Source organism: Salmo salar, chromosome ssa29 (assembly GCF_905237065.1).
Source record: "Salmo salar chromosome ssa29, Ssal_v3.1, whole genome shotgun sequence".
Classification (NCBI taxonomy): Eukaryota; Metazoa; Chordata; class Actinopteri; order Salmoniformes; family Salmonidae; genus Salmo; species Salmo salar.
In genome coordinates this window covers 19,510,480-19,582,568 of record NC_059470.1, presented here as the reverse complement: position 1 = coordinate 19,582,568, position 72,089 = coordinate 19,510,480, and the positions used below count along the sequence as shown (strand labels likewise).

The window sequence follows — 72,089 nt, the reverse complement described above, 5'->3', positions numbered from 1 at the left end:
TGACCATGTTAAGATGTTATTTTCTATGGTAGAGTAGGTCAGGGCGTGACAGGGGGTGTTTTTCTATGTTTTTTATTTCTATGTTCATGTTCTAGTTTTGGTATTTCTATGTTGGTTTTGTTTGGGATGATCTCCAATTAGAGGCAGCTGGTCCTCGTTGTCTCTAATTGGAGATTATACTTAAGTAGGTTTTTTTTTTTTCTTCTTTCACCTGGTGTTGTGGGATCTTGTTTTTGCACAGCTCTGTAAAGCCTGAAGAACGTGACGTTCGTGTTTATTGTTTTGTATAGTGTTCTGAGTTAAAAAAAAATAATATTTATCAGGAGCACGCTGCACCTTGGTCACCTCTCTACGACGATCGTCACACGCATTCCAATACTCAACTATGTTTCAATCAAACACACCAACTAGTTCTCGTAGTGAATGCTTCTCAGAAATGTTTCCTCTCTATGGCCTTGACAATCATGCATTGGTTACAGTAAACTTAAAACTATTAATACATTCCCTCCACTTACTTTTAGTGATGCTGCTGTTCAACGACAAACATTGTCCTAATTATTATAGTAATTTGTTATTTTTTATTTAACTAGGCAGTCAGTTAAGAACAAATTCTTATTTGCAATGACAGCCTAGGAACAGTGGGTTAACTTCCTTGTTCAGGGACAGAACGACAGATTTTTATCTTGTCAGCTCGGGGATTCGATCTAGCAACCTTTCAGTTACAGGTCCAATACTCTAACCACTAGGCTACCTGCCACCCCTGGTTTAAAATTGCTTTATTTACAGTATGTGACCAAATATCCTTGATGCTTCTGTTCAAGGACTAATTATTATAGTAATGATCTGAAATTGCTTTGTTTATGTGTGACCAAATTTCCGTGAACAGACAGATTTTTATAGACCACTAGGTAATCTCAGAAATCAATGTACCTCACAAGCTGTCCATCTCAATCAGAGAAAGGCACTCAGCAGGAATTTCACTGGGTTATAGATGTGCTCAAGGACAAAGGGAGGGAAACAATGTGGCATAAACAAGACAGAGTTAAAGTTACACCCCACAAGCCAACAACTTGAGAGACAGCAACAGCCACACCCCACTTATTAGAATAGAAAACAACTTTATTGTCCGTTACAGTGAATAATTTACATATGTCTTCTGCTCCGTTCTAAACCCCCAAAATGTAGATTTAAATTCAAAATTCCCTAGGCTACATGTGTATGATTTTCACACCTCCTACACATATTTAGGTTATAATGTTTTTGGTATTTAGGCTGGTCGTTAGACAACGCTTTCTAGCTGAAAATGGAACAAAAACAATGATATTTTATTTACATAAAAACAATTTTGCCTAATGTGTTGTCTTCCTAATTGCTTACATATTGTGCATCTTACCTTCGCATCACTCAACATCAATAACTGACACAATTGGGATTTTAATTCAACGTACCCTTATTGTGAAGTGTTACCACCTTATTACTGAAATACCTTAACATTTATTTTATATGCAAGAGTTTTAAGTGTTATACTTAACTACTAATACATTGAAAAACAACACGCTAATATTCCATCTGTGTTAACTACAGGGAGGACTGTGATGTGATCTCTTGGGCTGCAAAGTGTACTTCCTACCAAGTCCAGCTGGGAACTCACAACAAATGATCTACACCAAAAATGAGATTGAAGCGAGGTCCTATAAAATCAAGGCTATTTTATCAGTCTTTCATATACTGACTATGACACAAATAATATCCACACTAATTTCTCAAAAGATATTATCCCTGCACCTGCACATTGAATACTGCATGCTGACAGTTCGCTAGAAGTTAAAGATAATGTCATGACTTACCTTGGTCAGTGCTGATTCTGTTGCTAGAGGAAGATTTGTGGAGGCTACTCCTGCATCACTAACCTATTTAGCCTATATCTTTCTTTCACCCCCTGTCAGGGAACCGATGTGCCTTAGTGAGGGAAGAGATGGTCTTAGCCTGGGGGAGCAGTAGAGATGGCTTGGCAGTCTGTCAATCTATGGAGACAAATGACAACAGAAGAATAGGTTAAGGTGAATCCATGTGTTCAAGTACATCAAGCACGACACACGACAGCTGGGAATGGGATCCTTAGTGAGTCATTGAAGGTCAGGGGATGGTATGTTCAGCTGTGGAACCTCAAGGCTGAAGCGAGGGCCAAGGTGTGAAGTTGTATGAGTCAAAAGGGCTCCAATATACAGTATACTATTATAGGGGTCATATGCACAGGTCTTGAAGGAGGTAAAACCCTTTCCAGCTGTCACCACTACATCATCACCTTGTTAACAGCTTCACACTTCCCCCACACTGTGCATATGATGCCCTGACAGCTATCTTGATCTTTAACAGTGTGACACTTACAAATCCAAGACCTCATGCCCAGTGGCTGAACTAGAGTTTTATACATGGGGAGGCCAGGGGGTGGCCGAGGCTACTTCAGGGGGTCCATAGACCATGACAGAAAATGAGTGTGTAACCCTAACCTGGCATCTAAGGAGCATGAATCAATTCTATAATTGCTGAATAGAGGTAGAAGTGATAATTCACTTAACCCGGAGTTCTTCTATATGGCAGATAGTGTGGTCCAAAAGGGTTACTTCACTAGAATTCTTTAAAATATTATGAATAGTCAGTTTCTCCACCTCGGAACTGCAGCTCAATTTCTTCTCACTCAGTCACTCACTCAGTCACTCAGTCACTCACTCACTCACTCACTCACTCACTCACTCACTCACTCACTCACTCACTCACTCACTCACTCACTCACTCACTCACTCACTCACACAGTACTGTGCTCACATACTGGAGAGACTTGGGCCACTCTGTTTTCATTAATCTATATTCTGGGTCTATAAGTGTTGAACATCCAAAATATTTTCAGAAAATAAAGCTCAAGCACCAAGGAGATAAGATAGCATTTGTGTGTTACATAAATTGCATAGTTTATTTGCAATATATTTTATTTAAAAAAAAAGAAAATGCAATTTCACATACCAGGTATCAAGCAGAAATGGGCTTTAAAAATAATAATTTTGGTGCCCATCAATATTACAAACTTACAGTATCATATTTATGCTCATATCAAGACCAAATTAAATCTGTGTGACATGATACCCTTTGGATTTATCATTTTAGAATGTCAGTGTACTAGTTAATACACAGTGCAGGTTTTAATCATGACCAGAGGGACCGCCAAAGTGCCAAATTATTCTAGGTAGATTTAAAACAGCATAATTCTGCGGTTCTGGTGAGAACTGGAAAAATGTTTGAAAAACTCATCCATGTTGAGGGAGCGTGCCCTCCTTGGCTCAACACTGAGAATCCCGAGGTGACTTAACCTGTCATCAACCATTGCTTCCGGTAGGGCAGACGGAGGGGCAGTTTTCGGGTCGAGAGCCAGACCCGGTACTCACTGCGGTGACGGTCTGCGCTGGTTTTTTGGCACAGCACGGCCCGCTGGAGGTGAACATGGGCGGTGTCCCATGTCTCCTCCGCGCGCCTGAACCAGTCGTCCACCGCAGGAGCCTCTGTCTGACTCTGATGCCAAGGCGCCAGAACCGGCTGGTATCCCAGTATGCACTGGAAGGGGGAGAGGTTAGTGGAGGAGTGGCGGAGCGAGTTCTGAGCCATCTCGGCCCAGGGCACGAACGCTGCCCACTCCCCCGGCCGATCCTGGCAATTCGACCGCAGAAACCTGCCCACATCCTGGTTCACACTCTCCACCTGCCCATTACTCTCTGGATGAAACCCCAAGGTAAGACTGATCGAGACCCCCAGACGTTCCATGAACGTCTTCCAAACCCTTGAAGTGAACTGGGGACCTCGATCAGACACTTTCTCCTCAGGCATCCTGTACTGCCAGAAGACATGCGTAAACAAGGCCTCCGCAGTCTGTAGGGCCGTAGGGAGACCGGGCAGAGGGAGGAGACGGCAGGACTTGGAGAACCGATCCACAACGACCAGGATTGTGGTGTTTCCCTGTGAGGGGGGAGATCGGTAAGAAAATCCACCGACAGGTGCGACCAAGGCCGCTGTGGAACGGGTAAGAGGTGTAGCTTCCCTCTGGGCAGGTGCCTAGGAGCCTTACACTGTGCGCACACCGAGCAGGAGGAAACATAAACCCTCACGTCCTTGGCCAAAGTAGGCCACCAGTACTTCCCAGCCAAACAGCGCACCGTCCGACCAATCCCAGGATGACCAGAGGAGGGTGACGTGTGGGCCCAATAGATCAACCGGTCATGGACAACAGTCGGAACGTACAGACGCCCAGCGGGACACTAGAGGGGAGCAGGCTCTGCACGTAACGCCTGCTCTATGTCCGCGTTCAGCTCCCACACTACCGGCGCCACCAGGCAGGAGGCCGGATGTATGGGAGTGGGATCCATGGGCCTCTCCTCTGTGTCATACAGTCGAGACAGTGCGTCTGCCTTAACGTTCTGGGAATCTGGTCTGTAGAAAGGGAAAAAACTAAACGGGTGAAAAACATGGCCCACCTTGCCTGGCGAGGGTTCAGTCTCCTCGCTGCCTGGATGTACTCCTAATTGTGGTGGTCAGTCCAGATGAGAGAAGGGTGTTTAGCCCCCTCAAGCCAATGTCTCCATGCCTTCAGAGCCTTGACGACAGCCAACAGCTCCCGGTCCCCCACATCATAGCTTCACTCCGCCGGGCTGAGCTTCTTCGAGAAGAAGGCACAGCGGTGGAGCTTCGGTGGCGTACCCGAGCGCTGAGAGAGCACGGCTCCTATCCCAGCCTCGGACACGTCCACCTCCACTATGAACGCCAAAGGCCTATAGGAAAAATTAAGCTTTTTTTGGAGTGTTTTTGGATAAACAGCAAAAATAAGGTCTGTACTAAACACAGGCTTAGGAAATGTTATACTTTTTTGTTCTATGATCTTCATCAGATAATGTAACTTTTTGTGAATTTTTAAGCATTTATGTAATCAAAACAAGTACATAAATCCCATAAAGGCTTCATAATTCATAAAGGGAATGTTAACTGACTGATATTATCTCATAGATCAAAAAGTATAGGATCTCCTAAGCCTGTCTAAATCTCAGACCTTATTTTCAGGGTTTATCCCAAAACACCAATATCTCCCCATTCATTTTTTATTTGACCTTTATTTAACTAGGCAAGTCAGTTAAGAACAAATTCTTATTTACAATGATGGCCTACCGGGGAACAGTAGGTTAACTGCCTTGTTCAGGTGCAGAACGACAGATTTTAACTTTGTCAGCTCGGGGATTCAGTCCACCAACTTTTCGGTTACTGGCCCAATGCTCTAACTACTAGGCTACCTGCCACCCCATTTCACCCATAGGAATGACTGAACGAACCAGAGGTAACTCATTTCCATTTTTTAGGACTACAAACTGGCGAGCTCTATAGATAACAATTAGTGTTCTCCCTAAATATCTGCTACCTGAGGTATATACTGTAGAGGTTAAATTAAAAGTAATTTGTCATATACATGTGTAGAACACCAGCCTGTTAAGCCAGAAGAAGAAGCTAGAGGGCGACACATCCCAGCTTCAGAATGAAGTGGAGGAGGCTGTGCAGGAGTGCAGAAATGCAGAGGAAAAGGCCAAGAAGGCCATTACTGATGCTGCCATGATGGCAGAAGAGCTGAAGAAGGAGCAGGACACCAGTGCTCACCTAGACCATGTAAAACCTTGACGAAAGTTACCTGTACAGAGAAGTTTCAAGATGATCCCATGTAAGTTGCATGTTTTCCTAAAAAGGTTATGATGTCACCCCCCTAATCATTACAAGATTGTAGAACATGAAAGCAAAACTCACTTAAATTTGGTCTGTATTGCTTCCCTAACATCTCATCTTCATAATGAACACTGGGAGACAGCTGTCTGTGAGCTCTTTCTGTGAGCTCTTTCTAAAAGCCATGAAATACGATTGACTGGAAAGCCTTTTTTTAGACTTGGCATCCTACTCTGTAATGGTCAGAATTCATTCAATTTCGTACTTACACATTTCAAATACATCCTTAACTCCAACATATATGCCTTAAGGATAATTATGAGCATCGTTTCATTCAGAAATGACTAACTATTTGTTGATGCTGACCTCCCATCAGACTTGCCCATATTTGCTTAATTATAATGCATAACAATGCATGGTTATTCATTTGCTGCCATCAACTGTGTTCTAAAACTATACAGGACAAGATCCAGTGAAATTGTGATTAACTGCTAATAGTCAGAATGGCGTCATGGATTTATGATCCATGAAAAAGTGGGGAAAATTTGGTATTTAAAATATAGACAAATGATATCAATAATACCTCAGGTGAGGACCAACATAGTTGATAATGTTTTTTGAGAGAATTCCCCTTTAATTGTGGCTAAACCTAGAATTGTTTTAGATTACTTCTTGAATGTATGCCGCGAACAGCTTTAACAGTTGTAACTCATTTCTGTAATACATACTGTAGTTGAAGAGCAAAATTTATTTATTGTTCATTGAATTCTTTAATTAGACAGTATTGCTCTTGGTGTTGGCTATTACACAATAAAGAGAATCAGATACATGTTTAGTATCTGTATGGGACAGCATGATGTTCATAGTGTACCATAATACATACCTGTTGAAGTTTCCACTCATATATTTTAAGGACCCAGTAAATGGCAGTATAAAATGTTTTCCTTTACACAGTAGTATTACAATTTTCTCATAATCCATCCGTCTTCTCTGTCACAGAAAGGAAAGGATGAGGAGTGAGGCCAAGAGTTGTGATGCTGGCTCCCAGGTCAGTTCTTTTAATCAAAATAATGATATTGGTTATAATTAGCAAATTCCCTCATGTCATGTATGATGACAGCTTCTTCCTCAATCGCTTTGTTAGTTTTTGATGTCCAACAGCCATACTATTATTCACATTGTATATATTCTTTAAGAATACTGTGTCATGACGTGGCCCTCTTTGGATATAGCAAGCACCAACTCTCTCTCACCACCTCTCTCTTCCCCTTACACCCAGGCTCTGTTATCTCAGGTCGTAAATTCCGGGGGAGACTCTCTTCCCTCCGGCCATGCGGTATAGAGAGAGGGTTCACAGTAGAACAAAGGAACTTCTTCTACCTCACAGAACTTGAGAACTGAACAATATCCATGTTTTGGAGAATGTGTATACGGTCGGTGGAGAATCCAGCTACGACCGGTCCATTTTGTCTAATGTTTGTGACCTCATGAGAGACAATACAGCTACATTACCATAACTCTGTTTATACAAGAGTCTTCGTTATGAGATTTGCATCTAATTATTGTTTAAAATGAATGAGTAAAACAATTTGTGAAATTATGTAATGGGATTTTAAACTGTTTAATGACAGAGAATCCAATTCCCTTTAAAGTTAACTAAGTCATTGGCCCGCCCCATGAGCACAGACATTGATCTGGCGTCATGGGACAGCCTTATCTGCTGTTCCGAATAAAACCCCCACCTAGAGAAATTCCCTTGGAACCAAGCATACCTCGATTACCGAGAGGGCTAAGGTTTGAGTAGAGACCATGCATTCCTCGGTTGTTGAATTCCTAACCAAACCACGTGGCACATTGGCTACACTGGTCGAAATGGTTAAACTCTGAGACTATCGATACTGACAGAATAAGAGCAAATCTTCGATACTAATTACTAGTCTGCAGCTAGAATTTATGTCGAATGAATGCGAAGACCGACAACCGCCGAAACATCTATTCTATGAAAACATTTCTGAATGGGACTCTGAAGTATCCATTCTAACCACGAAAGACTCCAGGGACGCAAAGAGAAGTTCAGATGAACTTTCCAACATAAAGACGGACGATTCCAACAGAGATCACGACGACACACTGGGCGTAAATATATATATTGATTGCAAATATTCCTGAATGAGTGAGCGTTCATGTGCAAAGGATTAGTATTTCTATCAATATAATTATCAACAGTGTCTTTTGTCTTTCGTGCCCTTCTCAGTCCCTTTGTCTACCAAGCCACCATACCGGTTTTGCCCACTAGGGCACATCCCCTATCATTTCCTTGTAACCATACCTACTGTTTGTTTGTTTGTTTGTTATGCATGTCAATGATTATTTAGTTAGTGAGTAAATCAATTATTAAGACAATTGATGGATGGATGATTCACAGTGAAGGCTGGGTTCGTGCAGATAACCAACAATTTACGATGTTTGGAATGAGACTAATGTGAGGTAAAGAATAATTCATTAATTAGAAGACTAATTGATCAGATATTAAAATATCTGAAAAGTTATATTAGGAAAATTATAACTTTGTAATCTGAAGATTTTCCTTGGTGCCCCGACTTCCTAGTTAATTACATTTACATGATTAGTTTAATCACGTAATAATAATTACAGAGAATTGATTGGATAAAATAACAGTCTTCACTTTAATGATGCCAAAGACATGACAACTGTATAGGACAGGGTCAAATATGAATTAGATTATTGTTCACAAACATTATTTCAAAGGAATATCTTGATTTCAAAGGTCACTAATTGTGCAATGGCAAGCAAAACTGTTTTTGTAAATTATTTATCATAACACTTGATTGTAAGAACTGGGGCTCTATTCAGAGCGTTCAGCATTACTGCATGGTTGAAATTTAATTTAAAGGCAATGTTCCAGTGTTAGCGGAGACTGCATTCACGGCTAATGCTGCATATGTCGATTCAATTGGAAATGACCTTTACATTTCTACTGTTCAATCTGTAACGCTTCAGCGACACAGATTGAATAGAGCCCCTAGACCTGACTGCTCCTTTAACATTTACATTTAATGAAGGCCAGTATTTAATAACAATGTTTCCAGAATACACAGATGTACATTTTCTCAACCTTTATCTATCTGCTTTGTCACGGAAAGGATATGATGAAGAGTGAAGCCCTCAGATGGACCTTTCTGAAAATCTCCTGACTGTAGTGCTTTAGTTTTTCTCTGTTCTCCATGTAACATGAGAAGAATAAAGTCAAATTGTTTTGGTTGTAACATGTTACCTGTATGCCAAAGGTTTTCCATGTCTGGTATAGACATCAGGGACATTTAACGTTCCATAATCTAAATAGGTCATTTATCTCAAATGTACGAATAATCACCTGGCCCAGTGATATGCTGGACAGAAATTGACTTGTCCACTAGTACCCACATCATATCAAATTGTTAATCTGTTGTCATACATACTGAAAGGGATCTTTCATAATTTCAGTGCTGTGAGTATTAGCTTGCCCTAGGCCTAAGGACATAATTGGGAATTAATGCCATCATGGTCAGGATTTATTCAAAATTAGTATTTCTTTTTTTTTTTACATTACTAGAAAGAAAGATGTCAATTTTAATTACAGTTTCACAGTATGTGATTCTGAACAGTGGACAAAACAACCCACATAACAATCAAAATATTATGTTTCCTGGGCGTCTTGAGGTCGCCATGAAAAATACATCTTCAGCTGGTTGTAATTTATTTGATCTGTCTTTACCTTAACTGGAAATATACAATACTTGGCCATTATGATGTTCCATGGCAATGATGTAAAAACAACAACAATTGTTTTACATACATAGAGGTCTGTATTTGGTTCAATCCAAAGTTAAGGAGACATGGAGACAACTATCAGATAAGATACTTTGAAATGAGCTGCTGTGCAGAGGGAAGAAAGCAAAAGGAATAAGCAAGAGATGAGAAGTAAAATGTAACATCAAATTGAGGAGAAAACATAAGTCTACAAGGAATCCAGAGACAGATCAAATATAATCACTTTATGTTTTGCAGAAAGAACTTCAGTTGCTGCAAAACTATAGTAAACATATAACAGATGTACATTAACAGCCATTGTCACAACGTCCACAGAAGGTGGCGCCACTCCTCGGTCGGGCGGCGCTCGGTGGTCGTCGTCGCCGGCCTACTAGCTGCCACCGATCCATGTTTCATGTGTCTGTTGGTTATGTCTGTTTAGTACGCACCTGTTCCTTGTTTGTAATTAGTGGGAGAGTATTTAGTTTGTCTGTTTCTTGTTTGGGATTTGTGCGGGATTGTTCTGTGTTACGTTAAGGGCTGGATGATTTTTTCCCCTATGTGTTTTAGTTACACGCCATTTTTAATAGGGTTGCCGGGCTGCGCCCCGTGTATTTTTGAGTTTGGAGCTGTTCTCCCTCTTGGTTGTGGTTTGCACCCTGCCTAGTTATTGTATTCACTCTGGACATTATTAAATATATATTCTACGGACATTTCGTCTCCTGCGCCAGGCTCCCCCGTTTCCTGCTCATTGAGATACGTGACAGCCATACTGATGTCGGTAAAAAACTGTTAGTGGCTCTCTTGGTTGTAAGAGGTAAAGACCTGAAACCTGCACCCTTAAGGAGTACTATTACATATTGATTATTCAGTAGATGTGTACTTGATCCACAGCAATATGTTCCCCTCTTGCAAGTTCTTTCCCCCCTATAATCTTTTCACTGACCTGCACACCTCTCTATGTTATTCTGACTTGCCAATGTGAGTGAGCCAAATAGACAACTATACTAAATGTGATGACAAGCTTAATAAAATGTCTATTAAAAAGGACTGCAAAACGGATTGATTCACATTCAACTTTCTTAGCTTCTGCAAATAGTGTAATACCCTTGTTTGAACCAGGTATTGAGTTTTTTTGTTATAATTAATTGGTTATATATTTAAAAGATGATTGAATTGCTCCTAAACTCTAATGTTAATGCATTATGCTTTTTGAAGCAATATTTATTTAATGTATAAGTGAATAGTTTGTTTTACTTTGAAGTTTAAGTTTTGACCAAAGAGGTTGCTTGTTAAGTTGTGGCCAATTGGAGTTGACCTGGTTAACTGGAGGCCTGGGGGAAAAAAAGAGGGAAAAAGACGTTGATGAAAGGATAGACGTTTTACCTTAGGACGGTTGGTGAAGAAAAGTTATAAAAGACGACAGAACTAGAACAAAACCCATACCTACTAAGACATGAAGGGAAATACATATTTTATTTTATAAAAGAGTTATAATTTTGTTAATACTTAGTAAAGACTGAAGCTATCGTCTCGTCGTGGAGGTATTTGCCAGCCTTGAGGTTAGCCTAGCATCGTGTGACACCGGGAGATAATTGCTCGGGAAGCTTAACGAGTTCGTGTTCCCATGGGATATCGGTTACGGCTAAAGAGTACTGTCTGCATGGGTAGCTGTGCTTGCCTTGGACTTTGTGAGGAAACCTGCATGGAACTGCCATACTTCGCTGAGGGAATATCGACCAAGTAGTGAGTAACCACAACGTGAGGTGCTTCTGGATATTTTTGGGTGTCATTTTGTTTTTGAGCTCCAACGCGCACCAACGGTTTATTTAAGCAAACTTCAAATAAATTGGACACGGGTTGTGCACGATTCATTGGGGATTCTTTTTTTAATTACTTTTGATGTGTCTGAAAATGTATTTGTGTTTGAAAATGTTTTAATACACATATGGAACGTTATGTATATTGCCTTGGTGGAGTCAGTGATTGTTTCAATTTAATTTAATGCATGGGATGGTTTATCCTGATTCAATAACAGAAACCTATAATCATTTAATCTGAAGTTAATACCCTATTGTCATAACCCTAGATAGTTTACAATAGGAATTCTTATTGGAGATGTCCTTCTCACCTAACATCCCATGCTGCTGAGATACTGTCACGTCCTGGCCAGTATATAAGGTTAATTGTTTTTGTAGTTTGGTCAGGGCGTGGCAGGGGGTATTTGTTTTATGTGGTTCGGGGTGGTGTGTTTGTTAAAAGGGTGTTTGGTTTAGTATTTCCGGGTTTTGGTTTATGTCTAGGTAGTTCTATGTGGAGTCTAGTGAGTGTATGTCTATGTTTGGTTAATTGGGGTTGGGACTCTCAGTTGAAGGCAGGTGTTGTCTATCTGCCTTTGATTGAGAGTCCCATATATTAGGGTGTGTTTGTGTTTGTGATTTGTGGGTGATTGTTCTGTGTTGAGCCTATGCTTTGCCAGACTGTTTGTTAGTTGTTCGTTTTTTTACGTTTTGTTATTTTGTATGTTCATTTTTGTAGTTAATAAAAATCAAGATGAGCATACACGTACCTGCTGCGTATTGGTCCTCCTTCACCGACAACAACCGTGACAGAATCACCCACCACCAAAGGACCAAGCAGCAGAGGAAGGAGCAGACGGAGTTCGAGTTGGACTGGCGGGAGAAGTGGACTTGGGAGGAAGTTCTGGACGGGGCCGGACCCTGGCATCAGGCTGGGGATTATCGCCGCCCGCAGTGGGAAATTGAGGCAGCCAAGGCAGAGAGGCGGTGGTACGAGGCCAGAGTGGACGCGCTGATGGAGAAGCACGAGAGGCCCCCCCAAGAAAATTTTGTGGGGGGGCACACGGGTAGTTTGGCTAGGCGTAAGAAGAGCCGGAAGCCAGCTACCCGTGGTTATATGGAGGAGCGTATGGGGTGGAGAGCGCTATGTTTCGCTGAGAAGCGCACTATCTCACCCATACGCATGCACAGTCCGGTGCGAGTTATTCCAGCCCCTCGCAGGTGCCGTGCTAGAGCGGGCATCCAGCCTGGTAGGAGGATGCCTGCGCAGCGCATCTGGTCGCCGGTACGCCTCCGAGGACCAGGCTACCCAACTCCCGCTCTACGCACGGCTACCATCAGGCCCCTGCACAGCCCAGTCTGCCCTGTACGAGCACCCTGCTCGTACAGGGCTACTAGTTCCATCCAGCCAAGGCGGGTTGTGCAGGAGGTAAGATCTAGACCGGCTGTGCGCCTCCATAGCCCTGGGTTTCCAGCTCCTGTCTCTCGTGCGGACCCGGAAGTGCGTCCACCCAGTCCGACTCGTCCTGTTCCCGCTCCCCGCACTAAACTGCAAGTGCGTAAACCCAGCCTCGCCAGTCAACAGTCATCATCAGAGCTGCCCGCCAGTCAACAGTCATCATCAGAGCTGCCCGCCAGTCAACAGTCATCATCAGAGCTGCCCGCCAGTCAACAGTCGTCGGAGCTGCCCGCCAGTCAACAGTCGTCGGAGCTGCCCGCCAGTCAACAGTCGTCGGAGCTGCCCGCCAGTCAACAGTCGTCGGAGCTGCCCGTCAGTCAACAGTCGTCGGAGCTGCCCGTCAGTCAACAGTCGTCGGAGCTGCCCGTCAGTCAACAGTCGTCGGTGCTGCCCGTCAGTCAACAGTCGTCGGAGCTGCCCGTCAGTCAACAGTCGTCGGAGCTGCCCGTCAGTCAACAGTCGTCGGAGCTGCCCGTCAGTCAACAGTCGTCGGAGCTGCCCGTCAGTCAACAGTCGTCGGAGCTGCCCGTCAGTCAACAGTCGCCGGAGTGGTCAGACTGCGCCGAACTGCCGGAGTGGCCAGACTGCGCCGAACTGCCGGAGTGGCCAGACTGCGCCGAACTGCCGGAGTGGCCAGACTGCCCCGAACTGCCGGAGTGGCCAGACTGCCCCGAAATGCCGGAGTGGCCAGACTGCCCCGAACTGCCGGAGTGGCCAGACTGCCCCGAACTGCCGGAGTGGCCAGACTGCCCCGAACTGCCGGAGTGGCCAGACTGCCCCGAAATGCCGGAGTGGCCAGACTGCCCCGAACTGCCGGAGTGGCCAGACTGCCCCGAACTGCCGGAGTGGCCAGACTGCCCCGAACTGCCGGAGTGGCCAGACTGCCCCGAACTGCCGGAGTGGCCAGACTGCCCCGAACTGCCGGAGTGGCCAGACTGCCCCGAACTGCCGGAGTGGCCAGACTGCCCCGAGTTGCCGGACTGCCCAGACTGCCCCGAGTTGCCGGACTGCCCAGACTGCCCCGAGTTGCCGGACTGCCCAGACTGCCCCGAGTTGCCGGACTGCCCAGACTGCCCCGAGTTGCCGGACTGCCCAGACTGTCCCGAGTTGCCGGACTGCCCAGACTGTCCCGAGTTGCCGGACTGCCCAGACTGTCCCCAGTTGCCGGACTGCCCAGACTGTCCCGAGTTGCCGGACTGCCCAGACTGTCCCGAGTTGCCAGACTGCCCAGACTGTCCCGAGTTGCCAGACTGCCCAGACTGTCCCGAGCTGCCAGACTGCCCAGACAGCCTGGAACGGCCTGAGCCGGAGCCACCTCCAAAAAATAGGTGGGTTGGGGAGGGGGGGTGTAGCACAGTGCCGTCGTTGACGGCAGCCACCCTCCCTTTAGTAAAAGGGGACTTTTTGTTGGTGTTGCTTGGGGTTATTTTTTGTTAAGGTGCTTCTGGGGTAGCACCTTTAAGGGGGGGGGGGTACTGTCACGTCCTGGCCAGTATATAAGGTTAATTGTTTTTGTAGTTTGGTCAGGGCGTGGCAGGGGGTATTTGTTTTATGTGGTTTGGGGTGGTGTGTTTGTTAAAAGGGTGTTTGGTTTAGTATTTCCGGGTTTTGGTTTATGTCTAGGTAGTTCTATGTGGAGTCTAGTGAGTGTATGTCTATGTTTGGTTAATTGGGGTTGGGACTCTCAGTTGAAGGCAGGTGTTATCTATCTGCCTTTGATTGAGAGTCCCATATATTAGGGTGTGTTTGTGTTTGTGATTTGTGGGTGATTGTTCTGTGTTGAGCCTATGCTTTGCCAGACTGTTTGTTAGTTGTTCGTTTTTTTACGTTTTGTTATTTTGTATGTTCATTTTTGTAGTTAATAAAAATCAAGATGAGCATACACGTACCTGCTGCGTATTGGTCCTCCTTCACCGACGACAACCGTGACAGATACTCTGCATACGTTAATATTGTGAGTCATATTCGAGCCTGGTGAGAGGGTTACAACAGTATGGAATGACATTATTTACTACACTCGCCCACTGTTGGCTCCCAAGTTTTTTAGTGTACCGAGGTACTTGTTTGTACTCCTCCACCTGTTTTATGCTCCGGTCTCTGGAGCTGATGGTTCCTTCCTTTTATGTAGGTGGTCTCAGGGCGGGTACTTCTGTAGTTTAGATTAGTTAATTAGTCATATGCACAGGGTCGCAAATGTAATTGCAGGCTAAAGTGAAATTCCTAAGCTATGAGCTCCAACAATGCAGGTCAAAAATAGAAGTGAATTAAAATAATAACATATACATATTTACAATTGTAAACAGGCCATGGGTACAGCCTGTGGCTCGGGTGGCTGAGGACCTTGATCTTCCTGGCCTTCCTGTGAATGAGTAGGTGTGTCCAAACCTTTGACTGGTACTGTATAAAGCATTCTGTTGGCGGCAAGAATTTTGTATAATTTAAATTTGTATCTTTAATATATGGCAGACAAGTTCCCTACCTTCTCCCTTTCCGCTTGCCTCCTTCAGTTTTGTGGTAATGCTTCAATCAGTTTGGATTGAGCAGACATTCCCATATATTTTTGATAGCTGTATATGTGACATAACCCCACCGTTTCTATTCATAATATCACTAATAAATATAATTAAAAAAAATAATTATCCATAAAGAATGTTTTTTTTTATTAATCAGTATATTTTAGTTTAATTTGTCTGGCTTAGCATTCCAAATAAAATATATTTACGATATAAATACGAGTCCTATATCAACACAACCTGAAATTCAGCTCAGCAAGGAAGAAGCCACTGCTCCATAACCGTCATAAAAAAGCCAGACTACGGTTTGCAACTGCACATGGGGACAAAGATCGTACCCTTTGGAGAAATGTCCTCTGGTCTGATGAAACAAAATTAGAACTGGTCATAATGACCATCGTTATGTTTGGAGGAAAAAGGGGGAGGCTTGCAAGCCGAAGAACACAATCCCAAATCAAAGTTTATTTGTCACGTGCGTTGAATACAACAGGTGCAGACCTTACAGTGAAATGCTTACTTACAGGCTCTAACCAATAGTGCAAAAAAGGTGTGTGTAGGTAAGTAAAGAAATAAAACAGTAAAAAGACATTTGAAAATAACAGTAGCAAGGTTATATACAGACACCGGTTAATCAGGCTTATTGAGGTAGTATGTACATGTAGGTATGGTTAAAGTGACTATGCATATATGATGAACAGAGAGTAGCAGCAGCGTAAAAGAGGGGTTAGCGGGGGGGGGGGGCACACAATGCAAATAGTCCAGGTAACCATTTGGTTACCTGTTCAGGAGTCTTGTGGCTTGGGGGTAAAAACTGTTGAAGCCTTTTTGTCCTAGACATGGCACTTCGGTACCGCTTGCCATGCGGTAGTAGAGAGAACAGTCCATGACTGGGATGGCTGGGGTCTTTGCCAATTTTTAAAGCCTTCCTCTGACACCGCCTGGTGTAGAGGTCCTGGATGGCAGGCAGCTTTGCCCCAGTGATGTACTGGGCCGTTCGCACTACCCTCTGAAGTGCCTTGCGGTCGGAGGTCGAGCAATTGCCGTACCAGGCAGTGATGCAACCGGTCAGGATGCTCTCGATGTTGCAGCTGTAGAACCTTTTCAGGACCCATGCCAAATCTTTTTAGTTCCCTGAGGGGGAATAGGCTTTGTCGTGCCCTCTTCACGACTGTCTTGGTGTGTTTGGACCATTCTAGTTTGTTGTTGATGTGGGTAACACATGTGACAAATACAATTTGACTGTACATGCTTTTAAAACCTGGTTGGCTAAAGTCATTAGGTTTGCTACATATAGAAAGGATTTGCCATGATATCTCTGGCAGATCTAATACATTTGTTAAGATATGGCAGCCCTTTATAGTGTATCTTTCACGTGATGATGGGCAACACAATATACAACCTGCAACCCACCCTGATCCACAGTAATTATTTTTAATGCTGAGCATAATCCTTATACTGTACAGTATGTCAAACATCAAGGAAGCAAGGTGCCAATTCCTTAAGAGCAATGTTGTGGTTTTTTTCTTCTGTTTTTGTTTTTCTGTCTCCTGTTGAGGGGTGGAGGGTATTCTTGATGTATTGTTTGCTGTCATTATCTGTCTGTTGGTAAAACAGAAAATTCATAAATACTTAAAAAAATGATGTGTGTATTGGGGACTACTTCAGCAGGAGGTAGCTATCACTCACAGCCACGTTGTAATCATTCGAGTCCTTGAGCATTTGGTTGTTTACATGCAATTTATCGATCACTAGACGGACATTCTGCTTCTCTGCTCGGAGTCTTTTGAAAGTGGGGTACAGGGAACGTTGTCTCCACTATTTCATGGGGAAATTGTTCATTAATAGAGAATGTGGTGTTCTTCAGTTCCCTACCCAGTTGTACCTTGATCTGTTTCACTTATGCTTGTCTCCACCCCCTCCAGGTGTCACCCATCTTCCCCATTATCCCCTGGGTATTTATACTTGTGTTTTCGGTCTGTCTGTACCAGTTCGTCTTGTTTTGTCAAGTCAACCAGCGTGTTACTCTGTGCTCCTGCTTTTTCCTTTTCTCAGTTTTTTAGCTGGTCCTACTGGTTTTGACCCTTGCCTGCCTTGAGTCTGAACCCACCTGTCTTGACTCTGAACCTGACTGCAAGACCATACTGGCTGCCCTGACCTTGTGCCTGCCTGACACTCTGTACCTTCTGGACTCTGACCTTGTTATGATCTTTTGCCTGTCCACGACCATTCTCTTGCCTGACCCTTGGATTATAATAAATATCAGAGACTCGAACCATCTGCCACCCGTGTCTGCATCTGGGTCTCGCCCTGTGCCCTTATAATGGTTAATGATGTTGTCTGGGCTAGTGGCTTTGTTTACTGATATGCGTTTGAAAACCCTATCAACATCACATAAAGAAAATCAACAGGACAGTTTAATGAGGTACTGTAGAGACATACACTTTAAAGTGTCATCAAAAATCTTACAGGCCTCCCAGTGTGGCACAGCAGTCTAAGGCAGTGCTAGAGGCGTTACTACAGACTTTGGTTCATTCTCGGGCTGTGCCGTGGCCAGGAGTCCCATAGGACGGCAGACAATTGGTCCAGCATCGTCAAGGTTAGGGGAGGGTTTGGCCGGGGGGGGGGCTTTACTTGGCTCATCACGTCCTAGCGACTCCTTGTGGCAGGCCGGGTGCCTGGAAACAGGAGACAAAGGGCTGTGAAACAGAGACACATGAAAAGTGGGATGTACAGTGGGGGAAAAAAGTATTTAGTTAGCCACCAATTGTGCAAGTTCTCCCACTTAAAAAGATGAGAGAGGCCTGTAATTTTCATCATAGGTACACGTCAGCTATGACAGACAAAATGAGAAAACAAAATCCAGAAAATCACATTGTAGGATTTTTAATGAATTTATTTGCAAATTATGGTGGAAAATAAGTATTTGGTCACCTACAAACAAGCAAGATTTCTGGCTCTCACAGACTTCTTTAAGAGTCTCCTCTGTCCTCCACTCGTTACCTGTATTAATGGCACCTGTTTGAACTTGTTATCAGTATAAAAGACACCTGTCCACAACCTCAAACAGTCACACTCCAAACTCCACTATGGCCAAGACCAAAGAGCTGTCAAAGGACACCAGAAACAAAATTGTAGACCTGCACCAGGCTGGGAAGACTGCATCTGCAATAGGTAAGCAGCTTGGTTTGAAGAAATCAACTGTGGGAGCAATTATTAGGAAATGGAAGACATACAAGACCACTGATAATCTCCCTCGATCTGGGGCTCCACGCAAGATCTCACCCCGTGGGGTCAAAATTATCACAAGAACGGTGAGCAAAAATCCCAGAACCACACGGGGGGACCTAGTGAATGACCTGGGACCAAAGTAACAAAGCCTACCATCAGTAACACACTACGCTGCCAGGGACTCAAATCCTGCAGTGCCAGACGTGTCCCCCTGCTTAAGCTAGTACATGTCCAGGCCCGTCTGAAGTTTGCTAGAGAGCATTTGGATGATCCAGAAGAGGATTGGGAGAATGTCATATGGTCAGATGAAACCAAAATAGAACTTTTTGGTAAAAACTCAACTCGTCGTGTTTGGAGGACAAAGAATGCTGAGTTGCATCCAAAGAACACCATACCTACTGTGAAGCATGGGGGTGGAAACATCATGCTTTGTGGCTGTTCTTCTGCAAAGGGACCAGGACGACTGATCCATGTAAAGGAAAGAATAAATGGGGCCATGTATCGTGAGATTTTGAGTGAAAACCTCCTTCCATCAGCAAGGGCATTGAAGATGAAACATGGCTGGGTCTTTCAGCATGACAATGATCCCAAACACACCGCCCGGGCAACAAAGGAGTGGCTTCGTAAGAAGCATTTCAAGGTCCTGGAGTGGCCTAGCCAGTCTCCAGATCTCAACCCCATAGAAAATCTTTGGAGGGAGTTGAAAGTCAGTGTTGCCCAGCGACAGCCCCAAAACATCACTGCTCTAGAGGAGATCTGCATGGCGGAATGGGCCAAAATACCAGCAACAGTGTGTGAAAACCTTGTGAAGACTTACAGAAAACATTTGACCTGTGTCATTGCCAACAAAGGGTATATAACAAAGTATTGAGATAGACTTTTGTTATTGACCAAATACTTATTTTCCACCATAATTTGCAAATAAATTCATAAAAAATCCTACAACGTGATTTTCTGGATTTTTTTTCTCATTTTGTCTGTCATCGTTGAAGTGTACCTATGATGAAAATTACAGGCCTCTCTCGTCTTTTTAAGTGGGAGAACTTGCACAATTGGTAGCTGACTAAATACTTTTTCCCCCCACTGTATACGGAGGTTGCAGGGCAACAGAAGATGAACAGCAGAGGGGCTAAGAATCTAACGAGGGGAAAGACAGGCCTGACAGGTTCCTGAATCTCCAGTGTAGTGCTCCGGAGGAGGTAAGCGGGGTTCTCGGGAAGCCGGGGTGGGCTGAGGAGACGTGCTGCTGACAGCGGGGTTACTGAGAGGCTTGGAGGTTACTGTTGTGGCTGGCTGCCTAATAGACAATCTGTGGAATTGCTCCAGCAATGTATTGAAAGTGCGGTCATGGAGTTCCGCCAAGGTCTGGAATCCTTCCATAAGATTTTGAAGTAACTTCTTGTCTTCCAATGATGGCTCCTTGGGAGGAGACGCTGTTGCGGAGCTGGTCCGAGTCAGCGGGCTCAGTCATGGCCAGTTCGTACTAACACGACTCAGGACAAGACCCAGATGCAGACACAGGAAGTAGACAGTTTGAATTTCAGATGTTTATTGCAAAAGAGGTCGGCAGGTCCGGGGCAGGCAGAGGTCAGTAATCCAAGGCAGCGTCAATCAGGGACAGAACAGCAGGCAGGCTCAGGGACAGGATAGGCAGCATGGTCAGAACCGGGAAGACTAGAAAACAGAAACTAGAGATACTGGAAAATGGGCGAAAAATGCTGGTAAGACAAGACAAGACGAACTGGCAACAGACCAACAAAAAAACGCTGGTATAAATACACAGGGGATAATAGGAAAAAATGGGAGACACCTGGTGGGGGGTGGAGACAAGCACAAGACAGGTGAAACAGATCAGGGTGTGACAGCACTTTCCAACAGTCAGGAACACTAAAGTGAGAGCAAACATATACCATTTTTTTTACATTATTGTAAAGGTTAGATGTTTTACCCCCCAGAAAAGTAACAGTGTGATATAATTCTGCATAACTGTCTAATATTCAATATCAGTGGGACAGAGTAAACAATAGCCTTCATTTCTCAGAACAAGAATAAACTGACAAGTTTCAGAAGAAAGGTCTTTGTTTCTGGCCATTTTGAGCCTGTAATCGAACCCAAAAATGCTGATGCTCCAGATACTCAACTAGTCTAAGGAAGGCCAGTTTTATTGTTCTTTAATCAGCACAAAAGTTTTCAGCTGTCATACCATAATTGCATGAGGATTTTCTAATGATCAATTAGCCTTTTCCAATTATAACCTTGGATTAGCTAACACAACGTGCCATTGGAACACAGGAGTGATGGTTGCTGATAATGGGCCTCTGTACGCCTATGTAGATATTCCATAAAAAAATCAGCCGTTTCCAGCTACAATAGTCGTTTACAACATTAACAATGTCTACACTGTATTTCTGATCAATTTGATGTTATTTTAATGGACAAAAATTCTTTCAAAAACAAGGACATTTCTAAGTGACCCCAAATTTTGGAACGGTAGTGTATATAGTTACAGCAGGCCAAGGTAGGAGAGTCAGACACACAAACATGCAACAACATCACTCACATTTACACACCAGTGTCATGACGTTGGCCTGTGGGTAAGGTTTATGACCCCCCCCCCCCCATAAATACCTTTCTCCCTTCCCCTCTCTGACCCTACTGAAGGACTTGAATAGCCTGTGTTAAATATAGAGAGTCTGGGAACATCAAACAAATGGGGAAAAGGAACCATATTTTGGTAATAAAACCAGTTGGAAATATGCTTGGGAACGTAATGAGTATGTATGTAAGGTTCGGTTGTCATCTGAGACATTATGATTGATGACAGGATGACATAAACTGGACCTGAGAAAGTATACACCCTCTAGTTATCAGAGTAACATGGAATTGTTATGCAATTGAAATGTTTGATATTGAAATTGTTTGTTAGGAGATGAAATGTAATTTTAGCTTCCAAATGAGAGATTTGGGTTTTCATAAGGAAAGTGCCCTGCTTGATCAGTGGCCCACCCCTGTGAAGAGGAGGGGTTATAAACGATGAAACACATCCGTCCCCCCTCTCCACTATATAAGCCTTTGACGAAAAGATAACCAGGTTGTTCCAGCACGTGAGGTCTGCAGCCTCTACGTTAGAAGGACACACATGTCAAGTACAGAACTAAGCCAACCTCGGCGTGAGCTTTGGTATTTACTAAATAAATAATTAAACCCAATTTTGTATTGCTGATTCAACTTGTTAGCCAGGGTTCGTGAAGATAGCCAAGAATTTACAACTTTCATTATGAGACTGAAAATAAGATAAGGGTTAATAGTGACTGCTACCGATGTAAAATATTACAAAGTATTTTAAGAGTTTATTCGGAAGATAACGGCTCTATAAACGTTCTTCCGTGGTGCCCCGACTTTCTAGTTAATTACATTTACATGATTAGCTTAATCAGGTAATATTAATTACAGAGAAAGAATTTTATAGGTTAGCATGTCATATCACTTAATCCGGCATAGCCAAAGACACGACACCAGCATCCTCCTGAATCCTCCTCACAATGGCTGCAGAAGCTGGGGTCCTTGGGATATGTTGCGTCCTCCGGATTTGAGGTCTTATCAATGCCTTGCCCAGCTCCTCGAGAAAGATCCTTCTACTCTGGACCTTCCTTCTGTTCCAATCTGGGTTCAACGCCATCCATATGACAAATGCCTTGTATGCGGAGATGTTCAAGATGTTGAAGAATATCACAAGTGGCCAGCTGTAGTCACCAGCTTGTCTAAATTGTCCAACCCTCCTTTTGTGGCATTGTAATCCATTATGATTTCTGGTTTTTGATGTTCCTGGCGACAGATTCTCCCATCCCTATGCAGCGTACTCATGAGTACCACATGTTGGCCTTTCTTTGGCACGTAGGATACTAGGGACATGTCGGCCGTGAACACAAACTTAGAGGAATTGATAAGCCTGTTCCATGTATTCAACAGCTGAGGTGGGAGTTCTGGCTTGTTTTTTTTGTACTGTTCCTCTTGAGGAGCTCCTGTCACAGCTTGTGCGAAGTAAAAAAGTTATTGTAAGTGATGTTGTGGCCACGGAGTCCCTGTGCCACGTCCAGGACAACCGCATCCCTTGGTTCTTCTCAGGGGCTCCTCCATCTGGCTTCCCCATATACACTTGCATGTTCCATGCATATGATGAAGCAGCATCACAGGCAGCCCAGATCTTGATTCCATATTTTGCGGGTTTAGACGGTATGTACTGCCTGAAGGGGCAGCAGCACCTAAATGGCATAAGCTGGGGCCAAACTTCCTGCCATCCAGGACCTCTATACCAGGCGGTGTCAGAGGAAGGCCCTAAAAGTTGTCAAAGACTCCTTCCACCCTAGTCATAGACTGTTCTCTCTGCTACCGCACGGCAAGCGGTACTGGAGTGCCAAGTCGAGGTCCAAAAAGCTTCTTAACTGCTTCTACCCCCAAGCCATAAGACTCCTGAACAGCTAATCAAAGGGCTACCCAGACCCCTCTTTTACACTGCTGCTACTCTCTGTTAATAATCTATGCAGAGTCACTTTAACTCTACCTACATGTACATATTACCTCAATTACCTTGACTAACCGGTGTATTTGTCACAAGTGCCGAATACAACAGTGAAATGCTTACTTACAAGCCCTTAACCAACAATGCTTTAAGAAAATGTTAAAATAAATGTTAAGTGAAAAATAGATAAGTAGAAAATGGAAAATAAAACTAACAAATAATTAAACAGCAGCAGTAAAATAACAAGCGAGGCTATATACGGGGGTACCGGTACAGAGTCAATGTGTCAATTGACCTGACCTGATTTCAGCTAGCTTGTCTCTCTGCCGCTGAACTGGTCTGGTGTCTCGGTTATCGAAGCGGATAATCATGAAAATAATGCGGAGGTTTTCCAGAGACATTGTTGCACGGAAAAGTTCTCTGCCAGTTTCTGCATCCCACAGGGATTCTGTGGATTGCCCATTGGATCTGAAAACACCAGTAAGAATAAGAACCCCAAAGTATGCATGTAAATGTGTTTGGTCCATCTCCTTCCATCTTTTTTCAAAAACATGCCTTCCCTCCAAATTAGTGCTGTCCAGAATGATTTTCTGGATGGTGTCTGGGATGAACAGTTCAATAGAAGACTGTATGTCCCGCACATGAGAAACCGCCATCCGCGTTGGCCCTGGTTGCATCCTTATCACGTTGGCAGCCATGAGGGATGGCTCATTCCTTGTGAAAGAACATTCAATTTCACAATTTTTTGACATCCATATTTGTCCTCCTGCAGGCTGCTGATGAGCTGGTTGCTGACGGGCTGGTCCTGGGGCTGGCTGCTGACGGGCTGATCCTGGGGCTGGCTGAGGGTCAATCTCATCCTCCTTTTCCAACTCACTGTCAGACTCCGAATTGACAGAGACATATTCTGAAAATTCTTCACCTTCCAAAGTGGAAGACGTTCCATCCACTCTTGCATCTCTCTCTGCAAAAATTCTTTCTAAGGCCCTCTGAGCAGTGATTATTTTTTGCCATACTGATTGATTTTGGTAAGGCGCCATACATACAAAGCTATTTATTTGTTGTGTCCCTCCCCCCAATTTGCACCTGGCTGGGATAGAGTGTGGGAAAATACAGAATTTTTTACAATATATCGAAATAATGTATTGTAGTAACATTGTGCAGGTTCCCGCAACACATTGTGTAGTTTCACACACTACAAAGGATAAAGAGTGCGAGAAAAGAGGGAGCCAGGCAGACAGGCATGGAGACAGACAGGTTCTTGGTGCTCTGTTGAAACAACAGGCCCAGGGAGGAGTAGGATAAGGTGAAGGCACACAGCAAACCTTTTTGTTTCATTTTTACTTGTTTTCACCTACACACACACTTTTCCACACCTGTATTACCCTCAGGTCCAGTGGATCCAAACACCACATTGTAATATAAATGTGTAGGGGGTGCACAGTGTGCACACAATGAAAATGTGTTCTTTTACATGTTCTTCACAGAAAATGAGCCAAGACCAATGAGTCACAGGTTGGAAAAATTATTAATTGTATAATTTTTATTTTAGTAAACATTGAAAATGGGTTCCACAGACCCGAACACCACACAAGAGTTAACATAACAACATGTGGAAAAACTCAAGGGGTCTGAATACTTTCTGAATGCACTGTATACTAAATATATTCACATTTCACCAAATAATTGATTAAAACACACTGTTTTGCAATGAAGGTCTACAGTAGCCTCGACAGCACTCTGTAGGGCAGCACAATGGTATAGCCGGAGGACAGATAACATCCGTCCTCCTCTTGGTACATTGACTACAATACAAAACCTAGGAGGCTCTTGGTTCTCACCCCCTTCCATAGACTTACACAGTAATTATGACAACTTCCGTCCTCCTACTTATCAGAGCTCTTGCAGCATGAACTGACATGTTGTCCACCAAATCAAAGGATCAGAGTACTGAAAGCATAAGCTACAGCTAGATGGCACTGCAGTGCATAAAATGTGGTGAGTAGTTGACACAAAGAGAGAGAAAGCCAATAGTTGAACAGTTTTCAACAAATTTCTTCAAAAATGAACTTTCAGTTTAATTTACTTAACTAGCAAATGCAGCTGGCTAGCTTAGTTACTGAAACACCCGGCTCAAACAGAGGGATGCTATGTTGATTAACTGGCTATGACTATCCAACACAACACTGGAACTCTTCCAAGTCAAGGTAAGCTTTTGTTTTTTTATAAATGTATTGCCACCGGGGCCACCGGTCGGTGTAACTGCTTGACTGTAACATTACTGCATGATTGTAGCGGGTTTACTAACAAATTAGCTATATTAGCTATGTTGACTAGGACGTTACTTTTGCTAATATGAGGATAAAGATGTAGGCTGTGTCTAGCGGTTATGACATGGTTTGGAAAGTTTTTTTTTGCCTGGTCACATACAGCTGATGTGTTGTTCATTGAAGTCCACAAACAAAGGGAAAAGGTGAGAGGAGGAGAGTGCATAGAGGCTAGAAGGAATACAATGTGTCTGCTATGAAAGTGAACTGTGTTTATGCGTGATCAGGGGTGTATTCATTCCTGCCGATTCTGTTGAAAAATGTTTCTTAAACGGAAGCAAACAAAACGGTGATAAAAATACCAGAATTTGACCAATAGAAACGCTCGTTTGCAACTGTTGGACTAATGATTACACCCTAGATAAGCTAGATGCAGGCAAAAGTGTGCAAGGCGGTATTGAATGTGTCATTGTATGTCCATGTGTCACTGTCTATCATTTTACATATTTCTCTCGACCTGTGTGCACCTACGTTGTAAGCTTTCATTCATAGGCTAGGTTGTAGTAAACTTCTGATGGGTATTGGGAAAATTTGAGTATCATGTAGTAGTCTAAACCTATCGATATTACATTGAACTGGTTGAATGGAATACGAATGACAGTCATCCAACATGCTGTAATAGAAATAAGACCATGGTCATAAAAAAAGTGTCCTCCTCATCATAAACGGCACTGACTGCCTCTGGTGTAGATAATATTTGTTTTTTATTATTTTGTTTAGTGAACGTAGTAATAATGCTCTCCACTTTCTACAGACAGATACCAAGGCTTTACATTTCAAATGGTCACATACAGGTGAAGTCGGAAGTTTACATACACTTAGGTTGGAATCATTAAAACTAGTTTTTCAACCACTCCACAAATATCTTGTTAACAAACTATAGTTTTGGCAAGACAGTTAGGACATCTAGTTTTTGCATGACAAAAGTAATTTTTCCAACAATTGTTTTACGGACAGATTATTTCACTTATATTTCACTGTATCACAATTCCAGTGGGTCAGAAGTTTACATACACTAAGTTGACTGTGCCTTTAAACAGCTTGGAAAATTACAGAAAATGATGTCATGGCTTTAGAAGCTTCTGATAGGCTAATTGACATAATACTAGTCAATTGGAGGTGTACCTGTGGATGTATTTCAAGGCCTACCTTGAAACTCAGTGCCTCTTTGCTTGACATCATGGGGAAATCAAAAGACATCAGCCAAGACCTCAGAAAACAATTTGTAGACCTCCACAAGTCTGATTCATCCTTGGGAGCAATTTCCAAACGCCTGAAGGTACCACGTTCATCTGCACAAACAATAGCACGCAAGTATAAACACCATGGGACCAGGCAGCCGTCATACCGCTCAGGAAGGAGACGTGTTCTGTCTCCTAGAGATCAACGTACTTCGGTGCGAAAAGTGCAAATCAATCCCAGAACAACAGCAAAAAACCTTGTGAAGATGCAGGAGGAAACAGGTACAAAAGTATCTATATCCACAGTAAAACGAGTCCTATATCGACATAACCTGAAAGGCCGCTCAGCAAGGAAGAAGCCACTGCTCCAAAACCACCATAAAAAGGCCAGACTACGGTTTGCAACTGCACATGGGGAAAAATATTGTACTTTTTGGAGAAATGTCCTCTGGTCTGATGAAACAAAAATAGAACTGTTTGGCCATAATGACCATCGTTATGTTTGGAGGAAAAAGGGGAGGCTTGCAAGCCGAAGAACACCATCCCAACTGTGAAGCACAGGGGTGGCTGCATCATGTTGTGGGGGTGCTTTGCTGCAGGAGGGACTGGTGCACTTCACAAAATAGATGGCATCATGAGGGAGGAAAATGTGGTGGATATATTGAAGCAACATCTCAAGACGTCAGTCAGGAAGTTAATGCTCGGTCGCAAATGGGTCTTCCAAATGGACAATGACAACAAGCATACTTCCAAAGTTGTGGCAAATAGCTTAAGGACAACAAAGTCAAGGTATTGTACTGGCAATCACAAAGCCCTGACCTCAATTCTATAGAACATTTGTGGGCAGAACTGACAAAGCGTGTGCGAGCAAGGAGGCCTACAAATCTGACTCAGTTACACCAGCTCTGTCAGGAGGAATGGGCCACAATTCACTATTGTGGGAAGCTTGTGGAAGGCTACCCGACACATTTGACCCAAGTTAAACAATTTAAAGGCAATGCTACCAAATACTAATTGAGTGTATGTACATTTCTGACCCACTGGGAATGTGATGAATGATTTCAGCTTTTATTTCTTTCATTCTCTACTATTATTCTGACATTTCACATTCTTAAAATAAAGTGGTGATCCTAACTGACCTAAAACAGGGAATTGTTACTAGGATTAAATGTCAGGAATGGTCAAAAACAGAGTTTAAATGTATTTGGCTAAGGTGTATGTAAACTCCCGACTTCAACTGTATGTTCCTAAATATTTTACTCCGCAACCTGGAATTCTTATTTGGGAGCACAAGTGCGCCTAGAAAAAAACCACACACAGATAATGATTAGGCTTCGCTGTACCTCAGCCTCTGAGTGGTATAGAGAATAAATCGAGCATATTCGTGACAGTCGTGGTTGCACAATTACTACAGAGAAAACAGTTTGTTTGTAGCTCAAACCGTTCCAAAGTTATGAGGCATAATGTTGTTTTTTTCTGTTGGCGGGCTACATTTTACATTCATAAACCATGTCCTGGGCAGTTCTAAAACGACTTCCTTCATCGGGACTTTTGCTTCAAAAGTAGCTAGGATTCATATAGGCCTAATGTAGGCTATATTCTCAATCTTAAAAATATTTATTTACGGTGCTCCTTAACCCTGCATTTTGTAATTGCTGACAATTCTTATCATTAAAATACTACCTCAAATATTTTTCATTGTGCTCCTAAATGTCTTTGTGTGCTCCTACATTTTTTACTTAGGAGCACAAAATGTCAGTGTAGAGCAGGGAACACTATGACTTGCTCTCTGTGTCCTTAATCACGTCATGCTTATGAATTCGGAATTGTCATCAGCTGACATGAGTTGAGTTCTCTATGACCTTCCATTCAGAACAGGTGCATGGATATTCTAATGATAGTACAGTCTTTAAACCACATAGGAGGGTCAGGTTACACGTTCCAACAGCAGATCAGTGGAAAGGTGCCCAGCCATTCCTTCAGTCTGACAGACAGTGATCATAACAGAAGCAGACTGAGGACGTATAAACAAAGGTTAAGCCTAAAATAGAATGTTGTAGAAGTGAATAGAAGTATTCATATGTTTAGATGTAGAATAACAGCAGCTAACTAGCTACAGATGCGGTCAAATATATTGGCACCCTTGACCTGTACAAAGGAGTGCAATGGAGAAGAATGTTCTGTTTTTTCAAAACTGGTTGAATAGCTATTTTTACCTTGTAGGCACCTGCTACTTACCACAGGTGAGAAATTACACAGTAAACAAGAATCATTGCCTACAAGCAAATTCATTTGAATTTTAGATAATTTATTACAGGCCATTTTTTACTTGGTCCTGTGCAGTTATTAATCAAACAAATAAACATGTCAACACCAAAAATATGTAGTCATACAAGGATGCCAGTATATTTTACCGCATCTGTAAAAGAGAAAAATCACTAGACAGTTTGTAGGTTTGCATAGTTGGGGTCCGTTTGTTCGGTGTTCGTTTGCTTGCTGTCAACGCGGTGTGTTATAGGGTTCACCCACCCGCCGGTGTGCGACAGACGGAAGTCAAGAGAACATTCATAACAATGGTGTGAAATGTATTCTACTGGTAATTAGGATTCAATCAATATCATCTTGGCTGTTGCTTCTTTTGAAATTAATCTTTAAGAGAGACAATATTTTAAGCATGTACTGATATTGCTTCATCGTAATGATTACACTATTTTTTTTGACACAATCAGTAGTAGTTTTAAGTTAGTAAATTTACCCATGCATTCTTCTCAACAAAATGGACATTCCTTACCAGAATAATCAACATTAAATGCTGTCTAATTAAGCAATAAGGCCCGAGGGGGTGTGCTATTTGGTACAATATACCATGGCTAAGGGGCGTTCTTAGGCACGACACAACGCGGAGTGCCTGGATACAGACCTTAGCCATGGTACTGTATATTGGCCATATACTACAAACCCACGAGGTGCCTTATTGGTATTATAAACTGGTTACCAATGTAATTAGAGCAGTAAAAGTAACTGTGTTGTCATACTCGTGGTATACGATATATTATAAATTGGGTGGTTCGAGCCCTGAATGCTGATTGGCTGACAGCCGCGGTATATCACGGGTATGACAAAACATTTATTTTTACTGCTCTAATTACGTCGGTAACCAGTTTATAATTGCAATAAGGCACCTCGGGTGTTTCTGGTATATGGCCAATATACCACGGCTAAGGGCTGTATCCTGGCACTCCACTTTACGCCATGCGTAAGAACAGCCCTTAGCCGTGGTATATTAGCCATATACCAGACTCCCTCGTGCCTTATTGCTTAAATATACTATACTAGGTCTGGTTCCATATGAAAGCCATGAATGCGTCATCTTTCAACACTTAATTTTGATCTGATACTAAGCTACATACACTCCTCTAAATATGTATTTTGAAAGTGAAGCTAAAACTTTTAATTTGGTTCTATACTCCAACATTTTGGATTTGAGATCAAATGTTTCATATGAGGCAAAGGGGACAGAATGTCACCTTTTATTTTAGGGTATTTTCATACATATCTATTTTACAGTTGACAAATGAAAGCACTTTATGTATTTAGTCCCCCCATATGAAGGTGTCATTAGTATTTGGAGAAATACACTTATATGTGTATTAAAGTAGTCAAAAGTCTTGTATTTGGTCCCGTATTCCTGGTATGCAATGACTACACCAAGCTTTTACTCTACAAACTTGTTGGATGCATTTGCAGTTTGTTTTGGTTGTGTTTCAGATTATGTTGTGCCTAATAGAAATGAATGGTTAATTATGTATTGTGACATTTTGGAGTCACTTATAGCAAATAAGATTATAATATGTTTCTAAATACTTTGATGCTACCGTGATCACGGAAAATCGTGAATGAATCTTGAATAATAAAGATTGAGAAAGTTACAGAGGCATAAATAGAATAGCCCCCCAAAATATACCAACCTCCCCTGTTATTGGTAGTGGTGAGAGGTTGTCTTGTGCTTGTTTAACTTTCTCACTCATCATTATTCATGATTAATTCATGACTGTCTGTAATCATAGTACCATCCACATTAATGTAGAAGTGTTCAGAAACATATTATATTCTTATTTACAATAAAAGTGATTTCAAAATGGCAAAATACATTATTTACCATTAATTTCTATTGGGCATAACATACAGTGCATTCGGAAATGTCACGTCCTGACCAGTATAAGGGGTTATTTGTTATTGTAGTTTGGTCAGGACGTGGCAGGGGTGTGTTTGTTTAGAGTGTTTCGGGGTTTGTTGGGCTATGTTCTGATTTAAGAGGGGTGTTTGTTTAGAGTGGTTCGGGGTTTGTTGGGTTATGTTCTTGTTAGTCTATTTCTATGTTAGTTCTAGTATGTCTATTTCTATGTGGTGTTTGTTGGGTTGACCTTCAATTGGAAGCAGCTGCTCCTAGTTGCTTCTAATTGAAGGTCCTATTTAAGAGGGGTGTTTTTTCTATGGGATTTTGTGGGTAGTTGTTCTTTGTATAGCTGTAAGCCTTACAGGACTGTTTATCGTCGTTGTTTTTGTATACGTGTGTTTTTGTTTTGTTTTTCCTTCTTTCTGCCTATTAAAAAGAAGATGAGTATACACACTCCCACTGCATTTTGGTCAAATCCATACGACACTCGTGACAGGAAAGTATTCAAACCTCTTGACTTTTTCCACATTTTGTAACGTTACAGTGTTATTCTAAAATGGATTAAATGAAACGTTTTCCTCATCAATCTACACACAATACTCCATAATGACAAAGCGAAAACAAGTTTTTAGATTTGGAAAATTTCCGACTCTTTGCTAAGAGACTCAAAATTGAGCTCAGGTGCATCCTGTTTCCATTGATCATCCTTGAGATGGTTCTACAACTTGACTGGAGTCCACCTGGGGTAAATTCAATTGATTGGACATGATTTGGAAAGGCACAGTCCTGTCCATATAAAGTCCCACAGTTGACAGTGCATGTCAGAGCAAAAACCAAGCCATGAGCTCTCCGTAGAGCTCTGAGAAAGGATTGTGTCAAGGCACAGATCTGGGGAATGGTACCAAAACATTTCTGCAGCATTGAAGGTCCCCAAGAACACAGTGGCCTCCATCATTCTTAAATGGAAGAAATTTGGAATCAACAAGACTCTTCCTAGAGCTGGCCGGCCGGCCAAACTGAGCAATCGGGGGAGAAGGGCTTTGATCAGGGAGGTGACCAAGAACCCAATGGTCACTCTGACAGAGCTCCAGAGTTCTTCTGTGGAGATGGGAGAACCTTCCAGAAGGATAACCATCTCTGCAGCACTCCACCAATCAGGCCTTTATGGTAGAGTGGCCAGACAGAAGTCAATCCTCAGTAAAAGGCACATGACAGCCCACTTGGAGTTTGCCAAAAGGCATCTAAAGGACTTTTAGACCATGAAAAACAAGATCCTTTGGCCTGATGAAACCAAGATTGAACTCTTTGGAATGAATGCCAAGTGTCACATCTGGAGAAAACCTGCCTATGGTGAAACATGGTGGTGGCAGCATCATGCTGTGGGGATGTTTTTCAGCTGCAGGGACTGGGAGACTAGTCAGGATCGAGGGAAAGATGAACGGAGCAAAGTACAGAGAGATCCTTGATGAAAACCTGCTCACCTTACAACAGGACAACGTCCCTAAACACACAGCCAAGACAACGCAGGAGTGGCTTCGGGACAAGCCTCTGAATGTCCTTGAGTGTCCCAGCCAGAGCCCGGACTTGAACCCGATCGAACATCTCTGGAGAGACCTGAAAATAACTGTGCAGCAACGCTCCCCATCCAACCTGACAGAGCTTGAGAGGATCTGCAGAGAAGAAAGGGAGAAATGGGAGGTGTGCCAAGCTTGTAGCGTCATACTCAAGAAGACTCGAGGCTGTAATCGCTGCCAAAGGTGCCTCAACAAAGTACTGATTTAAAGGGTTTGAATACTTATGTAAATGTGATATTTCCGTTTTTATTTTTTATAAATTTGCTAAAATGTCTAAAAACCTGTTTTTGTTTTGTCATTATGGGGTATTGTGTGTAGATTGATGAGGGGAAAAAACAATTTAATCTTATTTTAGAATAAGGGGTCTGAATACTTTCCGAATGCACTTTAATCTGAAACAAAACCAAAACAAACAGAAAATGCATCCAACAAGTTTGTATTTACAAGCTTGATGTAGTCATTGCGAGCTAGGAATATGGGAATGAATATGGGACCAAATACTAAACCTTGACAACTATAATAAACATATAAGTGAATTTGTCCAAACACTTATGACAAATTCTGGGACCAGATACATACAGTGATGTCATTTCTAAACGGTAAAAGAGATATGTATGAAAATATCCTTAAATAAAAGTTGACATTCTGTACTGTCGCCTCATTTGAAAGATTTTTATCTCAAATCCAAAATGTAAAGTTTTCACTTCACTGGAGTGTAGGTTCATGCAGGTGAAATCTACAAATGTTTCCCCTCCAATCACATATTAACACACACACACACACACACACGACAGCTGGGAATTCGACCCTTAACAGTGTCATTGAGTAGCATGTGATATATTCAGCTCTGGAAGCTAATTCGGTAACATCACTGCTGAAAGGAGACGCAAGGTGTTAAGTTGTAAGGCACCTCTGCCCCCTGCACGGGTCTTTAAGGAGGGGAACTCTCTCTGGCGATGACAACTACTTATTATCACCTTGTTGACTGCTTGTAGACAGCTTTACACTAATGTATTGACAGCTATCTCGACCTTTCAGAGAGTGTTACTATAAATCAAAGCCCTTATGCCCCTTGGCTCAACTCCTTATAAAGTATTCTACACAGGTTACACTTAACCCATTAGCCATCGCATTACACAGGTTATTATAACTTTTTCAAGAGGAAAGTGCTCAGGAAATGTAATCACATGTCTTTATTACTGTGCGAATGTTCTTGAGATTCTCTATGCTCACCTTCAGTGAACATTAGAGGAGTCAAACTTATTCCAAATATCTCTGATGAATAAATAATATGTGATTAAGTAGGTCAATGAACATCTAACTGCATTATGCTGTACATCCAATTACACACCATTAAAATCCCTAAAAACATAAATGACCAGCTGAATACAGGTTATGAAATGAAATGAGGATGTTTTAACTTATTTTTCCTCATTTTGGGACTAACGGTACTGTAAAGACCTGCTGCTTGCTATTGTCGATCCAAACTACCTCACAATAACAAACTCAGAAGTAAAACAACATGGGTAATGCTTTCAGTGCATCCTCTGTCCACCCTGGAATAGCCTACAACGAGCCTGATAGGTCAAAGAGGTATACACCTCTAGCCCCAAATACAGATCTTCTAAAATAATCAGACTAATTTATTATAATAGATGGCCCATCTCCATATAGGGCTGAGCAACACTCTTTATAAAGGGTGTCGGAGACCAGGGGGAGACAGACCAGGGGGAGACACAAGGCACCGGACATCCTGAAGGTAAGCATATAGAGGCAGTCTGCTGAGGAGGGTAAAGATAATCATTACAGGACCTAACAATGGACATAACCACACATAGCTGGTCAGTTGACTGATATTTGTATTTGTATGTCTATTTCCTTTTCAGTAGAAATTATTTCCACCAAAACGTATCCAAGGGGTAATCAACAACTGGTAAGAATCATAATCTTCAAAAAAATAGGTTGTACAAGATTCCTCCTAATGGTTTGAGTGAAGTCTTCAAATGTGTTTCATGAAAAGTATAACAGCTTGCCAAATTTGTAATGCAAACATTTTGGTGTTTGTACACATCAATCTAGTCAACTTTCACAGATGTACAGACTCTTTTGTTGATGAGTTTTCTTGCAACGCACGAAATGCAGATGAGCTTCGTGATTTACATAATTTCACTGAAAACCCACACTAACAGACGGTTATATAAACAGTATTGCACTTTTCATGTTGCCTACTTTTAGCCAGCTAACAGCCTAACCACGGAACAAGCGACATTATGGACTAATCATTAAAATCATGTTGCAACAGGATTATTTTTGCTGTGACAATATAGGTCAAATTAAGATGCTACATCTGTATATATTGTATAACATATCTCTCATGTAAAGTAATGAATTACAATAGTCAGTTTCATCACTAACACAAGCGGTAAATATCAGCTACAGTGGACGTAGCTACTTTTGGCCTGCTGTGAAAGTCACATGATTTTGTTTATTTACAATGTGCTATTGGTTGGCTGACCTTCACATTGTTAAAATGAACTCTTATTAAACTATGACTCTAAATCTGGTAGCCTACTGCTGTTCTGCCTTGACCCTCATGTCTATTTTAAGCTTATATTTTAAAGTTCTATTGTTCCGCCAAGACCATTATGCTATGGTACAATATACTACTCATATACAGTACACCTGTATACATACAGTAGTGATACTAGTATACAATTTTCCAATTTACATAGGTCTTTGGTGGAAAATGTTTGGGATCAAATGTTTTATTTACATTATGCATTCCAAAAATGGTACCAGAGAGAAGTGAAATACAGCCCTGGTGCCCTAAAGTTGATGATTTATTTAATATTAGTGCTTTACACTGATATTAGATTATTACCACAATATGCACGGTTCCCTTTTTCATTAACAGAATAAAATGTAAAACTATCAAAATGTGGTTCATATTGTAAAACATATTGTAAAGTATGAAGATCTAAATGGTTGTTCTTTCTTAAGTTTGAGAATTGTTTGTCATGAGAATCCTAGCATACAACAAACCATGGCAACAGTGAGAGGACAGCCACATGTAAATCGGGAAGTTTAGCTACATCTGCTTCTACATATGCATTGCTTGCTGTTTGGGGTTTTTGGCTGGGTTTCTGTATAACACTTTGTGACATCGGCTCATGTAAAAAGGGCTTTATAAATACATTTGATTGAAACAAATGTAATTGATAATTGAACCTAATAATAATAATAGATACACACATACCTGCATAGATTTAAGAATGGGGGCCGCGTTGATGGCAGTGTTTGGGTCTGCACCTTGTACTGTACGTAATATGTACATACTGTAGGTATTCAATGGTCTGTTCCTGCCTTTACAGAATTAAAAATGGTGGACAGTTTGATGGCAGAGTTTGGCGCCGCAGCGTCCTATCTGCGTAAGTCAGACAAGGAGCGTATGGAATGCCAGACTAGACCCTTTGACATAAAGAGAGAGTGCTATGTGCCTGACCCTGAGGTTGAATACGTCAAGGCCACAATCACCAGCAGAGATGGAGCTAAAGTCACCGCTGAAACTGAGTTTGGAAAGGTAAATATTTTGGTGAAAAACATTTCTGGAAAATCATAAGATAATACATTTTTCTACTACGATAACTCAATGATTGATGAACTATTAATTATAAACTGAATTGAGTTATGTGCTTTTAATGTTTACTATTAAAATTATTCTCACAAGAGAAAATAAAAAAAGCAGAATCCTAACATGAGATCTATAACTTTCAAGCAAATCAGGCATTACATGTAAATGTATAATTTGCGAAAATTCAACACAGTGTATAATCAATCTCAAGTTAGGATTTGTCTCTACACCTTAAAAATGTAACAAAACAATTTCATTTGCTCTTCTTTCAGACTGTTACTGTGAAGGAGGAGGACGTCCACCCCCAGAACCCGCCAAAGTTTGATAAAATTGAGGACATGGCGATGTTCACCTTCCTGCACGAGCCCGCTGTGCTGTTTAACCTCAAAGAGCGTTACGCAGCCTGGATGATCTATGTAAGTAATGACCTGTCTGCTAATATCTCCATTAAATCAAATATTAATTCAAATGAATGAAACTAAATCTGCGGTATCCCTCTTGTCTTCCACAGACCTACTCAGGGCTGTTCTGTGTCACTGTCAACCCATACAAGTGGCTGCCAGTGTACGATCAGTCTGTTGTCAATGCATACAGAGGCAAGAAGAGGAGTGAAGCTCCACCTCACATCTTCTCCATTTCTGACAATGCCTACCAGTACATGTTGTCAGGTAAAATATAATTTTTCCTTTTCATCTACATAAATCAAATGATATTTGGATAATGTCACATTTACTGATACTTCTCTTTCAACAGACAGGGAAAATCAGTCTGTCCTTATCACGTAAGTACATCAACCAAAGGTTATATCCATTTAAGACTATTTAAAGTTAAGAGAAATTCTGAGACATTACCATTTGTATTTTCAATTCCAGTGGAGAATCCGGTGCTGGAAAGACTGTTAACACCAAGAGAGTCATCCAGTATTTCGCCAGCATTGCTGCTGTTAGCGGAAAGAAAAGTACATCTGATGAAAAAAAGGTCAAATAGAATACAAAACATTTATATACTTTTTAATATTAATAATAATTTTTTGAAAAAAATGTGGGGATGGTAAATACGTTTTCAGTGTAAACTTAAACGACTAAAACCAGATAAGTATATAGAAAAGATAACGGATCAAAATATTTTAAAAAAGATAATCTTTGAGAACTAATAATCACTCAATTAAAAATTAAACAGTCAGGGAGAATTTAAAATTCCCAAAATGTTATAATGTTTGAGTCACTCAGATTGCATAAGAACAAGGTATAAGCCATGGCATAATGTGTAGAATTATTGAAGGAAATTAACTTTAAAAATGAAAAATAATATTCTCAGCCGCATGGCAAAATGTATAGAATTGCAGAATATTTGCTTTGAAACTATAAAACTGCATCATTTTCCACGCCCGCAGCATTCTTCATGGCTGAATGTGTTAACCAAATATTTCATACAGATCTTTATTGCATTATTTTAACACTGTGTGGTTGTTGGTTTGTAGGGGACCCTGGAGGATCAAATCATCCAGGCCAATCCTGCCCTGGAGGCTTTTGGTAATGCCAAGACCATCAGGAATGACAACTCCTCCCGATTTGTACGTTCGGTCTTTGTTTGCAGTCAAATATCATTTAAATCTTATCATACATGTTCATCTTATCTGTTGTATTTTGTGGTTGAAATTTATTAGGATACAATTAATTGATGTCATGACATCAGCTAATTTTCTCAGGTCCATCACCTAATCAACCCTTTTGGGACTGTATATCAAATCAAATATCAAATATGTATGTGTGCAACAGAGCTGGGTTTCAATAGTATTTGTTTTCTTTTCAATATTTTCTGTGTTTGATTGAGAACCAGATAGGTGGAATTTAAACTTGTAGGACTATTCCATCAGTTCCATTACACAATGCAAGCTCAATCATGCACACCTACTTAGGTATTCAAAAAGAAAACAAATACTACTTGAACTCTGATCTAATGTGATTATTAATTTCTGCTTTGACAATAACTTACAGGGTAAATTCATCCGAATTCATTTTGGAGTCACTGGGAAGCTTTCATCTGCTGACATTGAGACTTGTGAGTACAATACTCAATTTGACAAGGCTTGAACAGATCTCTTTGACAGGAAACATTCATATCAAAAGCACTTTCCATACTGATCAGATCTTCTGGAGAAGTCACGTGTAACTTTCCAGCTCAAGGCTGAGAGAGACTACCACATCTTCTACCAGATCCTGTCACAACAGAAACCAGAACTGCTGGGTGAGTATTGAATCATCAAACTCAGTAGGGTTGAGGTCAATTCTGGATTAAACTGAACATTTCTGATGAAATCCAATTAAATTCTTATGGTGCAGCCCAGGCAGTGCGCTACCCCATCCCCCCACTGTAAACCTCACAAAACAATATAGTGTGATTTTTAAAATTTTCTTTGTCCACCAGAAAGGTGCAATTATTTAAATTATGTTTAAGCTCACAACACTAATACTCAATACACACAAAACAATCTCCAGCTGCAGTTTTTGAAACTTGATTAGGGCTAATTTGTTGACCTGTCTATTTATAAAATGACTTGTTTTAAAAACAATGGCAATTTTCTAATTGACCCCAATCCAAATACTGATTATATTATGTTATGACCTATACTACACCATCAACAGAAATAAACTGAGCTGTTCAATTCTTTTCAGAGATGTTACTCATCACCAGCAATCCCTATGACTATGCCTTCATCTCCCAAGGAGAGATTGCTGTAACTTCCATTAATGATTCAGATGAGCTAATGGCTACTGATGTGAGTAATATATCTATATACTGTATATGCAATAATATTCCAACCCCTTCTCCAATGCAAAACAATTACCTTTCATTTGGGACTAGGATGCCTTTGATGTGCTGGGATTCTCCCAAGAGGAGAAGAATGGCATGTATAAGCTGACTGGTGCCATCATGCACTACGGCAACATGAAGTTCAAAAATAAGCAGCGGGAGGAGCAAGCAGAGGCAGATGGCACTGAGGGTGAGTGCTGAGGATTTAAAACCTTTCACTTCAATATGCAGTAGTATCTGAAAAATCTGAAAATCTAAATCAGTTAGATTGCCTCTTCCAATCATAAAACTTTGCCTTTCTAGATCTTGACAAAGCTGCATATCTGATGTGCCTCAACTCTGCTGACCTAGTCAAGGGCTTGTGTAACCCAAGGGTCAAGGTTGGAAATGAGTGGGTCACCAAAGGTCAGAATGTCAACCAGGTGAGTCTCCCAAAAAATGTCATAATATTGAGCATGAAACTTGTCTATAAAGTTGCTAAGATGTTCATACCTGTAATTCTCGATTGAACATGCTTTTTTGGCCAGGACTAGGCCGATCGGTGTCTTGGAAACTGTCCTTTGTGTTTATGTTGAGGTATTTTCTTCTCTCAATATTTTGTAGGTGTACTACGCTGTTGGTGCACTGGCAAAGAAAATTTACGAGAACATGTTCCTCTGGATGGTGATAAGAATCAACCTTACTCTGGACACTAAGAATGCTCGCCAGCACTACATTGGTGTGCTAGACATTGCTGGCTTTGAGATCTTTGAGGTGAGTCTTTGATGTAAATTTGATAAAAAGGACACATCATAAAACGATTCATCTAAAAAATTACAGCTGACAAGATAAAGTAACTGTGAATTCTTATTTCAGTTCAACACATTTGAGCAGCTGTGCATCAACTTCACTAATGAGAAGCTGCAGCAGTTCTTCAACCACCACATGTTTGTGCTGGAGCAGGAAGAGTATAAGAAAGAGGGAATTGTCTGGGAGTTCATTGACTTTGGCATGGACTTGGCTGCCTGCATTGACCTCATTGAAAGGGTTAGTGTCTTCAGTTGTGCAGTAGTTTATATGATGTATATTAAGTAATCTTTGAGGTTTTGAAATATTACAAGGACAGTCTTCATAAATGTATCTCAAAGACAAATTATTCTGATATTTATTCACAATGCCTTTCCCTTAACATAAATGTATTTCCATTCATTCCTTCCACCAGCCCATGGGTATCATGTCCATCCTTGAAGAGGAGTGCATGTTCCCAAAGGCCAGTGATAATACATTCAAAGCTAAGCTGTATGATACGCATCTGGGCAAAAATGCATGCTTCCAGAAGCCTAGGATTGTTAAGGGTAAACCAGAGGCCCATTTCTCCATGGTTCACTATGCTGGCATTGTTGACTACAACATTGGTAACTGGCTGGTGAAGAACAAGGATCCTCTGAATGAGACTGTGGTCGCACTGTTCCAGAAGTCAAGTCTTAAGTTCCTGGCCAACCTCTTTGCAAACTATGCTGGTGCAGAAGGAGGTACTATGTGTTCATATCTGCAAAGACTACAACACACTCAAATAAATAACAATCCACAGTATATCATAGTAATAATAATAGTATATTTGAATAGTTATTTCATTATCATACAGCACCTGAAGAAAAAGCGGCTGGAGGAAAAAAGAAGAAAGGCTCTTCCTTCCAGACTGTGTCTGCATTGCACAGGGTAAATCTGAGCTTAAATAAACATATGTATGATTAACAAATGTATTATATTTGCACTATACTTGAGATGAAAGTATGTTGTGGATTGGCATGTTAGCATTAAATGCTGTTGTGACTCGTGAGGTACTTGGAGACTCATTCACCGATGTAAAATTCTACATTTGTCATACTCACAGGAGAACTTGGGTAAACTCATGACCAATTTGAGGTCTACTCACCCCCACTTTGTGCGTTGCATCATCCCCAATGAGACCAAGACTCCTGGGGCCATGGAGAATCCTCTGGTCATGCACCAGCTGCGCTGTAACGGTGTGCTGGAAGGCATCAGGATCTGCAGAAAGGGCTTCCCCAACAGAATCCTGTATGCTGACTTCAAACAAAGGTAAAATAATTATTCATTTCCTTATGAAAATAAATTCAACTGTTTACCTATTCAGGTGTTCCATTTTTGAAGATAATTGTTTTCTAATTTAAATTCAGATACCGCATCCTCAATCCAAAAGCTATCCCTGAGGGTCAGTTCATGGACAACATGAAGGCATCAGAAAAACTGCTGGGCTCTTTGGATATTGACCACACCCAGTACAGATTAGGACACACTAAGGTAAATTCTCTAATTGTGCGTTCGTAACCAAGTGGGAAGTGGGATTTTACCACATACGACTCAGAAATATCCACTTGAACGCCCATCCAAATGATAATTCTAGTGTGAAAATCGTCAATTATCCTGAGCTCCCTCTTCTCTCACAAGCTGAACTCTTGACGTCACCTACTAAGGAAAAGACCTCAAACAGCATTTTCGGACAAAACTTTATTTATAAAAATAAATCTATTAATATGGTTGTTGAAAACTATCATTTTTTTAACATGCATGATAGCTTTACTTTTAGTTTATGGATTATGCAGCTTGTTGGCCATTAACCTCTCTTGAAATAACTGCTAATATACAACTGATAATGCTTATCTTATGTCATCTGTCTCTTGGGCAAATGGGTCCAGTTACACATTTATACTTCGTATAGGGCCACAATGTAGTAGATCTAGATCTACAGTAAGCAGTTAAAAGCATAATGGCCAAACCGTTTGAGATGGACTTTCTAACTTTAAAGACCTTGCCAAATTTAGTAACTCTTGGTCAACATGCTGGGTCTGATGTTATAAAATCAATTGCTCATTACAGAAGTAAGAAATCAGCAATCTAAACATGACTGCCACGTTTTGTAAATCTGGGGGACACCACATTCAAATTATTTATAGTCAACTGTCAGAAAAATACAACCCCACCAAATACAAGACGATCCAAGCACCACAATATGACCTTTGTGTATCTTCAGGTGTTCTTCAAGGCTGGTCTCCTGGGTCTACTTGAGGAGATGAGAGATGATCGTCTCGCTCTTATCATCACTGCATTCCAGGCCAGATCACGTGGTCTACTTGCTAGAATTGAGTTCCAGAAAATGGTTGACCGCAGGTAGAAATTAGATTAGCTTAACATTTTGCAGAGGATATGTTAGGGGTGAGGAACGATTGTATTAACCATATTTTATACAAATGTTGCAGGGATGCCTTGCTTGTGATCCAATGGAACATTCGTGCCTTCATGGGTGTCAAGAATTGGCCCTGGATGAAGCTGTACTTCAAGATCAAACCTCTGCTGAAGTCAGCAGAGACTGAGAAGGAGATGGCCAACATGAAGGAAGAATTCCTGAAGCTTAAAGAGGCTTATGCTAAATCTGAAGCCCGTAGAAAGGAGCTGGAAGAAAAGATGGTTTCCATTCTCCAAGAGAAGAACGACCTGCAGCTTACAGTCCAAACTGTGAGTAATATTAACTGCACTACAGTTACTTTGCAGCAGTCACATCTTTGGTCAAAATGGCCTTTCTAGTTAGCTTTTAGCTAAGAGCTAACAAGAGAAAAAGAAAAACAGAGAAAAGAGACATGATTTTCTAAATAGATACGTACAATCAGTGGAGCATTTGTCAATCATTTGTAGTGTCCAAATATGCCTCCAAACAAACTTTTGAGCATTGGAGAATATGACATAATTACAATATATTGACACATTGACAGCAAGAAGACAGTATTGTTGATGCTGAAGAGAGATGTGAAGGTCTGATCAAAAGCAAAATCCAGCTTGAGGCCAAAGCCAAAGAGCTGACAGAAAGACTGGAGGATGAGGAGGAGATGAATTCAGAGCTAACTGCTAAGAAGAGGAAGCTGGAGGATGAGTGCTCAGAACTCAAGAAGGACATTGATGATCTGGAGCTCACTCTGGCTAAAGTGGAGAAGGAAAAGCATGCCACAGAGAACAAGGTAAACACTTTTCTTTATTACTGTGTTGTTAAAACTCAAATTAATATGTTTGGAGGAAGTGTAATGACGATGTTCTGTTTTCTTAGGTTAAAAACCTTACTGAGGAGATGGCAGCTCTGGACGAAATCATTGCCAAGCTGACCAAGGAGAAGAAGGCTCTGCAAGAGGCTCATCAACAAACACTGGATGACCTGCAGAGTGAGGAGGACAAAGTCAACACGCTGACCAAGGCCAAAGCCAAACTGGAACAGCAAGTTGATGATGTGAGTATCAAATAGGAATAGGAAAATTAGTGATATCCTAAAAACAAGCTTCAGTGAATTGGTTACTCCAAAAATTGTTTTACATAACCTTTATCAGCTTGAAGGGTCTCTGGAGCAAGAGAAGAAGGTGAGAATGGACCTTGAGAGAGCCAAAAGAAAGCTGGAAGGAGACTTGAAGTTGACCCAGGAAAGCCTAATGGACCTGGAGAATGACAAGCAGCAGATGGAGGAGAGAATGAAGAAGTAAGATCAGAGATCAAAATATGCTAACAAAGTATTATTCAATAGAAAACACAAAAAATGCATATTCATCTCAACAGGAAGGACTTTGAGATGAGCCAACTCAACAGCAAGATTGAGGATGAGCAAGCCTTGGGTGCCCAGCTCCAGAAAAAACTGAAGGAGCTGCAGGTAATTCGAGAAAATTGTTGAAACGCTTTAATTCTTAAAGTCACATTTGAACTAGATGAATTGAATTCCTACTATTTTAGGCCCGCATTGAGGAATTAGAGGAAGAGCTGGAGGCTGAAAGAGCTGCCCGTGCCAAGGTGGAGAAACAGAGGGCAGACTTGGCCAGAGAGCTAGAAGAGATCAGTGAGAGGCTGGAGGAGGCTGGTGGAGCCACTGCTGCCCAGATAGAGATGAACAAGAAGAGGGAGGCTGAGTTCCAGAAGGTGCGCAGAGACCTTGAAGAGGCTACCCTGCAGCATGAGGCTACAGCTGCCACTCTGAGGAAGAAAAATGCTGACAGTGTAGCTGACCTGGGAGAACAGATTGACAACCTTCAGAGAGTGAAGCAGAAGCTGGAGAAAGAGAAGAGTGAGCTCAGGCTGGAGCTGGATGATGTGGTCTCCAACATGGAGCAGATTGTCAAGTCCAAAGTATGTGGTATCATTGAGCAATCTTTAAATGTATGCTTTTTCTTGACATGCTTTTTAAGATGCAATCTAGTGATGCTGTTCTGTCATTAAAAAAAATCTGTTTTAAGACAAACTTCGAGAAAATGTGCCGCACTCTAGAGGACCAGATGAGTGAATACAGGACGAAAGCTGAGGAAGGACAGCGATCCATTAATGATTTCACCATGCAGAAAGCAAAGCTTCAAACTGAGAATGGTATATTAACAAAAAACCTGGACATCCACATGAACACCCACAAAAAATAACCAGATTAAGTAATATAATTTAAAATAATTTGAATATCATGAAAACAGGAGAACTTGCCAGACAGTTGGAGGAGAAGGACTCTCTGGTCTCTCAACTGACCAGAGGTAAGCAGTCCAACGTTCAGCAGATTGAAGACCTCAAGAGACAATTGGAGGAGGAAGTCAAGGTATTTAGACAAAGAATGCAGAGTCGCTTATCCAACTACATTTATCTTCAGGCATAATCACAGATCCTTTTTTAAATTTCCTTACCAGGCAAAGAACGCGCTTGCCCATGCAGTGCAGTCTGCTCGCCATGACTCAGATCTGTTGAGGGAGCAGTATGAGGAGGAGCAGGAGGCCAAGTCTGAGCTGCAGCGTGGCATGTCCAAGGCTAATGCTGAGGTGGCTCAGTGGAGAACCAAGTATGAAACTGATGCCATCCAGAAGACTGAGGAGCTTGAGGACGCAAAGTAAGGATGTTCTATTACTTTCTCTTACTTTTCAGGCTATTTAACGTTGGCTGAATGAGCGATACACAAATGTACATGATGAATAATACATGGATTACCTGTTATACAACCGTTATATATTAGAGAAAAAAGGCAGCTGTTCGGAAATGTGTTTCTCATCTATATCAATCTAGGAAGAAACTGGCTCAGCGTCTGCAGGATGCAGAGGAAGCTGTGGAAGCTGTAAATGCTAAATGCTCATCCCTGGAGAAGACTAAACACAGACTCCAGAATGAGATTGAAGATCTCATGGTGGATGTGGAGAGATCTAATGCAGCTGCTGCCTCTCTGGACAAGAAGCAAAGGAACTTTGACAAGGTAAGAAAAACACATACGGAATACACAAGTCCTATTAGCCTTCATTATAGTACATTAGGGGCGGCAGGTAGCCTAGTGCAGTGGTTGTCAAATGGTAAATTTATGGAACACTCACTTATAAACGTTTCCTTTGAAATGCACATGGAATTTTGACATGGGTGCTACCAGAAAGTATTCATACCACTTGACGTATTCCACATTTAGTTGTGTTACAGCCTGAATTCAAAAGGAATTAATAGAAAAAATGTTAAATCACCCATCTACACACAATACCCCATAATAACAAAGTGAAAACTTCAAATCAAATTTCATTGGTCACATACACATATTTAGCAGATGTTATTGGAGGTGTAGCGACATGCTTGTGTTTCTAGCTCCAATAGTGCAGTAGTATCTAACAATTCACAATAATACATACAAATCTAAAAGTAAAATAATGGAATTAAGAAATATATAAATATTAGGACGAGCAATGTCGGCATGGCATTGACTAAAATACAGTAGAATAGAATACAGTATATACATATGAAATGAGTAAAGCAGTGTGTAAACAATTTTAAAGTGACTAGTGTTCCATTATTAAAGTGACCAGTGATTCCATGTGTATGTATATACTTTAGGGCAGCAGCCTCTAAGGTGCATGGTTGAGTAACCAGGTGGTAGCCGGTTAGTGATGGCTATTTTATAATTTGATGGCCTTGAGATAGAAGCTGTTTTTCAGTCTCTCGGTCCCTGCTTTGATGCTCATGTACTGACCTCGCCTTCTGGATGATAGCGGGGTGAACAGGCCGTGGCCAGGGTGGTTGATATCCTGGATTATCTTTTTGGCCTTCCTGTGACATCGGGTGCTGTAGGTGTCCTGGTCAGGTAATGTGCCCCAGGTGATGCGTTGGGCAGACCGCACCACCTTCTGGAGAGCCCTGCGAGAGGTGCAGTTGCCATACCAGACAGTGATACAGCCCGACAGGATGCTCTCAATTGTGCACCTGTAAAAGTTTTTTGAGGGTCTTAGGGGCCAAGACAAATTTCTTCAGCCTCATAAAGTTGAAGAGGCGCTGTTTTGCCTTCTTCACCACCACACTGTCTAATAACAAAGTGAAAACATGTTTTTAGAAATCTTTGCAAATGTATTGAAAATGAAATACAGACATATCTCCTTTAAATAAGTATTTAGACCCTTGAGTCAATACTTTGTAGAAGCACCTTTGGCAGGGATTATAGCTGTGAGTCTTTCTGGGTAAGTCTAAGAGCTTTCCATACCTGGATTGTGCAACATTTGCCCATTAGTGTTTTAAAAATTCTTCAAGTGCTGTCAATTAGTTGTTGATCATTGTGAGACAACCGTTTTCAGGCCTTGCTATAGATTTTCAAGTTGATTTAAGTAAAAACTGTAACTCGGCCACCAAGGAATATTCACTGTCTTCTTGGTAAGCAACTCCACTGTAGATTTGGCTTTGTGTTTTATTGTCCTGCTGAAAGGTGAATTCATCTTTCTCTAGGATTTTGCCTGTGCTTAGTTCCAATCCGTTTCTTTTTTATCCCCCAAAAACTCCCCAGTCCTTAATGATTACAAGCATATCCATAACATGATGCAGCCACCACTTTGCGTGAAAATATGGAGAGTGGTACTCAGTAATGTGTTCTATTGGATTTGCCCCAAACATAACACTTCAGGACAAAAAGTTAATTGCTTTGTCACATTTTTTACAGTATTACTTTAGTGCCTTGTTGCAAACAGGATGCATGTTTTGGAATTTTTAATTCTGTACAGGCTTCCTTCTTTTCACTCTGCCAAATAGGTTAGTATTGTGAAGTAATGTTGTTGATCCATCGTCAGTTTTCTCCTATCACAGCCATTAAACTCGCCTTGTGAGAAACCATTAGCAAGGCAAGTATGATTATGCTTAGCTATGTACAATAGCTTCTGCCATAGAAACCATCAGAGCATGGTTTTGTGTCTGTTGTTGCACATTTACAGTGCAGAAAAAACGGTCCTCTCTAGCCCAAACCTATTTTCATCTATAGACATAATTTACAGAGAGAAACTAAATATTTCTAGCATGGATTCGCGGGAAGCTCTTAAAGGGGTACACGCAAATGAATCAGAATGAATAAGGGACTATGAAAATATATCAAATAAACACTATTTAATCTATAAAAACCTTTGTCACAGAAAATAGATGATTAGTAGTATGGATCAGATGAGATGAAGGTCATTACCACTAAATAAATTAATAGGGACATTTTTGTTGTTCTGCAGATTTTATATACTGCATATATATATTTTTACCCCCTTTTTCTCCCCAATTTTGTGACATCCAATTGTGATCTTGTCTCATCGCTGCAACTCCCCAAAGGGCTCGGGAGAGGCGAAGGTAGAGTCATGCATCCTCCGAAACATGAACCGCCAAACAGCGCTTCTTAACACCCACTCGCTTAACCCGGAAGCCAGCTGCACCAATGTGCCGGAGGAAACACCGTTCAACTGACAACTGAAGTCAGCCTGCAGGCGCCTGACAAGGAGTCTCTAGATCGCGATGAGCCCAGTTAAGCCCCCCCGGTCAAACCCTCCCCTAACCCGGACGACGCTGGGCCAATTGTGTGCCGCCCTATGGGACTCCCGGTCACAGCCGGTTGTGACACAGTCTGGCATCGAACCCCAGGTTGTAGTGACGCCGCAACATTGCAATACAGTTCCTTTAGACCGCTGCGCCACTCGGGAGGCTGCAGAATTTTTTATCCTATCCGTGTGCCATGGCTCAAAAAAGGTTGGGAACCACTGGCCTAGTGGTTATAAAATCGAGCCAGCAACCTCAGACAGGAAAACCTAGTGCAGAGTGAGCTGGAAACTGTAGAGTTGCTGGCATCATCCTGCAATCACCTGCCGTCGTGGCTTTGAGCAAGGCACTTAACCCCCTGACCCATTGCTTCCAGACCCTGTGTGTCCCAGGGGGTTGGCTTGTGAGCGTAAAGACATGTTTTTATTCTCTGTAAGTTAATGAACAATAAAGTATATCTTATCTTAATCATACACTGTATTGAAGCTACTTAAAACACCTGTATGATTTTCAGGTCCTGGCTGAGTGGAAGCAGAAGTTTGAGGAGTCTCAGACTGAGCTGGAGAGCTCCCAGAAAGAGGCCAGATCTCTCAGCACTGAGCTCTTCAAACTCAAGAACTCTTATGAGGAGTCTCTGGATCATCTGGAGACCATGAAGAGGGAGAACAAGAACCTCCAAGGTCAGAGCATAAGAATTAATGGCCTATATAACTTAGTCAATAAAATATAGATATGTTATAGAGAAAAGATTCTGATGTACAACTATATTTTTCCACAGAGGAAATTTCTGACCTGACTGAGCAGCTTGGTGAGGGAGGAAAGAGCATCCATGAGCTGGAGAAGATCCGTAAACAGCTGGAGCAGGAGAAGTCTGAGATACAGTCTGCTCTAGAGGAAGCTGAGGTGAGAATAGAAAACATTTAATGATGGTGAAAGTACCAGCATTTAATTAAGATTTTACAAACAATGGGTGGATATGTTCTCATAGGCCTCCCTAGAGCATGAGGAGGGAAAGATCCTGAGAGCTCAGCTGGAGTTCAATCAGGTGAAAGCTGACATTGAACGGAAGTTGGTGGAGAAAGACGAGGAAATGGAGATGAATAAGAGGAACCAGCAGAGAGTTGTGGATACCCTGCAAAGCTCCCTGGAGTCAGAGACTCGCAGCAGGAATGAAGCTCTCAGGCTGAAGAAGAAGATGGAGGGAGATCTCAATGAGATGGAGATCCAGCTCAGCCAGGCCAACAGGCAGGCATCAGAGGCCCAGAAGCAACTTAAGGGTCTCCATTCCCATCTGAAGGTATTACTTCCACACCATTGAATTAAAAACATTACTTTTGCCTTCAGATAAAGCCAAACCACACTGTGAAACAAGAAAATAAATATAGTAAAATCAGTAATTCTCTCTACAGGATTCTCAACTGCAGCTGGATGATGCACTTCGTAGCAATGATGACCTGAAGGAGAACATTGCCATTGTGGAGAGACGCAACAACCTGATGCAGGCTGAACTGGATGAGCTGAGAGCCCTGGTGGAGCAGACTGAGAGAGGCCGCAAACTGGCTGAGCAGGAACTGCTGGATGTTAGTGAGAGAGTTCAGCTGCTCCACTCACAGGTAAGTCAGTATTATAGAACAGTGTTCTCCTTAAAGATGGAGTCCTTAATGGTGAAACTGACATGTCTGTTTGTGATATTACAACAACAAAGAAGTTACTGCAAACAACAAACACAGTTTTTTCCTTTTGGACGTCATTGCAAGCGCAATAAAACAGCAGAAAATATACTGTACAATGTTGTGCAACGCTCCTCACTTCTACTTTGTCAACAAAACAAAAACAATAACAATGGGGGTTGGATGGACAGTGGCACTGTTTCCCCTACTACGGATTCCATCTTTAAATGTCTGCTACCTGAGGTACGTAGAGGTAATATAAACATAATTTGTCATATATATGTGTAGAACACCAGCCTACTGAGCCAGAAGAAGAAGCTAGAGGGCGACACATCCCAGCTTCAGAATGAAGTGGAGGAGGCTGTGCAGGAGTGCAGAAATGCTGAGGAAAAGGCCAAGAAGGCCATTACTGATGCTGCCATGATGGCAGAGGAGCTGAAGAAGGAGCAGGACACCAGTGCTCACCTGGAGCGCATGAAAAAGAACATGGAGCAGACCATCAAGGACCTGCAGCACCGCCTGGATGAAGCTGAACAAATCGCCATGAAGGGTGGCAAGAAGCAGATCCAGAAGCTGGAGGCCAGAGTAAGTGTCTAAGCTACATTCTCTTCTATGAATTCAATGTCACATTTCATATTTCTAGTCATATTTGTAGCTTTAAAATTAAAAGTAGTGGTAACTATCAAAATAATTGGAAATGGTGTGTCGATCATATCTTTCTAGGTGAGAGAGCTAGAGACTGAAGTGGAACTGGAGCAAAGGAGGAGCAGTGATTCTGTGAAAGGAGTCCGTAAATATGAGAGACGCATCAAGGAGCTCACATACCAGGTACATTATATACTTTAATTTGACAGGGCACAATTACATTAACATGCTCAGAATTAAATGTAAGATAAATCTACAGCATTACTATTTTTTCTCTTCTTTTTGTGTGCAGACTGAGGAAGACCGTAAGAATTTGAGCCGCCTGCAGGACCTGGTGGACAAACTGCAGCTGAAGGTCAAATCCTACAAGAGAACTTCAGAGGAGGCTGTAAGTAACCTTCTATCATCTAACTGATGCATCTGTAATTCTCAAATTATTTTGTTTGCCAGAAACATAAATCATATTTAACATTTTTCACAGGAGGAACAAGCCAATTCCAATTTGGGCAAGTTCCGTAAGATTCAGCATGAACTGGATGAGGCAGAGGAGAGGGCAGATATTGCTGAGTCTCAGGTCAATAAGATGAGAGCCAAGAGTCGTGATGCCAGCTCCAAGGTCAGTAAAGTCACTTTTTCAAGAATCCTAAAGGATAATTTGCAGACTTCCCTTGTTTTGTAGTGTCCTTGCAAAAGTATTCATACCCCTTGGATTTCTTCACAGTTTATTGTGTTACAAAGTGGAAGTAAAATAGATTGAACTGTAATTTTTTGTCAACAATCTACACAAAATACACATACAATCTACACATGCTCTGTAATGTCAAAGATGAATAGAAATGTAAGTGTTCAGCTCCCTGAGTGAATAAATATTTGGTAGCGATTACAGCTGTCAGTCTTCTTGGGTAAGTCTTTAAGAGCTTTACACACCTGGATTATGCAATATTAGCCCATTATTCTGTTCATAATTATTCAAGTTCTGTCAAGATGTTGGGGATCAAGGCTAGACAGCAATGTTAAAGTCTTGCCATACATGTTCAAGACGATTTAAGTCAAAACTGTAACTTGGCCACTCAAAATTCATTGTTTTCTTGGTAAGCAACTCCATTTGGCCTCGTGTTGTAGGTTATCGTCCTGCTGAAAGGTGAGTTCCTCTCCTGGTGTCTGGTGTAAAGCAGACTGAAGCAGGTTTACCTCTAGGATTTTGCCTGTGCTTAGCTCAACTCCTTATTCTTTATATCATACTCATATCATAATGCAGCCACCGTAATGCTTGAAAATAAAAAAAAGGAGGCAGTTACTCCGTGATGTGTTGTATTTGCCCCAATCATAAGGCTTTACATTTAGGCAAAAAATGATATTCCTTTGCTGTGTTTTGTTTTGTAGTATTAATTTTATTCTGTATATTTGTATTTTTCTTTTAAGTCATTATTGTGGATTCACTACAATGTTGTTGATGCATCCTCAGTTTTCGCCCATCACAGCCATTGAATTCTGTAACTTCTTAAAATCACGATGGCCAAATGGTGACACCCCTGAGCTGTTTCATTCCTGTCCTGCAGCTCAGTTCAGAAGGACGACTGCATCTTTGATGTGTCTAGGTGGATTAACTTGACCATGCTTAAGGTTAAAGAGATATTCAATGTCTGATTTGTTATTGTTACCCATCTACCAATCACTGCCCTTCTTTATGAGGCATTCTAAAAGCTCCATGGTCTTTCTAGTTAAATCTGTGCTTGAAATGCAATACTTGACTGAGGGACCTTACAGATGGATGTATGGGGGATAGAGGAAGGGTTAGTCATAAAAAACATCATGTGGCCCTTATTTCATACAGAGTCAGTCCATGTGATTTGTTAAGACAAATTTTATTCCTGAATTTATTTAGGCTAGCCTAAACAAAGGGGATGAATATTTAAATGACTATATTTGTATTCAATCCAATTTGTATTCATGTTTAAAAAAATCTTTTGTCTTCACTTTGACATCACAGAGTATTTTGAGTAGATTGTTGACAAAAATCGAATTTAATCCCACTTTGTAACGCAATAAAATGTGAAGAAATCGAAGGGGTATGAATAATTTCGGAAGGCACTGTAGATGAAAAAGCCTCAACTTTGAAAAGCTTTAAGACATATTTAATCAACTTGCTATTCATATTATCATTATATACAGTTGAAGTTTACATACACCTTGGCCAAATACATTTCAACTCAGTTTTTCACAATTCCTGACATTAAATCCTGGTAAAAATTCCCTGTTTTAGGTCATTTAGGATCACCACTTTATTCTAAGAATGTGAAATGTCAGAATAATAGTAGAGAGACGTATTTATTTAAGATTTTATTTCTTTCATCACATTCCCAGTGGGTCTGAAGTTTACATACACTCAAATAGTATTTGGTAGCATTGCCTTTAAATTGTTTAACTTGGGTCAAATGTTTCGGGTAGCCTTCCACAAGCTTCCCACAATAAGTTGGGTGAATTTTGGCCCATTCCTCCTGACAGAGCTGGTGTAACTGAGTCAGGTTTGTAGGCCTCCTTGCTCACACACAATTTTCCAGTTCTGCCCACAAATGTTCTACAGGTTTGAAGTCAGGGCTTTGTGATGGCCACTCCAATACCTTGACTTTGTTGTCCTTAAGCCATTTGCTACAACTTTGGAAGTATGCTTGTTGTCATTGTCCATTTGGAAGACCCATTTGCGACCAAGCTTTAACTTCCTAACTGATGTCTTGAGATGTTGCTTCAATATATCTACATAAATTTCCTCCTCATGATGCCATCTATTTTGTGAAGTGCACCAGTCCCTCCTGCAGCAAAGCACCCCCGCAACATGATGCTGCCACCCCTGTGGTTCACGGTTGGGATGGTGTTCTTTGGCTTGCAAGCCTCCCCCTTTTTCCTCCAAACATAACAATGGTCATTATGGCCAAACAGAAATGTAAGTGTTCATTTTTGTTTCAGACCAGAGGACATTTCTCCAAAAAGTATGATCTTTGTCCCCATGTGCAGTTGCAAACCGTAGTCTGGCTTTTTTATGGCGGTTTTGGAGCAGTGGCTTCTTCCTTGCTAAGCGGCCTTTCAAGGTTATGTCGATATAGGACTCATTTTACTGTGGATATAGATACTTTTGTACCTGTTTCCTCCATCATCTTCACTAGGTCCTTTGCTGTTGTTCTGGGATTGATTTGCACTTTTCGCACCAAAGTACATTCATCTCTAGGAGACAGAACATGTCTCCTTCCTGAACGGTATGACGGCTGCGTGGTCCCATGGTGTTTATACTTATGTACTATTGTTTGTACAGATGAACGTGGTACCTTCAGGCATTTGGAAATTGCTCCCAAATATGAACCAGACTTGTGGAGGTATACCATTTTTTTCTGAGGTCTTGGCTGATTTCTTTTGATTTTCCCATGATGTCAAGCAAAGAGGCACTGAGTTTGAAGGTAGGCCTTGAAATACATCCACAGGTACACCTCCAATTGACTCAAATGATGTCAATTAGCCTACCAGAAGATTCTAAAGCCATGACATCATTTTCTGGAATTTTCCAAGTCGTTTAAAGGCACAGTCAACTTAGTGTATGTAAACTTCTGACCCACTGGAATTGGATACAGTGAATTATACGTGAAATAATCTGTCTGTAAACAATTGTTGGAAAAATTACTTTTGTCGTGCACAAAGTAGATGTTCTAACCGACTTGCCAAAACTATAGTTTGTTAACAAGAAATGTGTGGAGTGGTTGAAAAACGAGTTTTAATCACTCCAACCTAAGTCTATGTAAACTTCCGACTTCAACTGTATATATTGTTATTCATAATTGATAACAATGCATGTTTATTAATTTGCTGCCATCTATTGTGTTCTGAAACTATACAGGACAAGATCCAGAGACATTTTGATTGAATGCCAATAGTCAGAATGGCGTCATGGATTTATTTTTCCATTAACATTTTGGCTAAATCATAGTATTTAAAATATAGACAAATGATATCAATAATACCTCAGGTGAGGACCAACATAGCTGATAATGATTTTTGATTGGAGTTCCCTTTTTTAAACTACATTGTTGGTTAGGGGCTCGTAAGTAAGCATTTCACTGTCAGGTCTACCTGTTGTATTCGGCGCATGTGTCTAATACAATTTCATTTGGTTTGATTATTCCCTCGACGCAGGTGTTTTGAGGATATATCGGCTTGGGGGTAGAATTGCGGCTAAATCTAGAATTGTTTTAGATTATTCATTGAATCTGTGCGGCAAACAGCTTTAACAGTTGTAACTCATTTCTGTAATACTGTAGTTGAAGAGAAAAATATATGAGTGTTTATTGAATTCTTTAAATGGACGCTATTGCGCCAATAAACATTTAGTAAAAGCTTAGTGTTGGCTATTACACAGTAAAGAGAATCAGATACATGTTTAGTATCTGTATGGGACAGCATGATGTTCATAGTGTACCATAATACATACCTGTTGAAGTTTCCACTCATATATTTTAAGGACCCAGTAAATGGCAGTATGAAATGTATTCCTTTACACAGTAAAATTAAAATGTTCTCATAATCCATCCATCTTCTCTGTCACAGAAAGGAAAGGATGAGGAGTGAGGCCAAGAGTTGTGATGCTGGCTCCCAGGTCAGTTCTTTTAATCAGATGAATTATATTGGTTATAATTTGTAAATTGCCTCATGTATGACAACAGCCTCTACCTAATAGCTCTGTAAATATTTGATATCCAACAGCCATACTATTATTCATTACCATTTTCTTTTATATATTGTATAAGACAGGATCAAATATGAATTGGATTATTGTTCACAAACATTATTTCAAAAGCATATCTTGGTTTCAGTGGTCACTTTCTGTGCTATGCAAGCAAAAATGTTTTAATAAATGATTTATTGGAATAGTTGATGGAAATATTTATATGAAGAACAGTATTTAATAAGACGTTTTTCAGAAAATACAGAAGCACATTTTCTCAACCTTTATTTATCTTCTTTGTCACAGAAAGGACATTATGAAGAGTGAAGCTCTCGGATGGACCTTTCTGAAAATCTATTGATTGTAGTGCTTTAGTCTTTCTTTATTCTCCATGCAACATGAGAAGAATAAAGTCAATTTAAATAGCCACTCTGTGTATTGCTTGTAACATGTTACCTGTATACCAAAGGTTTTCCATGTCTGGTATAGACTTCAAGGATGTTGTTGATTCCAATACAAACAGGAATTCCATCAAGAAAATGACATTTAATGTCCCATAATCTAAAATGGTTATTTATCTCAAATTGACTAATAATCACCTGGCCCAGTGATATGCTGAACAGAAATGGACTTGTCCACTAGTACCCACATCATATCATATTGTTAATCTGTTGTCATACATACTGAAAGGGATCTTTCATCATTTCAGTGCTGTGAGTATTAGCTTGCCCTAGGCCTAAGGACATAATTGGCAGTTGGTCAGGAATCATGGTCAGGAAATAAACAAAATAAATTGTATTTTTACATTATTAGAAATATGACATTTTTAATGACAGTTTTATGTGATTCTGAGCAGTGGACAAAACAACTGTTACGATTGTGTGGAGAGACGGACCAAGGCGCAGCGTGCTCTGAGTTCCACATCTTTATTTTTGTGAAACTTACAAAACAAAAAGGAAACAAACAACAAACCGTAACATAAGCGGTGCAACATGCACTAACTCAAAATAAGATCCCACAAAGACCAGTGGGGAAATGGCTGCCTAAATATGATCCCCAATCAGAGACAACAATAAACAGCTGCCTCTGATTGGGAACCATACCAGGCCAATATAGACATAAAACAACCTAGATAACCCACCCTAGTCACACCCTGACCTAACCAACATAGAGAATAAAAGGCTCTCTATGGTCAGGGCGTGACAACAACCCAGATAACAATAAAAATGAAACATTTTCCCGGACTTCTTGATGTAGTAATGAAAAATATCTTCAGCTAGTTGTAATTTGATTGATCTGTCTTTACCTTAACAAGACTGCAAATAGACAATTATTGGCCAATACGATGTCCAATGGCAATGATGTCAAAAACAAGGAGAATGGTTTAACATACATAGAGGCCTATACCCAATAGAAGTGGGTACCTGAACTGTATGCAGTTACTAAAAGTATACTTATACAGGTTCAATCCAAAGTTAAGGAGACATGGAGACATCTATCAGATAAGATACTTTGAAATTAGCTGCTGTGCAGAGGGAAGAAAGCAAAAGGAATAAGCAAGAGATGAGAAGTAAAATGTAACATAAAAGTGAGGAAAAACGTAGGCCTACAAGGAATCAAGAGACAGATCAAATATAATCACTTTATGTTTTGCAGAAAGAACTTAAGGTGCTGCAAAACTATAGTAAACATATAACAGATGTACAGTAACAGCGATACTGATGCCGGTAAAAAGCTGTTAGTGGCTCTCTTGGTTTTAAGAGGTAAAGACCTGAAAACTGCACCCTTAAGGAAGTACTATTACATATTGATTATTCAATAGATGTGTACTTGATCCAAAGCAATTTCTTTCACCCTCTTGCGAGAGCTATACGCCCTACAATCCTTTCACTGACCAGCACAACTCTCTCAAGGTTATTCTGACTTGCCCATGTGAGCGAGCCAAACCAGACATCTAGACTAAATGTCAAGCTCAATAAAACATCTATAAAAAGGGGCCTCCTGAGTGGCGCAGTGGTCTAAGGCACTGAGATCCTGGTTCGAGTCCAGGCTCTGTCGCAGCCAGCCGCGACCGGGAGACCCATGGAGCGGCGCACAATTGGCCCGGCGTCATCCAGGTTAGGGGAGAGTTTGGCCAGCAGGGATGTTCTTGTCCCATCACGCACAAGCGACTCCTGTGGCGAGCCGGGCTCGATTCACGCTGACACGGTCGCCAGGTATACGGTGTTTCCTCCGACACATTGGTGGGGCTAGCTTCCGGGTTAAGTGGGCATTGTGTCAAGAAGCAGTGCGGCTTGGCTGGGTTGTGTTTCGGAGGACGCACGGCTCTCGACCTTCGCTTCTCCCGAGTCCGTACGGGAGTTGCAGCAATGGGACAAGACTGTAACAACCAATTGGATACCACGAAATTGGTAAAATTCAATTCAATTAAAACATCTATAAAAAGGACTGCAAATGTATTGATTCACATTCAACCTTCTTAGATATAGCAAATACAGTACGGATTGACATTTTTTACTACACTCGCCATCGTTTTTTATTGTGCCGAGGTACTGTTTGTATTCCTCCACCTCTTCTATGCTCTGGTCTCTGGAGCTGATGGTACCTTCCTAAAGTTTATGATGAGGTCTTTGGATGTTCACGGATGTTCTTCTTACACCAGAGGTCAAACTTTCCAGAATTGGATGTGTCAAGAATAAAAGCCCCAAGCAAGCAGTTAGCAGACCGGGGCAAGCAAGCTAGCAGTTAGCAGACCGGGGCAAGCAAGCTAGCAGTTAGCAGACCGGGGCAAGCAAGCTAGCAGTTAGCAGACCAGGGCTAGCAAGTTAGCAGAAAGGCCTTTGGGGGACGTCGCGATGGAGGTAAGTCTGTTTTTGCCTCTTCGTGCGGTGACGTCGATAGACCAGTCGTGGATTAGTTGGGTTCCAAGAGGCTCTAGGTAGCTAGCAGGCCGCGGTTAGCAGAATGGGCCTTCAGCGGTTGTCGCGCCTGAGGGGCCTGTTGGAATCCTCGGGCAGATTATGTCGTTATTCCAGTCGTAGAGGATCGGTGGGGTTCCGTGCCCTGTACCGGCAGTAGAAGGGGTCCGGATATTGTAGCCCAGGAGTGGGTTTCGGTGGTAGCACAGGAGCCCTGGCCGGGCTAGCTTCAGGCTAATTGGTGCTTGCTCCGGAATGGAAACGCTAGCCAGGAGTAGTCACCCGGGATTGCGGTTAGTTAGTTGGGAAGATCCAGATGAAAATGTTCAGAGTTTGCGGTAGGAATCCGGGGATATGGAGAGAGAGAAAAAATAGGTCCGTTGTGCTCTGGTTTGAATCACGTTGTTCGAACTGGCGAGAGCTTTTCGAGCTAAAGGTTAGCTGATGACCGCTAGCAATGGTTTGCTGACTGATAGCTGGTAGGTAGTTAGCTGGCTAGCTTCAGTTGAGGGATTCCAGATCCGAAGTAAATAGAAATAATTTAGGAAAAAAAACAGGTCCACGCCACATTGGGTGAGGCGGGTTGCAGGAGAGTATTTAGAAGTTGAGGTTTAGGAAAATATTTTTTAAAGATATGCGAAGAAAAAGATGTAAAAAGATATATACAAGGGACACGACAGGACAAAGACAAAGACGTCTGACTGCTACGCCATCTTGGATGCATAATTGAGTGTATGTAAACTTCTGACCCACTGGGAATGAGATGAAAGAAATAAAAGCTGAAATGTATTCTTCAAAGGGGGTGACACTCTAGACCCAAACTGCTACAGACCTATATCTATCCTACCCTGTCTTTCTAAGGTCTTCGAAAGCCAAGTTAACAAACAGATTACCGACCATTTCGAATCCCACCGTACCTTCTCTGCTATGCAATCTGGTTTCAGAGCTGGTCATGGGTGCACCTCAGCCACGCTCAAGGTCCTAAATGACATCATAACCGCCATCGATAAGAGACATTACTGTGCAGCCGTATTCATCGACCTGGCCAAGGCTTTCGACTCTGTCAATCACCACATTCTTATTGGCAGATTTGACAGCCTTGGTTTCTCAAATGATTGCCTCGCCTGGTTTACCAACTACTTCTCTGATAGAGTTCAGTGTGTCTAATCAGAGGGCCTGTTGTCCGGACCTCTGGCAGTCTCTATGGGGGTGCCACAGGGTTCAATTCTCGGGCCGACTCTCTTCTCTGTATACATCAATGATGTCGCTATTGCTGCTGGTGATTCTCTGATCCACCTCTACGCAGATGACACCATTCTGTATACTTCTGGCCCCTCTTTGGACACTGTGTTAACTAACCTCCAGATGAGCTTCAATGCCATACAACTCTCCTTCCGTGGCCTCCAACTGCTCTTAAACGCAAGTAAAACTAAATGCATGCTATTCAATCAATTACTGCCCGCACCTGCCCGCCCGTCCAGCATCACTACTCTGGACGGCTCTGACTTAGAATACGTGGACAACTAGAAATACGTAGGTGTCTGGTTAGACTGTAAACTCTCCTTCCAGACTCACATTAAGCATCTCCAATCCAAAATTAAATCTAAAATCGGCTTCCTATATCGCAACAAAGCATCCTTCACTCATGCTGCCAAACATACCCTCGTAAAACTGACCATCCTACCGATCCTCGACTTCGGTGATGTCATCTATAAAATAGCCTTCAACACTCTACTCAACAAATTGGATGCAGTCTATTACAGTGCCATCCGTTTTGTCACCAAAGCCCCATACACTACCCACCACTGTGACCTCTACACTCTCATTGGTTGGCCCTTGCTTCATACACGTCGCCAAACCCACTGGCTACAGGTTATCTACAAGTCTCTGCTAGGTAAAGCCCCACCAAATCTCAGCTCACTTGTCACCATAGCAGCACCCACTCGTAGCACGCATTCCAGCAGGTATATCTCACTGGTCACCCCCAAAGCCAATTCCTCCTTTGGTCGTCTTTCCTTACAGTTCTTTGCTGCCAATGACTGGAACGAACTGCAAAAATCTCTGAAGCTGGAGACTCATATCTCCCTCACTAGCTTTAAAACTTCTTTGAGATAGGGGGCGGTATTTTGACGTCCGGATGAAAAGCGTGCCCAAAGTAAACTGCCTGCTACTCAGGCCAAGAAGCTAGGATATGCATATAATTAGTAGATTTGGATAGAAAACACTCTAACGTTTCTAAAACCGTTAAAATAATGTCTGTGAGTATAACAGAACTGAAATGGCAGGCGAAACCCAGTTGACAAACCATCCCCCCCCAAAAGAAATTCATCCTACCACTGATTTCAATGGCTGGCACTTTTATAATAGAACGAAATCATTGCCGATTGCAGTTCCTAGGGCTTCCACTAGATGTCAACAGTCGTTAGAAAGAGTTTCAGGCTGGTTTTTTGAAAAATGAGCCAGAAATTGTAGTTTTTGTAGGTGGCTCCCATTTTGGCTTTAGTGTTTCCAAGCGCGTGACTGAGACCGTGTACTTTGGAATCTTTCTCCGATAAAGACAATAATGATTCTCCGTCTTAAATGTTATCATTTATTTGCGTATTAGGGTACCTAAGGATTGATAATAAACGTTGATTGACTTGTTTGGATAAGTTTATTGGTAACGTTTGAGATTCATTTTGTATGCATTTTGAAAGAGGGAAACCGAGTGGATTATTGACTGAAGGCCAGCTAAACTGAGTTTTTATGGACATAAACAAGGACTTTATCGAACAAAAGGAAAAATGTTAATGTAACTGAGACATTTTGGAGTGCCAACAGAAGAAGATCTTCAAAGGTAAGGCATATATTACAGTGGGGGAAAAAAGTATTTGATCCCCTGCTGATTTTGTACATTTGCCCACTGATAAAGAAATGATCAGTCTATAATTTTAATGGTAGGTTTATTTGAACATTGAGAGATAGAATAACAACAAAAACAGAGAAAAACGCATGTAAAAAATGTTATAAATTGATTTGCATTTTAATGAGGGAAATAAGTATTTGACCCCCTCTCAATCAGAAAGATTTCTGGCTCCCAGTTGTCTTTTATACAGGTAACGAGCTGAGATTAGGAGCACACTCTTAAAGGGAGTGCTCCTAACCGCAGCTTGTTACCTGTATAAAAGACACCTGTCCACAGAAGCAATCAATCAGATTCCAAACTCTCCACCATGGCCAAGACCAAAGAGCTCTCCAAGGATGTCAGGGACAAGATTGTAGACCTACACAAGGCTGGAATGGGCTACAAGACCATCGCCAAGCAGCTTGGTGAGAAGGTGACAACTTCTGGTGCGATTATTCGCAAATGGAAGAAACACAAAAGAACTGTCAATATCCCTCGGCCTGGGGCTCCATGCAAGATCTCACCTCGTGGGGTTGCAATGATCATGAGAACGGTGAGGAATCAGCCCAGAACTACACGGGAGGATCTTGTCAATGATCTCAAGGCAGCTGGGACCATAGTCACCAAGAAAACAATTGGTAACACATTACGCCGTGAAGGACTTAAATCCTGCAGCGCCCGCAAGGTCCCCCTGCTCAAGAATACATATACATGCCCGTCTGAAGTTTGCCAATGAACATCTGAATGATTCAGAGGACAACTGGGTGAAAGTGTTGTGGTCAGATGAGACCAAAATGGAGCTCTTTGGCATCAACTCAACTCGCCGTGTTTGGAGGAGGAGGAATGCTGCCTATGACCCCAAGAACACCATCTCCACCGTCAAACATGGTGGTGGAATCATTATGCTTTGGGGGTGTTTTTCTGGTAAGGGGACAGGACAACTTCAACGCATCATTTGACGGGGCCATGTACTGTCAAATCTTGGGTGAGAACCTCCTTCCCTCAGCCAGAGCATTGCAAATGGGTCGTGGATGGGTATTCCAGCATGACAATGACCCAAAACACACGGCCATGGCAACAAAGGAGTGGCTCAAGAAGATGCACATTAAGGTCCTGGAGTGGCCTAGCCAGTCTCCAGACCTTAATCCCATAGAAAATCTGTGGAGGGAGCTGAAGGTTCGAGTTGCCAAACGTCAGCCTCGAAACCTTAATGACTTGGAGAAGATCTGCAAAGAGGAGTGGGACAAAATCCCTCCTGAGATGTGTGCAAACCTGGTGGCCAACTACAAGAAACGTCTGACCTCTGTGATTACCAACAAGGGTTTTGCCACCAAGTACTAAGTCATGTTTTGCAGAGGGGTCAAATAATTATTTCCCTCATTAAAATGCAAATCATTTTATAACATTTTTGACATGCGTTTTTCTGGATTTTTTTGTTGTTATTCTGTCTCTCACTGTTCAAATAAACCTACCATTAAAATTATAGACTGATCATATCTTTGTAAGTGGGCAAACGTACAAAATCAGCAGGAGATCAAATACTTTTCCCCCCACTGTATATCGCTATTTCTGACTTTCGTGTCGCAACTCCCTGGTTGAAAATGATTTGTTATGCTGGACGCTGTCCTCAGATAATCGCATGGTTTGCTTTTGCCGTAAAGCCTTTTTGAAATCTGACACGGTGGCTGGATTAACAACAAGTTAAGCTTAATTTTGATGTATTGCACTTGTGATTTCATGAGAGTTTAATATTTATAGTAATTTAATTTGAATTTCACGCTCTGCAAGTTCACCGGATGTTGGCCAGGTGGGACGCTACTGTCCCACCTATCCCAAAGAACTTTTAAGCACCAGCTGTCAGAGCAGCTCACAGATCACTGCACCTGTATTTAAAAATTACTTTTGTCATGCACGAAGCAGATGTCCTAACCGACTTGCCAAAACTATAGTTTGTTAACAAGAAATTTGTGGAGTGGTTGAAAAACTAGTTTTAATGACTCCAACCTAAGTGTATGTAAACTTCCGACTTCCACTGTACATATTTACAACTATAACAATATGATGAATGTCCATCTAATGTCCATCTAAAGAAAAGCACTAAAGTAAAACTTTAAAAAATGTGTCAAAGAAATATTTTTTTGTCCTGAATGCAAAGCTGAATCCTGAATACACATCACTGAGTACCACTCTTCATATTTTAAGCATGGGGGTCTGTATCCTGTTATGGGTGTACTTGTGACCTGCAAGGACTAAGGACGTTTTTAGGCTAAAAAGAAACAGAATAGAGCTAAGCACAGGCAAAATTCACCTTTCAAAAATACACAGGATTTGCTTACCAAAACGACATTGAATGTTTCTGAGTGGCCTAGCTATAGTTTTGACTTAAATCAGATTAAAAATCTATGGCAAGGCTTGGAAATGGCTGTCTAGGAATGATCAACAACCAACTTCACAGAGCTTGAAGAGTTTTAAACAGAATAAATGGGGAAACACCTATCCAGGTGTGCTAAGCTCTTATCTCTTAGACACTTAATATATACTCAAAACACCAGCTTCGAAGGCATTATCAAATCAAATCAAATCAAAATGTATTTGTCACTTGCGCCGAATACAACAGGTGTAGACCTTACAGTGAAATGCTTGAGCCCCTAACCAACAATGCAGATTAAAAATACAAATAAGAATAAGAAATAAAAGTAACAAGTAATTAAAGAACAACAGTAAAATAACAATAGCGAGACTATATACAGGGGGGGTACCGGTACAGAGTGAATGTTGCTGGGGAACCGGTTAGTCGAGGTAATTGAGGTAATATGTATATAGGTAATGTTATTAAAGTGACTATGCATAGATGATAAAAACAGAGAGCAGCAGCGGTGTAAAATAGGGGGGGGGCAACGCAAATAGTCTGGGTAGCCATTTGATTAGATGTTCAGGAGTCTAATGGCTTGGGGGTATAAGCTGTTTAGAGGCCTCTTGGACCTAGACATGGCACTCCGGTAGCAGAGAGAACAGTCTATGACTAGGGTGGCTGGACTCTTTGACAATTTTTAGGGCCTTACTCTGACACCGCCTGGTATAGAGGTCCTGGGTGGCAGGAAGCTTGGCCCCAGTGATGTACTGGGCCATACGCACTCTGTAGTGCCTTGTGGTCGGAGGCCAAGCAGTTGCCATACCAGGCAGTGATGCAACCAGTCAGGATGCTCTTGATGGTGCAGCTGTAGAAACTTTTGAGGATCTGAGGACCCATGCCAAATCAGTCTACTGAGGGGGAATAGGTTTTGTTGTGCCCTCTTCACGACTGTCTTGGTGTGCTTGGACCATGATAGTTTGTTGGTGATGTGGATACCAAGGGACCTGAAGCTCTCAACCTGCTCTACTACAGCCCCGTCGATGAGAATGGAGACGTGCTTGGCCCTCTTTTTCCTGTAGTTCACAATACTCTCCTTTGTCTTGATCGCGTTGAGGGAGAGGTTGTAGTCCTGGCACCACATGGCCAGGTCTCTGACCTCCTCTCTATAGGTTGTCTTGTTGTTGTCGGTGATCAGGCCTACCACTGTTGTGTAATCGGCAAACTTAATGGTGTTTGAATCGTATCTGGCTGTGATATCATGAGTGAACAGGGAGTACAGGAGGGGACTGAGCACGCACCCCTGAGGGGCCCCTGTGTTGAGGATCAGCGTGGCGGATGTTTTGTTTCGTTACCCTCACCACCTGGGGGCGGCCCGTCAGGAAGTCCAGGATCCAGTTGCAGAGGATGGTGTTTAGTCCCAGGGTCCTTAGCTTATTGATGAGCTTTGAGGACACTATGGTGTTGAACGCTGAGTCATAGTCAATGAATAGCATTCTCACATAGGTGTTCCTTTTGTCCAGGTGGGAAAGGGCAGTGTGGAGGTCAATAGAGATTGCATCATCTGTGGATCTATTAGGGTGGTATGCAAGTTGGAGTGGGTCTAGGGTTTCTGGGGTAATGGTGTTGATGTGAGCCATGACCAGCCTTTCAAAGCACTTCATGGCTACAGACGTGAGTGCTACATGTCGGTAGTCATTTAGGCAGGTTACCTTAGTGTTCTTGGGCACAAGGACTATGGTGGTCTGCTTAAAACATGTTGGTATTATAGACTCGGACAGGGAGAGATTGAAAATGTCAGTGAAGACTCTTCCCAGTTGGTCAGCGCATGCTCACAGTACACGTCCTGGTAATCCATCTGGCTGTGCACAAAGTCTTCCGGAACAGCTGGTGCTTTCATGCATGTTTCAGTGTTATTTGCCTCGAAGCGAGCATAGAAATAGTTTAGCTCGTCTGGTAGGCTTGGGTCACTGGGCAGCTCCAGGCTCTGCTTCCCTTTGTAGTCTGTAATGGTTTGCAAGCCCTGCCACATCCAACGAGCACCAACGATATGATCTTATTCCTGTATTGACGCTTTGCCTGTTTGATGGTTCGTCGGAGGGCATAGCAGGATTTCTTATAAGCTTCCGGGTTAGAGTCCTGCTCCTTGAAAGTGGCAGCTCTAGCCTTTAGCTCAGTGCGGATGTTGCCTGTAATCCATGGCTTCTGGTTGGGGTATGTACGTACGGTCACTGTGGGGACGACGTCATCGAAGCCAATGACTGATGTGGTGTACTCCTCAATGCCATTGGAAGAATCCCGGAACATATTCCAGTCTGTGCTAGCTAAACAGTCCTGTAGCTTAGCATCTGCTTCATCTGACCACTTTTTATTGATCTCGTCACTGGCGCTTCCTGCTTTAATTTTTGCTTGTAATAAGGAATCAGGAGGATAGAATTATGGTCAGATTTGCCAAATGGAGGGCGAGGGAGAGCTTTGTATGCGGCTCTGTGTGTGGAGTAAAGGTGGTTCAGAGTTTTTTCCCCCCTGGTTGCACATTTAATATGCTGATAGAAATTTGTTAAGATGGATTTAAGTTTCCCTGCATTAATGTCCCCAGCCACTAGGAGCGATACCTCTGGCTGAGCGTTTTCCTGTTTGCCTATTGCGGAATACAGCTCATTGAGTGCAGTCTTAGTGCCAGCCTCGGTCTGTGGTGGTATGTAGACAGCTATGAAAAATACAGATGAAAACTCTCTAGGTAGATAGTGTGGTCTACAGCTTATCATGAGATACTCTAAATCAGGTGGGCAAAACCTCGAGACTAGATATTGTGCACCAGCTGTTATTTACAAAAATACATAGTACATTAATACTTTTATACAATGGGTTAGCGAAATGTTCAACTAATGATTGACATATTTTCATAAAAATCTTTATTTTGATAAATGTATTCGTACTATTTCATCCTTCCACCAGATATAGTCCTTACGCAAATCTACGGTTGCTACCCAAGCCGGCTGGTCGTTCGTTCTATCTGTTCGGTTGCCAGTGACGCCATCCAGTCGTTAAGTCTTTTTGTTCTGTATCTATGGAAGTGACCCAGTCGTTCGTTCTAAATGTCCTATTGCCATATTGGCTGGAAACGTTCTTATCCTTTGCTTGCTAGCTATCCAACTATGGCTAATTTATAGTCACGTCAAACAGTGCAGCCGGATTAACAGCAAAGTAATTGCATTTGCATTTGTGTTTTCTAGTGACATTAATTTGCATGCATTCATAAAAATGTGCTCTCGTCAGGACACTGTTCAGAGGAACTAGCCAACAACACAACTAACACAATCACTTCAAATGGAAGTTGGAAAAACTGCAAACTAGTTGCATTTAGTTTGGTTTTGCCTGTTTTCTATTGACATTTCTTTGTATATGTCCATAAAAATTATGCTGATTAATGATTTCGACTGGCTGAGAAAAGCTGCCTGCCTGTCTCTTGTCCCGACTCCCACCTTGTCGGATAGACAGACAGCAAGGTTTATACAAATCTCCGCTGTTGAAACCCAAATGCTAGTCTAAAAGAAATGGGAGATAATGTCTAGATGCTTTTTATAGAGGAGATGGACATTGCCTGGCTGGGCTGATGAGACAGTGGATTGTGCAGTGAGATGGAACAAAGTAAATAGGCATTTCAATGTCATAGCTTTAGCTGGTGGTGACTTGTTGAATAGGCACCGGCTGGAATGCGGTTTTAACCAATGAGCATCCAGGATTAGACCCACCCGTTGTACAAAAGCAAATAAACAACTATTGCACTGCACTTGACATTGCACAGCCACCCTGATTCTGATTGTAGATACTGCAATATTGCAGATATTACCAGATTGTTATATCAATGAGACTAACCTAGATAATAAAATATATGTGCATAAACCCTGTTCACAAAATAAGTGTGTAAACTGTGTTTATCCTCCATTACATCACAGTCTCTGACTGCACACCATGCCATACTGTAAAGATGAATATTCAAAAAAATTGGATTTGTGGTATATACATGTTTAATAGTGTACAATGTAATGCTAGCAAAGATTATTCACTTCTTACCATATCTTGTGTGTGGTCATGCTTGCTGTCCCTGACAGAAATTCACCCAATGCAAGAGGCTGGACCTGCATCTGTGAGTCACATGCAGGAGAGAGTGATGATACATACAAATAAGGTAAATACCACACAGTAACTGTCTGCATCCAAACAGAACACTTATGTCATCCTGTTATTTGTAAGTAAGCCACTTTCCAACAGTCAGGAACACTAAAGGGAAAGCAAACATATACCAAATTAAAGTTCATAATTCATAAAATAAAGCTTCATACTCGTCGCCAATCCCACTGGCTCCAGGTCATCTACAAGACCCTGCTAGGTAAAGTCCCGCCTTATCTCTGCTCGCTGGTCACCATAGCTGCACCCACCCGTAGCACGCATTCCAGCAGGTATATCTCACTTGTCACCCCCAAAGCCAATTCCTCCTTTGGCCGCCTCTCCTTGCAGTTCTCTGCTGCCAATGACTGGAACGAACTACAAAAATCTCTGAAACTGGAAACCCTTATCTCCCTCACTAGCTTTAAGCACCAATTGTCAAAGCAGCTCACAGATCACTGCACCTGTACATAGTCCATCTATAAATAGCCCAAACAACTACCTCTTCCCCTACTGTATTTATTTATTTATTTATTTTGCTCCTTGCACCCCAGTATTTCTACTTTGCACACTCATCTACTGTCAAATCTACCATTCCAGTGTTTTAATTGCTATACTGTATTTACTTCGCCACCATGGCCTATTTATTGCCTTTACCTCCCTTATCTCACCTTATTTGCTCACATTGTATATAGACTCATTTTTCTACTGTATTATTGACTGTATGTTTGTTTTACTCCATGTGTAACTCTGTGTTGTTATATGTGTCAAACTGCTTTGCTTTATCTTGGCCAGGTCGCAGTTGTAAATGAGAACTTGTTCTCAACTTGCCTACCTGGTTAAATAAAGGTGAAATAAAAATAAAATAAAAAACATTCTGTGTAGGTTGCATGCTATCCTCTCTAATAAACAAATACAGGGTGATTGATATAATTCTGCACAACTGTCTAATATTAAATATCTGCAAATATCAGTGGGACAGAGTAAACAACTAGCCTGTCAATGAACAAATGCAGCTTGTGGCCGTCGTGGTTGCACAATTACTATAGAGAAAACCGTTCAAAAGTTATGAGGCACAACGTTTTTTTCTTTCTATCTCGGATTGGCAGGACGCATTTTACATTCATAAACCATGTCATGGGCCATTCTAAAACTACTCGCGAGTCGCTAAACTTAAACAACCTTGTTCAGTCATGTTAAAGCATTAGCTAGTTAATAACCTGGTAACTTTACCAGTAGTACTGCATGCAAATATTTTGTGGAACAAAAATAAAAGAGATAGCTTCTTCAGGACATATGCTTCAAAAGTAGCAAGGATTCATAATGTAGGCTATATTCTCAATATCAACAATCCCTGTATTTTGTCATTGCTGAAGGTTCTTATCATAAAAGAAATACCTTGAATACTTCTCATTGTGCTCCTACAGTACATGTCTCTGTGTGCTCCTACATTTTTTAACTCCTCGTAAAAAACGTCAACATAGAGACACTATGACACTATGACTTGCTCTCTGTGTCCTTACTCAAGTCATGCTTATGACTTCGCAATTGTCATCAGCTGACATGAGTTGAGTTCTCTATGACCTTCCAGTCAGAACAGGTGCTAATTATAGGCCAGTCTTTAAATTACATAGGAGGGTCAGGTTACACGTTTCAACAGCAGAACAGTGGTAAGGTGTCCAGCCATCACTTCTTCTGTCTGACAGACAGTGCTCATAACACAAGCAGACTGGACAGCTGAGAATGAGGACCTATAAAGAAAGGTTGAGCCTAGAATAGACTGTTCAAGTGAATAGAAGTAATCATTTGTTTAGATGTAGTTTAACATCAGCTAACTAGCTACGGATGCAGTCAAATATACTGCTCAAAAAAATAAAGCGAACACTTAAACAACACATCCTAGATCTGAATGAAAGCAATAATCTATTTAAATACTTTTTTCTTTACATAGTTGAATGTGCTGACAACAAAATCACACAAAAATAATCAATGGAAATCCAATTTATCAACCCATGGAGGTCTGGATTTGGAGTCACACTCAAAATTAAAGTGGAAAACCACACTACAGGCTGATCCAACTTTGATGTAATGTACTTAAAACAAGTCAAAATGAGGCTCAGTAGGGTGTGTGGCCTCCATGTGCCTGTATGACCTCCCTACAACGCCTGGGCATGCTCCTGATGAGGTGGCGGATGGTCTCCTGAGGGATCTCCTCCCAGACCTGGACTAAAGCAACCGCCAACTCCTGGACAGTCTGTGGTGCAACGTGGCGTTGGTGGATGGAGCGAGACATGATGTCCCAGATGTGCTCAATTGGATTCAGGTCTGGGGAACGAGCGGGCCAGTCCAAAGCATCAATGCCTTCCTCTTGCAGGAACTGCTGACACACTCCAGCCACATGAGGTCTAGCATTGTCTTGCATTAGGAGGAACCCAGGGCCAACCGCACCAGCATATGGTCTCACAAGGGGTCTGAGGATCTCATCTTGGTACCTAATGGCAGTCAGGCTACCTCTGGCGAACACATGGAGGGCTGTGCGGCCCCCCAAAGAAATGCCACCCCACACCATGACTGACCCACTGCCAAACCGGTCATGCTGGAGGATGTTGCAGGCAGCAGAATGTTCTCCACGGCGTCTCCAGACTCTGTCATGTCTGTCACGTGCTCAGTGTGAACCTGCTTTCATCTGTGAAGAGCACAGGGCGCCAGTGGCGAATTTGCCAATCTTGGTGTTCTCTGGCAAATGTCAAACGTCCTGCACGGTGTTGGGCTGTAAGCACAACCCCCACCTGTGGACGGCGGGCCCTCATACCACCCTCATGGAGTCTGTTTCTGACCGTTTGAGCAGACACATGCACATTTGTGGCCTGCTGGAGGTCATTTTGCAGGGCTCTGGCAGTGCTCCTCCTGCTCCTCCTTGCACAAAGGCAGAGGTAACAGTCCTGCTGCTGGGTTGTTGCCCTCCTACAGCCTCCTACTGTTGCCCTCCTACAGCTGTCTAGGTGGCTGGTCTCAGATGATCCCACATGTGAGGAACCCGGATGTGGAGGTCCTGGGCTGGCAGGGTTACACGTGGTCTGCGGATTTTAGTCTGGCTGGACGTACTGGCAAATTCTATAAATTGAGGTGGCTTATGGTAGAGAAATTAAAATTCTCTGCCAACAGCTCTGGTGGACATTCCTGCAGTCAGCATGGCAATTGCACACTCCCTCAAAACTTGAGACATCTGTGGCATTGTGTTGTGTGAGTGGCCTTTTATCGTCCCCCAGCACAAGGTACACCTGTGTAACGATCATGCGGTTTAGTCATCTTCTTGATATGCCACACCTGTCTGGTCAATGGATTATCTTGGCAAAGGAGAAATGCAGGGATGTAAACAAATAAGCTTGTGCGTAATGAAAATGTATGAGATCATTTATTTCAGCTCATGAAACATGGGACCAACGATGTTGCGTTTATATCTTTGTTCAGTATAGAATCGTTTAGCAAATTACATCTTGCACTCTGATCAGAGGTGCTAAGTTCTCTCGGCCGGCAGACACTCGACCATCGCACTGGCCTGTCCGTGCCTTAAGACTGAGTGGAAAGCACCAGATTTTATACTATGTTTTTGATCACTTGGATGCTGCCGTGATTTCAGATAATCATTAATGAATTGTGAATAATGAAGAGCGGGAAAGTTACAGAGGCATAAATACCATACCCGCCAAAATATGCTAACCTCCCCTGTTACTGTTAATGGTGAGAGGTTAGCATGTCTTGGGGGTATGATCTTTGTGCCTCTGTAACTTTTACACTTATGATTATTCACAATTCATTCAAGATTATCTTTAATCATGGTAGCATCCACATTAATGTAGAAGTTGTTTATAAACATATCCATAATCTTATTTACAATAAAAGTGACTCCAAAATGACACAAAACATTTACCATTGATCTCTGTTGGGCACAACATAATCTGAACACAACCAAACCAAACAACAAATGCATCAAACAAGTTTGTAGAGTCACAAACTTGATGTAATCATTGTGTGTTAGGAATATAGGAATGAGTATGGGACCAAATACTAAGTTTGGACAACTTTAATAAACATAAGTGAATTTGTCCAAATACTTATGACACCTTCAAGATACACTACATGACCAAAAGTATGTGGACACCTGCTCGTCGAGGGAAGGCTTTCCACTAGATGTTGGAACATTGCTGCGGGGACTTACTTCCATTCAGCCACAAGAACATTAGTGAGGTCGGGCACTGATGTTGGGCGATTAGGCCTGGCTCGCAGTCGGCGTTCCAATTCATCCCAAAGGTGTTCGATGGCGTTGAGGTCATGACTCTGTGCAGGTCAGTCAAGTTCTTCCACATCGATCTCGACCAACTATTTCTGTATGGACCTCGCTTGTGAACAAGGGCATTGTCATGCTGAAACAGGAAAGGGCCTTCCCCAAACTGTTGCCACAAAGTTAGAATGTCTAGAATGTCATTGTACTGTATGCTGTAGCGTTAAGATTTCCCTTCACTGGAACTAAAGGGCCAAGCCCGAACCATCAAAAACAGCCCCAGACCATTATTCCTCCCCTACCAAAATTTTCAGTTGGCACTATGCATTCAGACAAGTAGCGTTCTCCTGGCATCCGCCAAATCCAGATTTGTCCGTCGGATTGCCAGATGGTGAAGTGTAATTCATGACTTCAGAGAATGCATTTCCACTGCTCCAGAGTCCAATGGCGGCGAGATTTACACCACTCAGGCCGACGCTTGGCATTGCGCATGGGGATCTTAGGCTTGTGTGCAGCTGCTCGGCCATGGAAACCCATGTCATGAAACTCCCGAAAAACAGTTATTGTGCTGACATTGCTCCCAGAGGCAGTTTGGAACTCGGTAGTGAGTAATGCAACCGAGGACATGTGATTTTCACATGCTACGAGCTTCAGCACTCGGCCATCCTATTCTGTGAGCTTGTGTGGCCTACCACTTCGAGGCTGAGCCGTTGTTGCTCCTAGACGTTTCCACTTCATAATAACAGCACTTACAGTTGACCGGGGTAGCTCTAGCAGGGCAGAAATTTGAAGAATGGACTTGTTGGAAAGGTGGCATCCTATGACGCTGCCACGTTGAAAGACACTGAGCTCTTTAGTAAGGTCATTCTACTGACAATCT

General features: G+C 41.9%; 1 protein-coding gene across 2 annotated transcripts; it reads left to right on the top strand.

Moving 5' to 3' along the window:
* Window positions 1-35,696: 35,696 nt before the first annotated feature.
* Window positions 35,697-55,034, top strand: LOC106590267 (myosin-7). Of its 2 annotated transcripts, none has more exons than XM_014181089.2 (38): window positions 35,697-35,912; window positions 36,236-36,379; window positions 36,475-36,631; window positions 36,717-36,744; window positions 36,836-36,941; window positions 37,444-37,536; window positions 37,961-38,024; window positions 38,112-38,210; window positions 38,639-38,742; window positions 38,829-38,967; window positions 39,081-39,199; window positions 39,381-39,530; window positions 39,633-39,803; window positions 39,979-40,288; window positions 40,402-40,475; window positions 40,651-40,856; window positions 40,955-41,078; window positions 41,809-41,945; window positions 42,035-42,290; window positions 42,545-42,787; window positions 42,874-43,050; window positions 43,148-43,293; window positions 43,371-43,461; window positions 43,542-43,931; window positions 44,039-44,165; window positions 44,264-44,382; window positions 44,471-44,667; window positions 44,841-45,024; window positions 48,097-48,262; window positions 48,361-48,485; window positions 48,571-48,879; window positions 48,992-49,195; window positions 49,541-49,837; window positions 49,976-50,080; window positions 50,190-50,285; window positions 50,379-50,513; window positions 54,488-54,536; window positions 54,912-55,034. In XM_014181089.2, exons 1-37 carry the CDS (start codon window positions 35,712-35,714, stop codon window positions 54,506-54,508), a joined length of 5,814 nt encoding a protein of 1,937 aa, XP_014036564.2. In that variant the 5' UTR covers window positions 35,697-35,711; the 3' UTR covers window positions 54,509-54,536; window positions 54,912-55,034. The 2 variants fall into 2 exon arrangements, with proteins under 2 accessions (XP_014036564.2, XP_014036565.2); XM_014181090.2 differs by having other exon boundaries at window positions 35,704-35,912; window positions 39,979-40,285.
* The last annotated feature ends 17,055 nt before the right edge of the window (window positions 55,035-72,089 follow it).

Coding starts and splice junctions, on each gene's coding strand:
- LOC106590267 (XM_014181089.2), top strand. CDS start 35,712: ATGGTGGACAGTTTGATGGCAGAGTTTGGCGCCGCAGCGTCCTATCTG. Junction 36,632..36,716: donor CTACCAGTACATGTTGTCAG/GTAAAATATAAT, acceptor CTCTTTCAACAG/ACAGGGAAAATCAGTCTGTC. Junction 48,263..48,360: donor GGAGAACAAGAACCTCCAAG/GTCAGAGCATAA, acceptor ATTTTTCCACAG/AGGAAATTTCTGACCTGACT.